Source organism: Megascapheus bottae, chromosome 7 (assembly GCF_031878675.1).
Source record: "Megascapheus bottae isolate mThoBot1 chromosome 7, mThoBot2.hap1, whole genome shotgun sequence".
Lineage (NCBI taxonomy): Eukaryota > Metazoa > Chordata > Mammalia > Rodentia > Geomyidae > Megascapheus > Megascapheus bottae.
Window position 1 is genome coordinate 78,525,347 of NC_143515.1, and position 60,948 is coordinate 78,586,294.

General features: G+C 47.0%; 1 protein-coding gene and 1 non-coding gene across 3 annotated transcripts; one reads left to right on the top strand and one right to left on the bottom strand.

Annotated features, from left to right (window-relative positions):
- Positions 1-5,315: 5,315 nt before the first annotated feature.
- Positions 5,316-60,171, bottom strand: Grhl1 (grainyhead like transcription factor 1). Of its 2 annotated transcripts, none has more exons than XM_090337460.1 (16): positions 60,072-60,171; positions 56,880-57,066; positions 52,884-52,954; positions 50,558-50,948; positions 48,931-49,007; positions 46,729-46,885; positions 46,484-46,595; positions 44,082-44,176; positions 21,000-21,158; positions 15,954-16,005; positions 14,254-14,393; positions 12,565-12,602; positions 10,083-10,174; positions 9,787-9,872; positions 7,682-7,746; positions 5,316-6,563 (listed from the first exon to the last, which is right to left on the bottom strand). In XM_090337460.1, the coding sequence occupies exons 1-16, from the start codon at positions 60,089-60,091 to the stop codon at positions 6,449-6,451; spliced, it is 1,857 nt and encodes a 618-aa protein (XP_090193586.1). In that variant the 5' UTR covers positions 60,092-60,171; the 3' UTR covers positions 5,316-6,448. The 2 variants fall into 2 exon arrangements, with proteins under 2 accessions (XP_090193586.1, XP_090193585.1); XM_090337459.1 differs by having other exon boundaries at positions 15,918-16,005.
- Positions 43,773-43,875, top strand: LOC150061106 (U6 spliceosomal RNA). The gene has a single exon (XR_016536355.1). It is a non-coding gene; the product is annotated as a U6 spliceosomal RNA (small nuclear RNA).
- Positions 60,172-60,948: the final 777 nt, after the last annotated feature.

The window sequence follows — 60,948 nt, forward strand, 5'->3', positions numbered from 1 at the left end:
TGCTAGGACCTCAGACACCTCCCTGTGGGGATCGGGTCAACAGGGTCACATTGGAGGTCTGGGCCTTTACCCTCCCTCCCCCATTCCCTCCAGTTCCTCCCTCCACCCCACCATCTCCTGGGGAGGGGGAGCTGTGGGCACGGCCTTCTGACATGCTGGTGATCAGGTCTTCCTGGAAATGAGAGGCTCCTGCTGGGGTGGCCCCCATCTCTGGGCCTGGCCTTGAGTGCAAGCACAGGACCCGTACCCAGGCAGAAGCAGTCCCAGGACGGGGCCCAAGGAAGATGCAGGCTAGACAGTCAGAGGTCAGCAGCTTGTGGAGGAGAGGCCTGGAAACCATACGTGTGTTCTCCACAGGGGAAGTTCATTTCTCTAAAGCTGCCTTTCCTCCCCACCCTGTCCCACTCATCCACTCGCCGGCCACCATGCTGGGCCTGTCCCCCCCTCCATCTCTCTAGGTCCCCACCCTGACTCCAACCTCCTCCTCAAAGCTTCTTAACCGAGCTCTGGCTGCAGTCAGCACCATTCTTCACGGCCCCCTCCCTCTGCCCCTAGCAGCACGGGCCACCCCTGCAGAGTCCAGCAGAGTTCCAGGCCCAGCCATGCGGCTTTCCTGCAGGAGGCGGGCAGTGAGCCGCATTGGGAACTGAGAGCTGCACGGGCCCTCCATTCCTGTCTCTGCTGCTAGCCCAGATCTTTGACCTGTGTACACACACACACACACACACACACTCACTCACTCACCGGGAAGAGGCAGGCTCTGCACCAACTCCACAGACTTTCCCAGGGCCACCTCTTCCCATAAGGCTTCCACACTAAGGCTACCAGCCTCCTTTGCCATTGCAGATGCTGCCTGGGTCATGTCACCATCACGACTCACCATGCCAGCGCCTATTGTGACCCTGTTATGGAGCCATGGTGCTTCCACTGCATTGTCTGGTCTTCCAGACTTCCATTTGGATGCAATCGTGTTCCTCCAGGACTTTCTTCCTTTGAAGACAAGATGTTCCATTCCCATTGGGATGGGCCAGGGGTGGAGGGAGGCAGGGGAGATGGTGGTGGGACGGGCAGGGTGCAGAGGTCAGAGTCTCAGTTGGGAATCCTCTGGTGAGGATGGGATCATGGCCCTGGGGCCAGCTGCCTCTGCCCCTTAGTCTGACAGCATCAGGGCCCAGTGTCTTTTCTCAGCCATCAGGGGCCTGTGGTATGGAGGTGGCTGGGGGCCTCTGAGGCCCTGTACGGGGTCGTCAGCCACCGACCTGACCAGCCCCACAGGCCAGAAGGTCTTGTCTTGCCACGAATCCTGGCCTCTGCAGACTGTCTGGCCAGAGGCAGAGAGAAGGGCATGCAGGGACCCTGTGCCAACAACATGTGACTCCCACAAACTTCAGAGGCCTGGAATTGTCTGGAGGCCAGACTGCAAGTGGGGGAAAGGTTGATGCCTCTACCAGCTGTGGAGCTGGGAACAAGGTGGCTGCTGGCCAGCTGGGCCAGACACCCAGCCTGGCTGCCTGGCTGTCAGCCACCAGTAAGGCAGCGCATACCTGCAGACAAGCCTGCCAGCCAGCTGGTTTCTGGGGCAGATGGGTGGGCAGGGCGGGGGAACTGGCTCTTCTTGTCTTGATGCGAGTTTTTTTGGAGCCCCAGCTGGGATCCAGAGAGCCACAATGGAGGACTGGCTGGATGAGTGTGTGTGTGTGTGGGTAATGAGGCCTCCTGGGGCCCCTGGTGACATGAGTGGTATTCCCTCCCTCTGGCTGCAGTCAGGGCTGCTAGGCAGGTGGGTGTGTGACTCGCCTGTGGCAGAGCTCTCCAGGCATCCTGCATGTGTGACTCGGCCACGGTGCCACCACACACCCTGCTCAGCAGGACCACAGGCCTGGCACCAGACCCACGCCTTCACCACTGCGCCCTGGCTGGGCCTGTACTCTCCCCGGAGCTTTTTTTGGCTCAAGGCTGGTGCTCTACCATTTGAGCCACATCTCCATTTCCATTTTCAGCCTTCTGGTGGTTAGAGATAAGGAGGCTCTCAGATCTGCCTGCCTCACTGACTCCGAAGGAGGGGAACTCCGTCTCCACAGAGCCAACGCTGCAGTCAGGAGTCACCAAGCCCCTAGGGCCACAGCCCCCCCCCCCCATTTCACAGTGGCTTCCGGCTTGAGTGGCCTGCAGGATGTTTGCTCACTTTATCACCACCAGCCCTGCAAACAGAGATAAAGAGCTCCTCACCAGTGCCTGGCAGCAGGCTCCCCATGCTGGTTGCTTGGCTCTCCATGCTGGTTGCTTGGCACCCCTGATGCCTGCACCTAGCGGCAGGAGGCCCATCCTGCACCCTGATGCCACCCAGGAAGAGAGGGAGGTCAGAGGTCTCTTGGAAGTTGGGATGTGGGGTCCCAGGAAGGCCGATGAGCTTTGGCAAGCAGGGCTTCCCGTCCCAGCCACCTCCCAACTTACAAGCTGGGACCCCCAGGCGCTATCCAGAACGGGGACCAGGAAGGTGGCCTGCTCACCCCTGAAAGTGCATGCTCGGACCTGGGGTGACTAGTTGGGGTGCTCCAGAGAAAACAGAATAGGAGGAAAACAAGTATACATTATATGAATTATACCACATATGTAGTTATATGGTATAAAGGTATGTATCTTTCCGATTCAGTTTTCACATGTAATAGGCTCACCGTATTCATGGATTTATTGTATATGGTTTTGACAGCACAGCTAAAAATAATAGAAGTTAAAAAAAATAAAACCTTTTTACCATGTACGCATATATCACACAGGCCCGCGGGGAGAGATGCCCTCAGACAACCAGACATCTGTGTGTAGATTTTTTTTTTTTTTTTTGGCCAGTCCTGGGCTTGAGCTCAGGGCCTGAGCACTGTCCTTGGACTTTCTCAAGGCTAGAGCTCTACCACTTGAGCCTCAAGCACCACTTCCGGCTTTTTTCTATGTATATGGTACCAAGGAATCGAACCCGGGTCTTCATGAAGCATGCTAGGCAAGCACTTTAACCACTAGGCCAAACTCCCGGCCCCTGTGTGTAGATTTTACAATGTACTACCCTCTCTAATTTCCCGAAAGTCTACATAAGTTTATGGTAATCCTCCTCAAGCCTCTTCCACTGAAAGGGAGGGCACCGTGCTTAACTGAAGTGATAAAGATTTTAGATTTGAAAAAAAAAAAAGATTTTAGATTTGTTGAAGGATTGTGTGTTTTGAGTTGGTGGTGTTTCAAGAAAAATCAATCAGCCAGACTGGTGGCTCATGCCTGTAATCCTAACTACTCAGGAAGCTGAGATCTGAGGATGGTAGTTCAAAGCCAGCCCAGGCACTAAGGACCAAAGACCAGACCATGAGGCTCTTATCTCCAATTAACCCCTAGAAAACAGGAAGTGGTGCAGTGCCTCAAAGGGTAAAATGGTAGCCTTGAGCTGAAGAGCTCAGGGACAGACAGCGCTCAGGTGGAGTTCAAGCCCCATGGATGACAAAAAAAGAAAAGAAAAATGTTAGAGTTGGACATCAATGGCACATACCTGTAGTCCTCCCTTCTCAAGACATTTAGATCTGAGGATCTTAGTTTGAATCCGGCATGGGTACAAATCTAAAAGACCTTTATCTCCAGTTAATTAGCAAAAACAAAAAAACCTGAAAATGGAGCCGTGGCTCAAGTGTAGAACACCAACTTTGAGCAAAAAAGCTAAATAAGCCAGGCACTGGCGGCTCATACCTATTACAATCCTAGCTGCTCAGGGGGCTGAGATCTGAGGATCCCAGTTTGAAGCAGCCCGGCAGGAAAGTCCTTGAGACTCTAATCTCCAGTAAACTACTCAAAAAGCCACAAGTGGAGCTGTGGCTCAAGTGGTAGAGGCTGAGCTTTGAACAAAGAAGCTCAGGAGCAGTGCCCAAGCCCCAGGAGACAGACAGACAGACAGACAGACAGACAGACAGACAGACACACACACACATTAACACAAAACCAAATCCAAAACCTAAACAAGTGCACAAGGCCTAGAGTTCAAGTCCCAGTACCAACACATGCTCTTGAGTGTGTGCACACACACATTTTGATGTCTTTCATCACATCTAGGGCCTGGAGTATCGGTGGCTCATACTACTCAGGAGGCTGAGATCTGAGGATCATGGTTCAAAGCTAGCCCAGACCAAAAGCCTGTGAGACTCCTATCTCCAATTAACTACCAGAAAACTGAAATTGGCATTGTGACTCAAAGTGGTAGAGCACTAAGATTGAGCTGAAGAGCTCAGGGACAAGTCCCAGGCCCAGAGATCAAAACAAGGAGAGAGTGCTAATAAGGACTGGGTTTTACCTCTAATATTTTATATTTTTGTGAGTCAGGGGGCTTGAACTTGGCCTGGGTGCTGTCTCTGAGCTCTTTAGCTCAAGGCTACTGCCCTACTCCTGGGCCCGGGCATTATCCATGAGTTCTCCAGCGCAAGGCTACCACCCTACCCTGAGCCACAGCACCACTTCCGGTGATAAGAATTTCAGGTCCTTTTATGCCCCAGCTGGCTTTGAACCTTGATCCTCAGATCTCAGCCTCCTGAGTAGCTAGGATTACAGGCGTGAGCCACTGCGCCCACCTTTGCCTCTAATATTTTAATGTCTCAAATTTTGTTGGATTGACCGATGGAAGGACACAGCCAGCAGGGTGTAGTGGGGAATGCCTGCAATTCCAGCACTTGCAAGACTGAGACCAGCCTGGGCTGAAAGTGAGACTGTCCCAAAACAATGAAAAAGTCAATCTGCTGAATAACAGGGAATGACATATTACGAAATAGACATATAAAATTTAATTCCTTTGGTTTAAAATACATCTTCAATGATACAATTAAAAATAAGACAAAAAATCAATTCTTTAACACAAAACATAAAATATTGTTATATGACCCGTGTCCCATAATATCTTAGAAAACTAGCAATCTAGTTCACATACTTTATTAGAGTATTTTAACCTAAGAATATAACTAGAAATCCTGCTTAAATAGACGGCCTATTCTAGTTTCCTAAACTAAAGATACCCGTGATTTCATTTCTCTTATAGCATCTCTTTTACACAATTACCATTAAGTATTTTCATATATTTCAGCATGTGTACAAAACATTCCCCTGCCATAGTGATAGCACAAATGCATACATGCCCTCTAGAATGGTTAATGTACAGAGTGATGGTGGCAGCCTGAGAGTAGAGGAAGAACAAGTTCACGTGAATGCCAGCACCAGTGGGCACCACGGCTGCTCGGTCCCTGCAGGCCATTTGGGTGTCACTGCCAGTCTCCAGAGTCCATCCTTCCTCCCCCCGACTCCTTTTATTTTGTGTCAGTCCTGGGTCTTGAACTCAGGGTCTGGGTGCTGTTCCTTAGCTTTTGTGCTCAAGGTTATATAGCACTCTACCACCTGAGTCACAGCTATACTTTTGGCTTTTTGGTAGTTAACTGGAGATAAGAGTCTCACAGACTCTCCTTCCCTGGCTGGCTTTGACCTATGCTCCTCAGATCTCAGTCTCCTGAGTTGGCAGGATTACAGGCCTGGGCCACCAGCAGCCGGTGCATCCTTCTTTCAGACAGTGCAAATGACAACACTTAGTGGTGGACACCCCGTCATCTGAGGCCTTGCTAGGCTAGGGGACAGTCCTGCATGGGAGAAAACACAGTATCGTATCTGTTTGGGCGGCATTACCAGAAATAACTTAACTCTGTTCCTAGGGAAAGTCTCCCAGGGAAAGTTCACTGTGTACCTTACTTTCTGTACACAGACACCATATTTATATATTATATATTTATATCAGACACGTATGTACACATTTACAGACACAGACCTTCAAAAAGATATTGCACTTATATACAATGCAGCTTTGTCTTATTTCACACCATAACCCATTTATGTTCTTCATAAGAAAGACAGCTGATATGTCCAAGAAAGTTGCAAAGAAGGTTCCAGTAACATGCCATTTAGTAAACACTGTTGGACAAGAAGTGGCGGGAGAGGGCTTGGCCCCTGACCTACCCTTAGGGGCTGTGCCCACTTCCTGAGGCAGTCAAGAGTTAAAGTGGGGTCTAAGAACGCAGAACCCCTAAAGACGAGCCTCTTGCGTTCCCCACCCCACTACTAGAGATCAGGCAACTCACCCACAGTTTTGATAAATAACACAGCAGACGGCATAAAGGTTCCCCGAGCCAGTTCAATCCTGAAATAAAGAGTTTTCATTTTTTGTTCCCTAAGTATATTAGAAGTTCACACAAAATCATTTATGGATCTGTCATCCAAAAAACGCCAATGCGACATATTAGCTGCAGCTCCATCTTCGAGGCAAGGGGAATTCCTTCCCCAGACACACGAGGAGCTGCAAGGGGGTGCGGTGCTTCTGCGGGCCCGGCAGCCGCCAGGTCTAGGGGACACCACTGGGCTCCCGAGAGGCTGCGGGCGGGCACAGGTTTCAGATCTCCGTGAGCGTGAGCTTGTATGAGCCCGCGGCCTCCTCGATCTGCAGCTGGAAGGTGTCTTCATTGGAGTAATGCTTCACGATGTTGTCGTCCATGTTCACCAGGATCCTGGGAGGGTGACACAGACTCACTGGCTGGGGCCCTACTCATCGGAAGGCCCGGTGCCAAGCTTCAAAGGCCAAGGACATGGGGCGTGGGGGAGAAGGGGATTGGTGATAGCCCTACACTGGGGCGAACATGGCGAGGGGAAATTTCTGCCTTGTTTGTCTAACAGGGAGTAATTCCATAAATGGTACCCAGTAAAGAACAAAACAAAACAACCCCCCTGAAAACCTATAGAACGTTCACAACAAAGCTTTAGAAAGCTTAATCAATCAATCAAAACCTACAGCCACCGCCCCTGACCAGTGCTGTGTCCAAAGGCATCCAAGTTGAAACAACCTAAGTGTACCTTACGCTCCGCCTAGAAACACACAGAAATCCCATTAGGATTTGGTTGCGATTAAGCTGAGAAGTTCCTATGCTATTTATCCATGCCAAACAGCACAGATACTTAAGAGAAATTGAGCAGAATACAAGAAATTTTCATTTCTGACAGAGGTAATGTTATATAACTAGAAAACATGACCCGAAGCAGCTTGTTCAAGTAGAAAGGACACAAACTTTGGAGCCAGGCAAAACACGTTTGCATCAGGGCTCCATTGTGGGCAGGCAAGGTGACCTAGGTAGGAGAGGCCGCCTGCGCTGTCCTGAGTCTCAGATCTCCAAAACAAAATGGGAAAAATGAGATGTGGTGGCAAGTGAGGCGCCAAGCCCAGCGACCTGCTCACACCTGGAACAGCCCAACTTGGGGGCTGGTTTTGATGGCCCTAGGGAAACAGCCAGCATCTAGAGCCTCTTCAAGGCAGCCATACACGGGAAGAGCAAACACACACACACACACACACACACACACACACACACACACACACACACACACACACACACACACACACACACACACACACACACACACACACACACACACACACACACACACACACACACACACACACACACACACACACACACACACACACACACACACACACACCGGTAACAATCTACCAAGATGAGCCTGGAAGGCAGAGGAGCTTCAGGTCCAGAAGAGGAAGGGAAAGCACACGGTGGCAGTGATTTCATGGCGCCCTGCATGGGCCTACCACCTGAACAGACAGAAAGCTCACCCTTTTTTGCACTTCTTGAATATTTTCCCAATCTTGTCCAGGGGCACATCATATTTGTCTGAGATCTAAAAGAATGGAGACAAACAATTACAAAGTGCTGTCTTCACACAGAAACTAATGATACACATAGACACACACACACACACACACACACATACATGGTGTGTGTGTGTGTGTGTGTGTGTGTGTGTGTGTATGTGTGTGTAGTCGCTCCTCCCTTCTGCCCTCTCTCCTCTCCTTCCTTCTTCTTCTTCTTCTTTCTTTTGAGGCATGATCTCACTATGCAGCCCAGGCTGGGCTCAAGCTCCTAATCGTCATGAAGACAGGAGACCTGGCCGGTCTTCCCCCTGGCTGGGGGAAGGAGGATGCTGTTATCACCCATGAAGGGCATTCAGCCCAATGACCGGGAAGTCGCCAGGTACCAGTCCCTCAGGCCTGTAATCCTGCTTACTCAGGAGGCTGAGATCTGAGGATCGGGGTTCAAGCCAGCACAGGCAGGAAAGTCTGAGACTCTCATCTCCAGTTAACCTCTAAAAAAAGCTAGATGTGGAGGTGTGGCACAAGTGGTGCCTTGAGCAAAAAAGCTCAGGTACAGTGCTCAGGCCCAGAGTTCAACTCCCAGTACTGGCTCAGGAAAAAAAAAAAGAATGATGAATACATAATCCCTGCCATGTGGTGGGCTGTTTCATCTCCAGCCCTGCTGACTATTTTAACTCAAGGATGATGCCTACCAGTTGGGCCATAGCTCATGAGTTTTCCTGCCCAGGCTGCCTTTGAACTGCATTCTTCATATCTCAGCCTCCTGAGCACCTAGGATTATAGGCCTGAGCCCCCAGTGCCCAGATGACACGTGAATTGCTCTCTGGTGGCACCCGACAGGAAGCAGGCCCTGCTGGCGATCCATCTAGTAGGCTGAACACACTGCAGCTGTGAGGGGAGTTTGACCCCCGCCAAAGATTTCAATCGTTTGCAGGGACCTGGTGCTGGCAAGTATGATGAGCGCTGGTGTCAGATTTTAGGCAGGGCAAAGCCAGCATGGGAATCAGCACTGCTCTGTGCCACCTCCAGACCCTGCCCAGAGCACGCGGCTCCTGACTGCAGCCTTCACCAGCTTCTGTGAGACATGCGCAGCACCGCTGATTACACTTTTCTACTTCTCAAATAGGCTCCAGGCAGGGCCTCCAACCGTGCAGCAGAGAACAGGCACCAAAGGCAGACTCAGGGCCACGACTTTTTTTTTTGGGGGTGGGGTGGGTGGGTCATGGGGCTTGAACTGGGCCTGGGCGTTGTCCCTGAGTTCTTCAGCTCAAGGCTACCACCCTACCCTTGAGCCAAGCCCCACTGCCCATTGTCTAGAGGTTAACTGGAGTTACGAGTCTCAGGTTCTTTTGTGCCTTGACTGGCTTTGACCTTGATCCTCAGATCTCGGCCTCTTGAGTAGCTAGGATTACAGGTGTGAGCAACCGTGCCGGGCTCCAGCCAGGCAGTTTCTGCAGGAAACTTTGCAACTTGGCTTGGTAAAAAAAAAAAAAAATCCTTTGGTTAGCATCTAAATGATTTGCTACTTGTCATTTTCCTTTTACCCAAGAATATACAAATTAAACTATTTCATAGGCCAGCGTAGGATTCATTTAATTCAGTGGACTGTAATATAATCCATCAACTCCTGGCCAGACACAAAGGGGCAAGAACCTGTATGGCCAAGACTGACCTGGGGACAAATGAAGATGACTCAAGGCTGATGCAATGTGGGCTATGTCACAGGCATGCACAGAACATGCCTTGGAAGCCAAGCTCAGGCAGCTCGTGCCGGGAATCCTAGGTACTCAGGAGGCTGAGATCGGAGAATCACAGTACAAAGCCAGCCTGGGCGGGAGAGCCCATCAGACTCTTTTCTGTAATGAACCATCAAAAGCCAGAAGTGAAGGCGTGGCTCAGCTTGAGTAAAATGCCCAGGCTCTGAGTTCAAGCTCCAGTGCTGTAGCTCGAGACCTGCCTGGCTACCATGGGAGACAAGAGGCAAGCATGCTACTTCTTGAGCCACATCCCCAGTCTGTCCTCCATCTTTTTTTCTGAAAGGGGACTGCAGCATGTATTCTACTTACAGCCTCCATCAAACCCTTCAAGGATGGGGTTTTGAGCATCAGGGCATCAAAGACTTCTTCTGACTCCTTTCGCACGTACAGTAACACTGGTTCCGGTGAAGAACAGGTGGGTAGAAGGAGGAAGAAAAACTATGTCAATTCACACACGTGTGAAAGCAGCAGGCCACGGCTTCCCTGAACCATACGGCCTATCATGCTTGGGTGAGGTGGCTGTGTGACAGTGCAGCTTAGGCTATGGTAGATTCAGAACTCCCTGCTGATTCCAAACTCCCACTTAGTGATGGGACCCAACACACCTCTCTTTGGTTCTTCTGTCCGACCTAGCTTTGCAGGAGGGGGGACCACCAGATCATCTTCTGTTCCATACGGGCCCCTTTTCAAGGCCGACCTGCGGGTAATTGAATACAGTGAGTGACTTCAATGTAGTTAACTACACAGAGTTGGAAGTGTACTGACTTTTAAACTCAAGAGACTTTCATTCTTTTTTTTTTTTTTGCCAGTCCTGGTCTTCAGCTCAGGGCCTGAGCACTGCCCTTGGACTTTCTCAAGGTTAGAGCTCTACCACTTGAGCCTCAGCACCACTTCTGGCTTTTTTCTATGTATGTGGTACCGAGGAATCAAACCCGGGTCTTCGTGCATGCTAGGCAAGCACTTTAACCACTAGGCCAAACTCCCGGCCCGAGACTTTCATTCTTTATCTGGTCCAGCTTCCTTACTGTTTTGCAAGAACACGTTGAGGCCCAGAGCAAGTTACCGATGGTGCCAGGGCTCATGACCCTTAGGGGCAGACCTGGGACCATGGACTTGACCTACTGGGCTTCCGTCACCACCATTTCATTTTACTAGATTCGGCTCCTGCTCAAGGCAGAGACCTGCTTCCCAAGAAAAGTGTTTACAGAGGAGAAAGGACCAGAAAACTCACAGAGCCTAACAGACGAGGATGCATGGTTTTGTTTTGCTTCCTTTATTGATAAAGGATCCTGTTATAGGCCTGAACTCACTATACGGCCAAGGTGGGCCTCAAACTGGCAATCCTCCTGCCACAGCCTCCAAGCAAGCACTAACATGCCCAGCTATGGGCTTCAAAAGAGTGGTGTGAGACGGAAGATGCGAAGGCAGACTGGCAGGACAGAACTTCCCACGGAAGGCATATGTAGGAAAGAGAATGGCTGAACTGTTCAGCTCTAAGGAATCACAGCTTATTTTATTTTTGCTGGTCATAGGACTTAAACTCTGGGCCTGGCTGTTGTCCCTGAGCAATTCAGCTCAAGGCTGCTGCCCTACCCCTTGAACTACAGCCCCACTTCTGGTTTTCTGGTGGTTAATGAGATAAGAGTCTCACGGACTTTAGTGCCCAGGCTGGCTTTGAACCGAGATCCTCAGATCTCAGTCTCTTGAGTAGCTAGGATTATAGGTGTGAGCCATCGCACTCATCAGAATCAGATTTTATGCTGTGGAGGAATCCTTTTTTTTTTTTTTCTTTTTCTTTCCTTTTTTCTGTGCCAGTACTGGGGCTTGATCTCAGGGCCTGGGTACTATCTCTGAGCTTCTATTGCTCAAGGCTGCTGCTCTACTACTTGGGCCATGACTCCATTTCTGGCATTTGGAGATGATTAATTGGAGATGAGAGTCTCATAGGCTTTCCTGCTTGGGCTGGCTTTGAACCATGTCTTTTAGATCTCAGCCTCCTAAGTAGGTGAGATTACATGCATGAGCCAGTGATGCCCAACAAGAGGGAATCTTTGCAACTTGTGTGAAATGGCATGCTATGGTCAAAGCGTGTTGGTTGGGGTTGGTGATGTGGTTCAGTGCTTTCCTAGTGTGCATGAAGCCACAGGTTCAATTCCTCAGTACTATATCAACAGAAAAAGCTGGAAGAAAGGGGCTGAGGCAGGCATCTGCAAGGTAGCTGCCAGGCAGGGGAAGCTGAGAGGGTAAACACATGGGAGAGTTGGGCCCCAGGACCAGGGGCGCGCCAGGCTTCCCACGCCGGATCCCAAAGTTCTCCATGGAGGGGACCGACTGCCTTTACAAGAGGCTGGGTCTGTGGCTAGCGAGGGAAACACCAGTGACTGGGCAGAGGGCAGCGCTCCAGGAATGAGGACCAGACCAGAAGGAGCCAGAGACTGCTGCAATGGCTTCTACTGGCCAGCTTGGGGCAATGCGTGTCCAAGTGAATGGCAGTGATGGATCACACCTTCACATGCAATCAACCAGTGAACGACCTGACGCTGACCAAGAGGCCCAAACAGAAGATGGCCATCAAACAATGGCAAAGCAAAGCAAAGGCAGTAAGGCCCAGACTGATCCAGACCAGAGGCAATTCAAGAACCATGGCAACAAAGCACACTGTGTGGTTCTGAGCTGGAACAAGGCTGGACAGGGGTGTGGAGGCTGCACGGTACTCACAATGGCTGCCTGCCTGCTGTGGACGGCACTGCTACGCGCAGCAGCGAGCGCCTCAAGGTCCTCAGGAAAAAAAGGAGTTTCAAGGCCAGGAGTGTGGCCTACTGGTAAAGTGCTTGCCTAGCATGCAAGAAGCCCTGGGCTCCATTGCTCAGTATCACATATGCAGAAAAAGCCAGATGTGGTGCTGTGGCTCAAGTGGTACAGCACTAGTCTTGAGAAAGCCCAAGAACAGTGCCCAGGCTCTGAGTTCAAGCCTCAGGACTGGAAAGAAAAAAGAGTTTCTTGGACTGTAGCTGAATTTTCCACTATGTTTGAGATTACTTCAAAATAAAAATGAATTTGTTAAAGACAAACAAAATAAAATCTTACCCTTCACCCTCCAATTCTTCTGAGGCAATAGAAAGAACCTAAGGAGAAAAAAAAGATTGTTTTTCAAATAGATTAAAAAATGAATCAGACTATAATTTATTCCAAAATTGGGAATCACTTTCAATTTGATCAATCTAATATCAATTTTTTTTTTTTTGCCAGTCCTGTGGCTTGAGCTCAGGGCCTGAGCATTGTCCTTGGGCTTTCTCAAAGCTAACACTCTACCACTTGAGCCACAGCACCACTTCTGGCTTTTTCTATGTATGTGGAGTGCTAAGGAATTGAACCCGGGTCTTTGCGCATGCTAGGCAAACACTCTTACCACTCAGCCAAACTCCCGGCCCCTATCAATTGTTTTGTTAAATACAAATTCCTGTAGTCTAATTCTTCAATGGCTAGAAGTTTATACTATCTTGAACTTCTCTAAAATAGCCAAATCTATTTGAAGGCTGAAGCATTTAGGGGAACAAAACCGAAAATGTTCACTCAGGTATTGTGTGTGACTGCTTTGGCACCAGACTGGTGTAACAGAGACGCCACGGTCCAAATCCTGAAGTATTTACCTGTTATTTGGTCTTTTACAGACAGTGCTGCCAACTGCTCACCTTCCACAAGTTCTTCCCTAGTTACAGCACCTTGCCTAAGTACTCCTTCTACATCTGTCTTCTCGGTGTCTGACTGGGGGCCTTCTCATGTTTTTTTTTTTTTTTTTTTTGTGGGCCATGGGGCTTGAACTCAGCCTGGGTGCTATCCCTGAGCTCTTCAGCTTAAAGCTACCCTTGAGCCACAGCCCCACTTCCCATTTTCTAGAGGGTAACTGGAGATAAGAGTCTCAGGTCCTTTTGTGCCCGGGCTGGCTTTGAACCTTGATCCTCAGATCTCAGCCTCCTGAGTAGCTAAGATTACAGGCTCCTGTCTCTGGTAAGCTTTTGCCAAAAAGCAGAATGTGTATTTTTTTTTTTTTTTTTTGCCAGTCCTGGGCTTGGGCTCAGGGCTTGAGCACTGTCCTTGGACTTTCTCAAGGCTAGTACTCTACCACTTGAGCCTCAGCACCACTTCCGACTTTTTGCTATGTATATGGGGTATCGAGGAATCAAACCCAGGTGTTCGTGCATGCTAGGCAAGCACTCTACCACTAGGCCAGACTCCCGGCCCCCAGAATGTGTATTTTTTTAAAAATGGCATTAGTTACTAAGATGTTGCTGGTAATTCAGCACTGCAACTATGAGAAAAAGCCATTTAAAAATTAATATAATTTTCTTAAAAAAAACACATGTTCCAGTTTTCTGGTATTAATTTTGTCAGATCATAAGTTAGTTGTTTAGAGGGGTACACTACTGGATATTCTTTACAGGGCCATCTTATACAGGTATCACTTCAGTTAAACTTACAAGAACACAGACTCAAATTCCAAACTGCAGTGCTATTCTAGAAGCCTTTAAGTGAGCTGAGACACGACTGTATCAATGAATGGATAGATAAATGAAAAAAGATACATAGAACTATGTTGACAGGTCTGCATTTTCAAGTCAACACCTAACATTTATTACATGGGAATCATTCATTATGACCTAATGGTCCAGAGAACTGGCCAACTGGTCAACCTCACTGAAGTTGGTTCCCATGTGCCGTGAATAGCGCTAGAGAATGTCTGCTCTGGGCTTGTAGCCCCAGGTGCTGGCTACCTACATGGGCACCCCGCTGCAGGCTCGCAAAGTGCACGTCAGGAATGAAGAGCACAGGCTGCGTGTCGAGATCTAGGAAGGGCTTGAACACTGTGATGTCCATTCGTTTGTGGGAGGGAAGCAGGGGTACTTTGACATCAGAAACTGGAAAACATGAAGATGCCAACATCAGCAGATTATATCTGAAAGGCTGGAAACAGGCGCAACATCTTCCAAGTTGAAGAAACTGAAACAATGTCACTTAAAGTTTAGGTTATGTGGTCTGCACCACAAGAAAAAGCAGAGTTCATTCACATCAAGGGATCTGCTGCATATACTCAGAAGAAAATCAACTGAACACCTCCGTCAAGACCAATCGTCAGAGGCATGTAAACACGCACGCACGCACGCACGCACAGAGAACATGGAAGCAATCCTACCATAGCTAGCCTCATTTGACCTCAGAATGTATGAAAAGCCTCCACACTGAGCTTAAGAGTGCATGACTTAAGCCTCAATACTGAAGTTCAAAGCCAGCCCAGAGAGAAGGCGTTGGGGAGACTGGGAAGTGGTGGAGCAGCCCTCTATCCCGGCTATGCGGGAAGTAGAGGAGAATTGTGGAATGAAGACAGGATTGGAAAAAAGAGACACGACTGTTGGGCGCTGGTGGCTCACGCCTGTCATGGGAGTTACTCAGAGGCTAAGATCTGAGGATCACAGTTGGGAGCTAGAGCTTGAGACTCTCACCTCCAATTAACCACAAAATGGCCCAAACTGAAAAGAATGAGTATGCCTAATGTTTAATGTATTAAGTGGGGTCCATCCCCATCACCTGGTACTGACAACTCAGCAGGGGTTTTATTTAGCAGGTATGGGGCAGTCCTCTGATGCCAGGGGGAAAATCCTGACCCATGTGTTATGGACCCAACAGTTCACAGAACTTGCCAGAAGCAGTGGACCACAGATGAGACTACAGCACAACACTTTTCTCCTCAGTAGCCCTTGAGATAGAGTTTTGTGAATATGAATGCATTGGTCACAAAGCTGGGTGTGGTGATGGATCCTGCAATCCCTGCAAGATACAGGAGGATCACAAGTTCAAGACCAACCTGGGCTTCACAGCAAGATGAGAAAGAAAGAGAGAGAGAGAGAGAGAGGGGGGGGGGGGGAGAGGGGGAGAGGGGGAGAGGGGGAGAGGGGGAGAGGGGGAGAGGGGGAGAGGGAGAGAGGGAGAGAGGGGGAGAGGGGGAGAGGGGGAGAGGGAGAGAGGGAGAGAGGGAGAGAGGGAGAGAGAGAGAGAAGGGGGAGACCTTTACACACTAAGAAGCAAAATTTTCTTGGAAAAATGCCAAAGCACAAGCCTCAAGGATTCTGGTAATGACCCTTATATAGAACTAAGACATCCTGCATTTTCAGGGCATCGTCATTAGTTCTATAAATTGAGCCAGTCTGGTCTGGGTGGCTCAGGGAATGTGCATCTGTTCTTCAGGACTGGAAGTGGCCTCTTGAACTGACCACCAGAATGCTAGCACATGGGAAAACCCAAGAAACTGGCCTTCATGCAGGCAAACCTCAAAACTCCCCCCCCACTGCTGTCACAGCCCACCCCTGCCCCGCCCCCCAGTCTCTGCTAGGCACAGCAGCACACAGCACCCTGGACCGGCTGAGGCTGGCAGACATGCTACTTACAGGCATTCACCCGGGAGCTGGGGTCAGGACACTTGCCTTTTCTTTTACTTTGCTTTCGTTCTTCATCCCTGATTTTTCGTTCTGCTCCCTGTGGGAACAGAAGACAAGACAGGAGTCTAGTGGGCCTCATATTCTTTCCAATATCAACTCTTACTTTTTCTCTGGAAATGAACTCTATTTCCTACTGCATTAGTGGGGCTTATCCTAGTGTTTTCCTCTTAAGAGTCTATTATACAGGGGCTGGGAGTTTTGCCTAGTGGTAGACTGCTTACTGGGTTTGATTCCTTAGTACCACATACGCAGAAAAAAGCCTGGGGTGGGGAGGGAAATGGGGGCAAAAACATGAGAAGGGGTATCAGTGTGAGAGAAGTAATGCACCTGACAAACGTAACTGTAACTCCTCTATACATTATCCTGACAATAAAATGACTGAAAAAAAAAAGAAAAGCCTGCAGTGGTGCTGTAGCTAGCTCAAGGTGGCAGAGCACTAGGCCTTGAGAAAGCCCAAGGACAGTACTCAGGCCCTGAGTTCAAGCCACAGGACTGGCAAAAAAATTAAATAAAAGGTCTATTATACAAATATTACTATTATTATTTTGTCACAGCTTGGGACTTGAACAGTATATGATGCTTTCACTCATTGGCTGGAGCTTTATCATCTAAGCCATGCCTCCAATCCCACAAATTATTTTTTAATGAATTTATTGTTATTATAGAGATGATATACAGTGAAATTACAATGACATGCATTAAGTAATAAGTGCATTTCCTTTCTTAGTGTCTTCTGTTCCCTCATTCTCAGTCCCTTTCCACAAATTATTTTTAACTATGTAAAATAAATCACAGAAGCATTTGTTTGTTTGTTTGTTTGGTTGGTTGGTTAGTTGTTGGTCATGAGGCTTTAACTCAGGGCATGGGAACTGTCCTTGAGCAAAGATCTTGTCCTTGAGATATTTAGCTCAAGGCTAGTGCTCTATCACTTTGATCTATAATGCCACTTCCAGTTTTCTGGTTGCTAACGGAAGGTAAGGATCTCACCAACTTTCATGCCTGGGCTGGTTTTGAACCACTATCCTCAGATCTCAGTCCCCTGAGCAGTTCAGATTACAGGCATGAGCTCCAATGCCTACACTACGGGCTCTCAGAAACAGGAGACTGAAGTTTGCAGCCCTCTATCAGGACAGGAAAATAATCCCCAGGAATTTTATACCCAGCAGTAGGATCTTTCAAAATAGAAAGTGAAATAAAAATTTTACACACACACACACAGCAGAACAAAGTCAGCCCCAGTAGGTACAAGAAATGCTAATGTAAGTTCCAAGACATTATAGGGAGCCATTTAGCTCCAGCTCTTTGGACTCCAGTCGTCACCTAATGGGACTGCCCTTGGGTCTGCAGTAGGCGTTGACCTCAAGAGTTAATTCAGTTAAGAGACGTGATGATTTGCTACTTGTGGCTGCATCAATACTTGAACTCAGAGTCTGAGCTCTGAGCTCGTGCTCTATTTTGTGTGTGTGTGTGTGGAGGGGTGTCATGGGGCTTGAACTTGGCCTGGGCGCTACCCCTGAGCTCTTCAGCTCAAAGCTACCGCCCTACCATTGAGCCAAGTCCCACTTCCCATTTTCTAGAGGTTAATTGTAGGCAAGAGTCCCAGGTCCTTCTGTGCCCAGGCTAGGATTACAGACGTGAGCCATACCTCTGGCAAGACTGTCACTGTGGTGAAGAACAAAAGGACGGCTGAGGGATGTGCTGCACAAAGGGCAATGCCATTTTCCTCCACTCGACGGGCCAGGGGTTTGTATGAACTTGTAGAAAGAGGAGTTGCCAAATTTCCCTTGGACAGAGCTCACTTTCCCTGAAAAGTGTGATATTACTACTGCTTTGGAAGAGAAAACCCCATTACCAAGTGAGTTATGCAACTCCTAAGTATAGACACAGGTTCCTTTTAGGAAGGAAATATAATATCAAGTAATGTCGAAAGTGATGCCAAAAAGATGCCTTGCTTCTTGTTCCTTCTACAGCTGTGGAGCAGACTCATAAAAGGTGAATTTTTAAGAGCTGGCAACAGAAGTGAATTGACAGGTGCTGAATAAGAAAAGGTCAGGGCCAGGAGTGTGGCCTACTGGAGGAGTGCTCGCCTAGCGTGCACAGACCTGGGTTCCATTCCTGGGTACCACATATACAGAAAAATCTGGAAGTGGAGCTGGGGCTCAAATGGTAGAGCTCTAGTCTTGAGAAAGTCCAAGGACAGTGCCCAGGCCCTGAGTTCAAGCCCAGGACTGGCAAAAAAAAAAAAAAAAAGAAGTCAGGGCCAGGAGTGTGGTCTAGTGGAGGAATGCTTGCCTAGCATGCATGAAGCCCTGGGTTCCATTCCTTGGTACCATATACACAGAAAAAGCTGGCAATGGTGCTATGACTCAAGTGATAGAGTGCTAGCCTTGAGCAAAAGTGCTCAAGGACAGTGCCCAGGCCCTGAGTTCAAGCTCCAGAACTGGCAAAGAAAAAAAAAGAAGAAGAGGTCAGAAAAGACAGGCCCAGGCAAGACTACCCAGAGCCAAGGTAGCCAGGGCAAACCTCCATCACAGGAGAAAGAGCTCCCAGCCACACCCGAGGGTCATGTGGGGCTCCCAGCACACACATGATGCTTTCTGCTCATGTACACTTTACATTGGTCCACAGCAGCTCTGAGATTGAAAACAGGATAAGGGACCAGGAGCGTGGCCTAGTGGTAGAGTGCTCACCTAGTGTGCACGAAGCCCTGGGTTCAATTCTTCCATACTACATCCACAGAAAAAGGCAGAAGGTGCTGTGGCTCAAGTGGCAGAGCACAAGCCTTGAACAAAAAGTGTCTAAGGACAGTGCCCAGGCCCTGAGTTCAAGCTCTGGGACGAAAGAAAGAAAGAAAGAAAGAAAGAAAGAAAGAAAGAAAGAAAGAAAGAAAGAAAGAAAGAAAGAAAGAAAGGAAGGAAGGAAGGAAGGAAGGAAGGAAGGAAGGAAGGAAGGAAGGAAAGGAAGGAAGGAAGGAAGGAAGGAAGGAAGGAAGGAAGGAAGGAAGGAAGGAGGAAAGAGAGAGAGAAAGAGGGAGAGAGAGAAAGAGGGGAGGGGTGGAAGGAAGGAAGGAAGGAAGGAAGGAAGGAAGGAAGGAAGGAAAAGAGCAAAGACCAGCCTGAGGCTGGTGGCTCACACCTGTAATCCTAGCTACTCAGGAGGCTGAGATCTAAGGGCTGTAGTTCAAAGCCAGCCAGGGCAGGAAAGTTTGTGAGACTCTTATCCTTAGCAAACTACTCAGAAAAAGCCGGAAGTGGTACTGTGGCTTAAATGGTACCCAGGATGAGGGGGGAGAGAAACAGAGGGGGGAAGGGCAAGCAAGCAAAGAGCCCATTCTGGCACATTATCAGCAGCATACACAGGACCTGATAGAGGCACGGAATCTGTATGACTGAGGAAGGAATCGCTGTGAACCTGAGGGCTCTAAGCGCCCTCTTGTGGTCAGGGCTGTGTTTTCTGCAGCAGATCAAATGTCAGGCCTCTGACAGCTAGTGTAATTCCATTGCCTCAAAGTTAATACAGGGAGTGACAGAGAGGGTGAGATAAATTTGGATGTGTGGAAATGTAACAATGAAGTCCCCTTCTGTATAACTAATGTAAGCCAACAAAAATATTACAAGAAAGGTTTAAGAGGATAAAAAAAAGAGGAGGCAGAATAAACCAGAAGACACACATCCTAATTTTTTTTTGTGTGTGTGGGGGGAGAGGTCATGGGGCTTAAACTACCTGGGTGTTGTCCCTGAGCTCTTCAGCTCAAGGCTACCCACCTACCCTGGAGCCAAGCCCCACTTCCAGTTTTTTTCTAGAGGTTAATTGGAGGTAAGAGTCTCAGTTCCTTGTGTGCCCTGGCTGGCTTTGAACCTTGATCCTCAGATCTCAGCCTCCAGAGTAGATAGGATTACAGGTGTGAGCCACTGCGCCTGGCTCCACATCCTAACATTTTTAAACAGTTAAGTCAAAGACTTGCTCCACCTGAGTCCAAGGAATCTTCCCCACCTCCTCCCACACTGCTATCTCTTCTACCCCAGCCCAGCGTGGAGCAGCTCAGGGCCCGAGCTCTGGTCAGAGAGGCTGGACAAGGGCATGTGGATGGTTCCGTTCTTTCAGGAAAAGCAGCTGTTCTGGAGAAATGAGATGATGCTACAAGCTCTTTGGGTCCTGTATTTTTTTTTTTTGTGGGAAGGGGGGGAACCAGTCTTGGGGCTTGAACTCGGGGCCTGGGCACTGTCCTTGGGCTTTCTCAAGTCTAGTGCTCTACCACTTGAGCCACACAACTTCTGGATTTTTCTGTGTATGTGGTACAGAGGAATCAAACCCAGGGCTTTGTACATGCTAGGCAAGCACTCTACCACTAGGCCATGCTCCAGGCCCTGGGCCCTATCCCTTCTCTCTCTGCCCCATGCTCACCATGGTTCCCTGCCACTGTCATGGTGGCTGACGACATGTCAAAGGGCCTGGAGGGGGTGAGCCAGGTCAAGGGTGTCTCATGCTGGGGTCACTTGGCTCAGCTGTCACCACTATCGCCAGTCATGTTCACCAAAGCCCACAGCCAATTCTCGAAATTGTGTAGTTCAAACGAGATTTCTTTCCCTTCTCCTTACAGTGTTTATTTGAATAGAAGGCTTTAACAATAAATACCCATTTAAGATAAGCTGTGTGTGTGTGTGTGTGTGTGTGTGTGTGTGTGTGTGTGTGTGTGTGTATCCACATTGCAGGACTGGGGCTGCAGTTTTTGCTTAGCTTTTGTGCTCAAGGCTGGTGTTCTACCACTTGAGTTACACACCCCTTCTGGATTTTTGCTGGTTAACTGGAGATAAGCATCTCCATGATTTGTCTGGTCTGGCTGGCTTTGAACTGAGGTCCTCAGATCTTAGCCTCTTGAGTAGCTGGGATTGCAGGTATGAGCACCTGGACCAGCTAATATAATCTCTTTTCTATAGCATGTGACTCACCACATGGTTGAGTAGGGAAAGCCCCTGGCTCTGTTCTGGGGGGAGCATCTCACAGCCCTGCCCTGAGCACCCCAGCTCTCACCTTGTCACAGAAGACTTTGATCTGGCAGTAGGCCCGGTGCACTGGCTTATTGCTGCGGTTGTTGTAACTGTAGGTGTCAATCTGGATGTTGAGAGGCAAGCCCTTCACGCCCTTCTGGGAGGAGAAATCTGTGCTCAAGCAGTTCACAGAGATGAACACCTGTGAAGGGAAAGGAAGGTTTGAGAGCAGCGGTTCCAACTGTGAACTGAGCACCAACGTCAATGGCCACACTACCGCTTCCCTTCATGGAGGTAGTTAAGGGATTTTAGAAGCCACTTTGTTTTGAGGGCTGAACTCAGGGCCTGGGCACTGTTCCTGTCTCATCACTATACCACTTATGCCACAGCACCTTCCTTCCTTTCTTTCTTCCTTCCTTCCTTTTCCATCTGGGTGAGGGGGGAGGAAGGCTAGTTAGGAGATAAGAGTCTTGTGATCAGTTCTTCCCAGCCTGGCTTCAGACAGCAATCTTCAGATGCCAGCCTCCTGACTAGCTAGGATTACAGGCGTGAGCCACTGCACCTGGCTGTGATGTGGATTCTTATCTTTACAAAGCCAAGGGGAAAGCAGGAACGTTTATTCATAGGCTGAGGAAAGAATGATCATACAATACTAAAAAAAAATCCTCTTTTCTGGAGACTCCACAGTTAAAAGCTGTGGTTCTGCTTTTAACTGGAGACGTGGTAAGGCATGTATAAAGAATCACTAAGGAAGACATTCTACGTTGGGTCTCTGTTTTTGATAGGAAAGAAAATTCCAACTATCTAAGCAATGGAGAGGGTTCCAGAGTCATACCTTCTCTGGAGAAACTGCACACAGCCTCCAGTGATGGTGAGCGTAACTGTGCTACACAAGCCCATTCTCTCTCAGCCACCAAATCCCTCAGGATTGTGGCCTTGGCAGCTGCTATTTTCATAGAGTGGCTGGACTATGCCTCAGTCCTGAACTGAGGGGAAATAGGGGAAAATAGGGGAAAGCTTTACCACAGAGATTTTTTTCATGAAAGAAGTTAGAGTGGAGTGTTGGAAGCTTATATCTGGAATCCTAGCTACTCAGGATGCTGAGAGCCAACGATTATAGTTTGAAGCCATGCTGGACAGGAAAATCTGTGAGATTTTTTTTCCCCAGTCCTGGGGCTTGAACTCAGAGCCTGAGCACTATCCTTGGGATTTTTCAAGAACAGAGCTCTACCACTTGATCCACAGCACCACTTCTGGCTTTTTCTATGTATGTGGTACCAAGATATTGAACCTGAGTCTTCGTGCATACTAGGTAAGCACTCTGCCATTAGGTCAAACTCCTGGCCCAGTCTGTGAGATTTTTATCTACAATTAACCATCAAAAAACCAGAAGCAGAATTGTGGCTCAAGTGGTAAATAGCCTTGAGCAAAAAAAACCTTAAGGAACTGGGCCCAAACCCTGAGTTCAAGCCCCAATACCAGCACCAGACAAAAATGAAGTTAGAGGACTATGTAGTTTTTTCCTACCCCCCTAGGCTGATCCCAATTGCCTAAAGATATGTTCACCTTCCAGCAAAGTTTCTCACAAATTAAAACAAATAGACACACTGTGATTGTGGTGGGGTCCTGCATAACTGATGAAAATACTCCATTTTTCTATTTTGTGGTTCTCCTTTTAACTGTCACCTGACACAGTGCTTTGGATTACCAACCAGGCTTTAGAACTGATTTCTGAGACATGAGCACCACATAGTGGATAGTTTTGGAATCATAGTTTGTAGAACAGATTGTCCCATTTCAGATGCAAGACCTAAAGCAGATACAGGGTGCCACAGCTGAACATGGGAATGTGTTTAAGCTGTAAGAAGGGAAAATCCTACAAGACCAGTGGGTGAAAGGGAAGGAGGGAAGATAAAAAGAAAGGAGGACAAAGAATACTTGCTAGACCAAATGCAAAGTAAGAAAGGAGAGGTTTTTAACCATACTCCATTAATTACTTCTAAGCAGGAAAAGACCAAAACATCCCAAAAGAGTTTGAACATGTCAAAGTCAGCAGACAGCCATCTCTCATCATCCTCCCAGCCTTTCCCCGATCATTCTCACTGCAGGACGCCATGCTACTTCACCCCTGGACTTGATAGATTCCCTACTGGTTTGCTCAAGTCCCTCACAGCTCCTCTCTGTGAGGCCAGATGCCTGGAGCCAGCAGAAGAAGGAAGTGGGGGGGGGGGAGAGAGAAGGAAAAGAAGAATGCGGGGGGCCCGGGAGTTTGGCCTAGCGGTTAAAGTGCTTGCCTAGCATGCACAAAGGCCCGGGTTCGATTCCTCGGTATCCCACATACACAACCAAGCCGGAAGTGGCAGAGACGAGACTGCAACAAGCGACAGAGAGCGAAAGCAAGCAAGCGGAGCCCAACCGAGTGGTGGCCGGAGCGAGCAGGGCCGGAGCGTGCGGGAGCGAGCCGAGCCAGAGCCAGCGAGGCCGGAGCGAGCGGGGCCAGAGCAAGAAGGGGCCGGAGCGAGCGGGGCCGGAGCGAGCGGGGCCAGAAAGAGAGGGGGGCCAAAAAAAAAAAAAAAAAAAAAAAGAAGAATGAGGGGAGGAGGTGGAAGAAGAGGGGAGGAGACGGAAGAGGAGGATGACAGCTGCTGTCTCAGCCACAGGCAGAGTGAAGTCCAGGGAGACATTGATTAAGGCTGCCTCAAATGGAAAGCAAGGAACTGGGGTGAACTGTGCAGACATGCCCCATTCCCGTGCCCGGCTACCTCTCTACCTCAGTGACCTTTCCCCAGACAACTCCTGGCTTTGGCTTGAGATCGGGGATGGAAGGCAAGCTTTGACGTGTGTTTTGTTTCCCTTCCTGGCTAGACTTACTGAATACCACCAGGATAGGTCCACACCCCGGGTGCTGTCTCCCCAATTGTACTGAGCGGGCCCTAGTCTAGCACCGCTGTGCCTTGCCTACTACCTTCCTCCCCACTCACTTCCAGCAAATATGAAACATTGTTTAATTTCTTCAAAGACTAACTAGGTCTAGCCGGATGCTGGTGACTCACACCTGTGATACTAGCTAATCAGGAGGCTGAGACCTGAGGATGCGATTTGAAGACTCTTAGCTCCAATAAACTACTCAGAAAAAGCCCAAAGTGTCACTGAGGCTCAAGTGGCAGAGTGCTAGCTTTGAGTACAAAAATGCTCAGGGACAGTGTCCCAGGCCCTGAGTTCTAGGTATGAAAACAACAAGGGGTACAACCAGAGTCTATTACAGAAGACCTGTGCTTTGCGTTGGTATGTTCTTACAAACTAAAAAAAAAAGCTTCACATACAATATCTAAACCCATAAGTCAGAGGGAGGATATATCTATGAATTACACTAGTTAAAAGGGTGAGAGGGAAGATAGGATGGAGGGAAAGGAGGACAGAGAGAAAGAAAGCAATCTATTCACTTGACTGGGTATATGAAGAGACCAAATGACTTCACTGTGCAGTCAATTGGTGAATCTAAACTGTTTTCACCCCAGTCAGGGGTTCAATTCCTGACTCAGAGCCAGCTGTCTGGGAAAGTTACACTCCAGCCCCACAATTCTAGGAAGCCTTAGGCCTCAAAAAAAAAAAAAAAAAAAAAAAGTGTCATTCCTTAACAAGAGGATTTCATGGTAATCCAACACAAACCTGACCTCTCCTTGCTGCTCGGTTTCAGGTTTCAGATCCCAGGCCCAGGACAAGCTCAGGTGCTTTGAGAAGACTCTACCCTCACGGTAGTCCTGGTACTTCAACTCTGATTTAAATATATTCTATTTATTTACAAAATTCATTCTAAACCAACAGGTCTTTAAATTTCTCCTAAGTCAGCACTTACATGAATAAATAAATAAAGCTACAAAGTCTACATAAATATACAAACACACCAGAGCAGGAGGATCCAGCCCAGGAACAGCCAGAGATGCGTTGGGCAGAGGAGACATGCATGCCATACTTAGGCTCCAAAGGCTAGCAAGGGGAGCAAAAAGCCACTATTGGCAGAGAGAGAAAGAGAGAGCGAGAGAGAGAGAGAGAGAGAGAGAGAGAGAGAGAGAGAGAGAGAGAGAGAGAGAGAGAGAGAGTGTGTGTGTGTGTGTGTGTGTGTGTGTGTGTGCTTCAGTCCTGAGGTTTGAACTTGAATTCTGGGCACTGTCTCTGAGCTTCTTTTGCTCAGTTAGTGCTCTATCACTTGAGCCGACAGCTCCACTTCTGACATTTTTGGTGGTTAACGGAAGGTTAAGAGTCTCATGGACTTTCCTGGTTGGGCTGGCTTTGAACAGGGCCACAAAAGCCTGGCTCTTCATTGTGGTGTTTCTTTCTTCTTTCTTTCTTTATTTATTTTGCCAGTCCTGGGCTTGAGCTCAGGGCCTGAGCACTGTCCTTGGACTTTCTCAAGGCTAGAGCTCTACCACTTGAGCCTCAGCACCACTTCCGGCTTTTTTCTATGTATGTGGTACTGAGAAATCAAACCTGGGTCTTCATGCATGCTAGGTAAGTACTCTACCACCAGGCCAAACTCCCGGCCTTTTGTTTTTTAGGAGAGAATGTGCTCAAGAGAAACACTTAGGTCTGAAAATCAATGCATCTGTAAGGATGTTCAAACCCCAACTTAGTGTATCTATGGGACACAAAGCTTCATATAATACACTTATTACTGATAAACTTTCTGCAAATCCTATTATTTTAAAGGCACAATGTAAGGCTGAAGTAATCGCAGTAAAGCCAGGTCACTGCCAGCGGCTCACATCTGTAGTCATAACCACTCCGGAGACTTAGAACTCAGGATCACAGTTCAAAGCCAGTTGGGAAAGGAAACTCTGTGAGACTCATACACAATTCAGCAGCAAAAAGCTGAAAGTGGAGCTGTGTTTCAAGTGGTACAGTGCCAGCTTTGAGCACACAGCATCCAGGCTTTGAGTTCAAGTCACAGTAAGTAATCACAACAAATTCATTGAAGGAGCTCATACAACATAGACTGGAAACTTGTTAGAAATGCGTACTTCCTGACCACCCAGAACCCATGAACTAAAATCCCAGAAGCTCATCTCCTAAAACTGTGATTCAGAGGGAAAAACTGGAAGAAAGTGTTCAAAAAAAGATACTCTTTACCTGATTTATGTAACCATAACCTCTCTATAACTGTAACCCCTTTATAATAGCAATAAAATTTTTTAAAAATCTGGTTACATCCTGGACTGTGTTGGTCCCTGGTGTCACTGAGACTGACAGATGCCTGGCAGAGAACTTCACATGTAAAATAGGTTCTCCTCATGAGAACCTGTGTGAGACCACAGGTCACATACCCAAGTCTGCATAATACAAATGTTGTAGCTATTCTCACTGCACAGATGAAGAACCTCTCAGTGGCATGATTACAAGAAAACTAAACAAAACACCCTGACTGTCTTTAAAGAGATTGGGAAAGGGCAAAAAGATGGCAAAAAAAGCACTCAGCTGCACCCTTTACAACACACGAGCACACATCTGTGCAAATGCACACAACACTTACAAATGTACCGCTGGAGTCTGAGAATAGGCTGTAAAATACTGGGAAGATTTCTAAAACAGATCTCTAAAATGACCTTTTCTCTCTTTTCATACTTCCTATTTATTTTGATGTTATTCAAATAACATTAATCTCAAAAGATGGGCAACTGATATCCCTCCCCAATTAAAATATTAGAAGAGAAAATAAAAACTAGTCACAAAAAACCAGCAGCTAAACAGGCTAAAGATGCTCTGCAAGATTCTTCTTAAGTGCCCAGCCCTGCTTTCCTTAGGGCAGGCAGTTCCTCATTCTTGCTCTCAAGAGTATTTAGAAGAGTTGACTTTTCTTGTAAACCTGAGTTTGAAAAAGAGAGGAAAGCAATGGAACATGGTGCGTGTACTATCCAAGACCTCACTTGCAATACATATAAAATTTTGTATGTGTGTGGGTCGTGGGGTTGGCCTGGGTGCTGTCCCTGAGCTCTTCAGCTCAAGGCTACCACCCTACCCTTGAGTCAAGTCCCACTTCCCATTTTTTTTTTTTTCTGGAAGTTAATTGGATATAAGAGTCTCAGGTCCTTTTGTGCCCCAGCTGACTTTGAACCTTGATCCTCAGATCTCAGCCTCCTGAGTATCTAGGATTACAGGCGGGAGCCACCATGCCCAGCACAATATATATTTTTTCTTCCCAGCATTCCCAAGCTCAGAAATCAGATGCTGAACTAACAGCTAATGATTTTTGCCCATCTGCTTCATTTAGACTGCTTCTCCCACAATTAAGGGAAAAGGAGGAAGAGGAGGAGAACCATTGAAGGTAGAATAGAGCAATGAAGAATCAAGTTTATAAACCTACAGTTCTCCTACTCTTGGGCTTTATCATCATAAACCAAAGCACAGTGCTAGGGAAACTTGCTGACTGTTTAAAGAGAGCAGTCAGACACATTTACAAGTGAATTTAATCTGTAGTAGTGAGGGCAAATATATGTATTTAACTAGTCCTAGGGCTTGAATTCAGGGCCTAGGCATTAGGACACTTTTTGCTCAAAGCTAATGCTCTGCCACTTGTGCCACAGAGCCACATGCAGATTTTTCTTTGTATGTGATACTGAGGAAACAAATCCAGAGCTTCATGTATGCCAGGCAAGCCCTCTACCATTAGGCCACATTCCCGGCCCCTAGAAATATATTTTTTACCCATGTAATTGGAAGATGGGATAATGATTTCATCTAATTGGGGCTTGTGGTTCACATCTATAGTCCTTGCTACTAAGGAGGCTAAGATTTGGGAATCGAGGCTCAAAGCCTGTCCAGGCAGAAAAGCCCGGGAGACTCTTATCTCTAATCAACCAGCAAAAAGCTGAAGTGAAAGTGTGGCTTAAGTGGCAGAGCACCAGCCTTTAGTGTAATAACTAAGGGACAGGCCTGAGTTTGAGCCAAAGGACCAGCAGGCACGCACGGGCACACAATGTCATCTCCAAATCTTCTAGCAAGTTTCAAATCCTCACAAATAGGCCGGGAGTTTGGCCTAGTGGTAGAGTGCTTGGCTAGCATGCACGAAGACCTGGGTTCGATTCCTTGGTACCACATACATAGAAAAAAGCCAAAAGTGGTGCTGTGGCTCAGGTGATAGAGCTCTAGCCTTGAGAAAGTCCAAGGACAGTGCTCAGGCCCTGAGCTCAAGTCCAAGACTGGCAAAAACAAAACAAAACAAAAAAATCCCCACACAACTCCCCTCCCCATAATAGGCCTCTCTCAAATAAACAGAGAAAAACAAACAATAAAAGAGAGCTACTACAAAGCTGCACAAACTAGTCTTCTTGCCAGGCACAGTGGCTCACGCCTGCAATCCTAGCTACTCAGGAGACTAAGATCTGAGGATCTCGGTTTAAAGCCAGCCTGGGCACTAAACTTTGTGAGACTCTTATCTCCAATTCACCAGAAAATCGAAAGTAGTGCTGTGGCTCAGGGGGAGGGTGGTGGCCTTGAGCTGAAGAGCTCAGGGATAGCACCCAGGCCCAGAGTTCAAGTTCCCATGACCCACCAAAAAAAAAAAAAAAAAAGTCTTCTTCCTCCAGCACCAAGCAGAGAACTCTGTAACCAATAAGATGTCTGTAAGGAGATGGGAGAAACACTTGATTGCAGGCAGACTATTATTGCTACTGAATCTTAACCACTTATTCTTTCTCAAAACAATTGTTACAACTGCCTGTTAAATAAATGCTAAAACCCTTCACAGGTGAGAGGTAGCATGCATATATATCTAATCCCCCCTTTCACTGCATTTTCTACCAAATTTCACATTTTCTCTAATTTAAAAATATATATCCTTTTTTGATACAATTTTTTCAGTTTTTTATTAAAGAACTTATTAACATTGATTTTTACATCATATTTGAAATGTCATGTTTAACAAACAAGTATTAAAACTATATATTGTTTTAAAAGATAAATCCCTGCTTAGCCTTTTATGTTTGCTTGTTTCTGTCAGTCTTGGAGCTTCAACGCTGGGCCTGAGTGCTGTCCCAGAGTTTTTCGTACTCAGGCTACATCTCCACCACTTGAGCCACAGCTCTAGTTCTCATTTTTTTCTGAGAAGTTTACTGGTAATAAGAGTCATAAGGGGGGTGGGAGGGAGGGTAATGGGGACCAAGACATGTGGAAGGATATCAATGTATGTGAATTAATGCACCTTCTATCTGGCAAATACCATGTAACCCTTTTATTAAATACAATAAAAAATATTTAAAAAAAAGAGTCATAAGTACTGTAGTTATCATGATGACCCTGAGCCTGTTTAACCGTAACCAAACCCAGTTTGGGCTATAGCACTCTACCCAAATGGTTTCACTGTGACTTCAACATGGGTGTTGTTAGGCTTTACTCAACACCTCAACTCTAGTCCTGGTCCAGAAGTCTCTGGCCACTATTCAATTCTGATCTTTGGTTCTGCTTTCTCACAAATGATGTCTTCAGGTCCAACCAGGCTCTGAGGAGGCTAGCTCTTACAATCCCAGAGGCCCTCACACCCCACCCCCATGAGGCTTAAAGCCGCCTGTGTCACGGAAGCCACACTTGGTGGAGTGGCAATCCCCCATGGAACCCTGGGTCATACATCACCTCCGCACTCTCAGAGCACAGGGCCCAAAAATTAATGGTCAAGAACGATAAGCCCCTGGTCCCTAAACTTCAGCCAAACTGCATGCTGCTAGGAAATGTGAACTGTGTTGATTCCATTCTTACCACGTACCTGGCTGTGACCCACAAAAACCACCTAGAAATTGGAACTATTCAGGCTCCATTTTACAGATGAGGAAACTAAAGCTCAGAAGTTGTGAACTTGTTGTCCAAGTTCATAAGTTACTTGAGTTCACTTCTGTCGTCCTCTAAGGCCAACCGGCTTTCCTAGCCGTCTTGGTAGAATCAAGAATGACTATTGGGGGCCGGGAGTTTGGCCTAGTGGTTAAAGTGCTTGCCTAGCATGCATGAAGACCCGGGTTCAATTCCTCGGTACCACATACATAGAAAAAAGCCAGAAGTGGTGCTGAGGCTCAAGTGGTAGAGCTCTAGCCTTGAGAAAGTCCAAGGACAGTGCTCAGGCCCTGAGCTCAAGCCCAGGACTGGCAAAAAAAAAAAAAAAAAAAAGAATGACTATTGGGTTTTTCTTTATTTTTATTTTTTTGGTAGTACTGGGGTTTAAACTAAAGGTCCTGTGCTTGTTAATTAGTACTCTATGACTTGAGCTAGGCACCTAGCCTTTGTTTCTTGTGTGCCATCCTGGAGCTTAAATTACAGCTGGACTCCTTCATGAACTGCTTCTTCCCTAGAAACGCTTCTCAAGCGTTTGGCCTCACTGATGAGCAGCACTTCCAATAGAGCCCAAGAGCCTGAGCCCTCTACCTCCCAGGCTTGCACAAGGAAGGATGGACAAGGCATGCGCATTCCTTGGAAGGATGGCAGATATGAGTCAGTTTAGCCAGTGGAACTTCAAGGGAAGATAGTATTTTAGTCTTATATTTCAGATTGAACATAATATCAGAGCTGAGAGGATTCCTGCAGACCTCCCTTGACATATAAAGAGTTGTCATTTGTGTGTTGTGATGCACACTTAGAAAGTTTCTCAGAGCTCTGTGTGGTTAAAAAGAACAAGGAAAGCTATGGTGGAGAGAGAAAAATGGAAACACTGAGAAAAAGAGCTTGACATTCGGCAGTTCTGGTGCCTTTCTCTGCCCATGGTTCCTGGCTCTCTCCAGCTGCAATGGAGGCTCAGACTCCAAATGCAAAAATGGAAAAAGACACACAGTAAACTATTAACCAACCCCAACCCTACTGACATTTTTGGAAACTGCACAGGCACACGGAAAGCATAGCGCTAGAGAGTCCTCTATGGAAAAACTGTTTCCAAGAAGGAAAACTAGAGGAAAGTGACCTTAGAGGTTTGAAGGTCATTTTGATAATGAGGTCTCTGTATTTCAAACTAAACAGCCAGTCAATGCCAAACTTCCTACTTAGCCTGAATAAGTCATATAACATAGCTGATTATCGTAAGGCTCTAGGGGGCTGCAGCCATCTTGGACCCTGTCCCACTGGCCTCTGGGAGTCTTTTTCATTCTAAATTATGCTTTTACGAAAATACAGATAGACCATTCATAAGGTCTTTCTAGAATATAATCTACCAATAGGTCAAAAGGAATAAACCTTAGAATGTTTTCATTTAACTCTCCAAATCAGTCAAAAAGATCTCTTCAAAACAGATCAAAATAGCTGTTACCTAGAAATCTCCCGACAGTTAAAAATGTGAGGTTGATAAAAGCAGCTTTAAAAAAAAAAATCCAGCTGGGCGTGGTGGCTCACACCTGTAATCCTAGCTACTCAGGAGGCTGAGATTTGAGGATCAAGGTTCAAAGCCAGCCCGGGCACAAAAGGACCTGAGACTCTTATCTCCAATTAACCTCTACAAAACAGGAAGTGGGACTTGGCTCAAGGGTAGGGCAGCAGCCTTGAGCTGAAGAGCTCAGGGACAGGCCCAGGCTGAGTTTAAGCCCCGTGACACTCCCCCACAAAATCCAAGTGCAACAGCACCAGTTTAAACAGAATAAGATCACTACTTTTCTAGTCATTTTACGAAGTGAAGAATGTGAACTGAAACTTGTAGAGTGGGAAAGTTCAAATTAAGAAATCAAGATTTGATTCTTGGCTAAAGTATTATAATTATCCATGAACATTTCTGGGCATTATAAGATGGATACCTAATCATAATCCACAGCCCTACCACTGCCCAGCCAAAACAAATAAACAACCGTAATGGCTCAGCTGTGAGCTAGCCATGTCTGCTGCTGCCTCTCCATTCACATGTGTCTGCTTAATTAATGCCTGGAGCCCCAGAAGACATCAGAGAGACTGAGTCATACAGTGCTCCTGATTTGCCAGATAATCCTCCAAGCCCCCCACCCCACCCCCACTCTCTTCCATTTACTCTTTGGAAGACAGGAGGTGGCTGGAAGATACTGCTATGGAATGCTATTGCCAGAAGACTTCAAGTGTGCAAGCTAGCCTTTCTGTTATTTCTCAGACTATCAAATAACCATGGAAGAAAAAGGAACTGGCCGGAAGGGGTGGGGACGCCAGGGACATGGGAGGAGAAAAGCTCTCTTCCCACGGCCTGTTCAGCTTGGCGGGGCGTCTCCCCCAAAGGAAAAAAAAAAACAAGCCGTCAGCAGCCTGGCTGTTGCCCCAGCGCTGCTTCCCACACCACCTACACAGCGTCTCAGTTTCTACAGAGCACAGAGCCAGGGAAAAAGTCACCGAAACACAGACAGACTTGGGGAAGACAATCTCCAGAGGAACCCGGGTGCGACTCTTCCCGCCTCATCTGCGACCTGCCAACCCTGCTGAACTTAAGGACATGGCAGGTGCAGTGATTTGGCACCTATTGTCCCAAATAAATAGAATGTATGCTACGAAATATGCAGCACTGGATGCAGGTGTGACACAAGGCAAACACAGACCGCATTCCAGCACGGCTGGGTTCAGAATAGGACAGGTGAGTAAGTGGGTCACAAAGGAGCAACACTGGGCGGGCAGGCTGCCAACCCAAAACTGTGGTTACAAGTCAGAGTTTCTCCACTAAAACCTGAAGGCGGCATCTGTAAATACATGTGGAGAGAGATCACTTCATGAAGGGAGGCTGGGAAGTTCTGCTTGGGAGAAGAGCTACCTACAACCCGAGGCCCCACACAGTCCTGACATGTTAGAGGGCTTTAGTTCATTATTTATTTATGCCTCCACTTATGGCTTTTTTTTCTTTTTTGCTGGTTTACTGAAAAGTCTGTTGGACTTTTCTGCCTAGGCTGGCTTCAAACCATGATCTTCAGATATGAGCCCCCTGAGTAATTAGGATTTACAGGAGAGAGCCACTAGCATCTGACTAACTTCTAAGTAGTTAAACAGACTGGAATGGCAGTTAGCAAGCCACTGCAGATGGAATTTCCAGGAAGTACGAGGAGAAGGAGGGTTAAGATGACAAGCTGTCAAATAAGAACATTCCACAGAAGAGCTTATTGTTTCTGGAGCATGGTAGAGTTGAAGAAGGGGGTAAAAATCCCCCACCCCCCAAAAAGAACAAAATTTAATTGAAGTGTCAGGATGAAGGGTGGCTAAACAGACACGAGTGCTCAAAACCTGTTTCACAAGATGCTAGTTTCACTACCAAACCAAGGCTTTTTTTAGTTGCCAAGTGTCTCCCCGACCCAATCAAAAATACCTTCTGCCAGGCCCTAACCCACGGGCTGTGCTGTAATAAATGCATGCTACTGATACCAGTGGATTCTCAAGTTCTGCCATGATTCAATGTGCTTTATTTTACCTCTGAACAGACCTACTGGCTGTGTACCACAGGTACACACTGTGAAGTGCTCTTGGGGCCAAGTCCAAGACACCTAGCTTTAAAAAAAGAAAACACCTCACAGAGAAATTATCCTCACGGTCATACCCCACCACAGCTGTTTCAAAGCAACATTTCCAATCGCCAGGTACTGATTTTCCATCAGCTAATTAAAGAGATGACCCACAGATTTCTAACCATGACAATTTTCTATGTATGTGGTACCAAGGAATCGAACCTGGGTCTTCATGCATGCTAGGCACTCTATCACTAGGCCAAACTCCCAGCCCCATGACAATTTTCTAATAGCGATCAAGATACCACTTCTCAAAGACTCCTCATTCTCTATAATGGAATATAATTAGTTATTTCTTTGGAATATTTATATATACACATTTATATATGTGTTTATATGTTCACAAACACACACAGACATAATTTCAACAAACACGGGTTTCATCAAACTGCACAGAAAAATATCCTTAAAGTCGAATGATATACACAGACTCACAGCTACTTTGAGTTTTCCTCAGGGGTCGAAGGTTAGGAACCCACGGATATCCAGTTCAATCTGGTCAGCCCTGGGATCATCCAGGGCTCAGTCTCTTACCCTGTTTTAAAGTAAGAGTGCTTCCCAACTTCAGTCTCTTATTTAGGTCAGGCAATATTCACTAGGGCTTTAATTTCCGGCCTTCATTTCACTGCTGTTGCAAGCACCCAGGTACCATGTTTAACTCTCTTCTCTCCTCCCTCCACCCTTCCATCCACAGTGGAAACTTAGTAGTTGTGAAACAAACCAAACCAGTCTCTGCTTAACGCAACTGACCGAACGTGGCAACACCTTACTTTAATGGCATCCTGGACTGATGCTTCACAAGAATGGAATTCCTATAAATGCAAGCAATATGTTCAGTCCAAACAAATTAAAAAATTACTCTCCCAATGAATTCCAAATATTATGCTTAGACAAAACAACAAACTATTATTAAACTCATAAACCTGAATCCCATAAGCACACACAAGATGTCTCAGGTTCAAGTTACCAGGTGGTTACACCCCTCTTTCTACAATGCTTGGTGAACATCAGTAATATCTGAGCACCAGCTTCACATATATCTTTCTGCTGACACAAGACAAAGGGAAAGATGGGGTGCCCCACCTCTTGGTAAACCTTGTGCACACTCAAGTGGGCTCTGAAGTCTGTATTGATCCTATTTCTTTTGTAACACAAACACTTTCCCTGACATAACATCTTTGGCTCTTGGGACAATCGTTCAGAATGTCTTGTTCAGAATGCCTTCTCAGCGCAGAAGATTCTAGTTACCACTGTAAGCTTAAAGAGTATTTGTCAGGGAACAGAATGTTGTGATTTTTGTCCTGCCTATGTGATTAACCCTTTCCTTCTGGCCAAAGCCCCAGAAGGAAAGGCAAGAGGTAGAAGGGAATGGACCAGGAAGAGATTAAACAGTGTGTTGCAACTGGCTCTCACACAGCCAAACACACAATCACACCACTGAAAGATGCAGTTCTATCACCTGCAAACAATATGATCCATGCTGAGATCGGGAGCTTTCTTCTGAAGCTCTGATGGCACCCAGGCCCATGACCACACTGCGGGACAAAGGCCCACAGCTCAAGCCACATTATGTAGAACACAGCACAACAAAACCTAGCTCTCAGCTAATACTTCTCTGACAGCCTTACTCCAGAAGGAGCTCAGCACACATCTGACTGTAACAGCTGGTGCTCAGGTGTGTGTGCTGGTGTGTACATACACCAGTACTGGGGCTTGAACTCAGGGTCTAGGTGCTGCCCTTTAACTTTTTCGTTAAAGGCTGGTGCTTTACCACTTGAACCGTGGCTGCACTTCTGCTTTCTTGTTGGTTAATGGGAGATAAGTCGCACAAACTTTTCTGCCTGGAGTTGCTTCAAGCCATGATCCTGAAATCTCAGTCCTCTGAGTAGTTCAGATTATAGGTGTGAGCCACTGGCGATAGGCTATAGTTAGTAATGTTGGTTTTTATTTTATTTTGTCAGTCGTGGAGCTTGAACTCTGGGTCTGGGCACTGTCCCTGAGCTCTTCAGTTCAAGGCTAACCCCTCCCCCTTCAGCCACAGCCCCACTTCTGGTTAATTGGAGATAAGAGTCTCACAGGCTTTAGTGCCCGGGGTTGGCTTTGAACTGAGATCCTCAGATCTCAGCCTGAGTAGCTAGGATTACAGGCGTAAGCCATTGCGCCCGGCAATGTTAGTATTTTTAAAATGTAACTTATAATCTTCCTTCTAAGGTAAGGACTTAGAGATCTCTACTAGAAAAAAATACATTGGCTAGGCATTTTGTTTCACTGGGGTTCATAATATTCTTTAGAAGGGTGTTTAATATTCGTGAAGATCATATCTACACATAGACAACAAAGAAAGCATGAGCTGTGGTTTAACCCCTCTCCATGTTGCTCTGCCACAGTGCCTCATGTTCTGATCAGAGCTGCTCTGACCACAGGCTGTCACTGGCACTGCCGAGCACCAAAGATGAAGAAGCTCCCTGGACATGGTGCCCAGGTAGGGAGGCTGCATTTTGGTTATTAGTTCCTGCCTCTCTGTGGCTAAGCATCACTCATCCAAGGCAATGCAAACTGATTACCCAGCAGCCATAGTGCTCTTCTGGTACCAGGATTTTTTTTTTTGGGGGGGGGGGGGGGACTTGGTCTTCTTCATGTTAGACCAATTGATTCAAAGTTAAAAACAGAATTGTCATTTTGTACATTAATATTTCTATATGATGAAGAAAGTTAATCAATAATACAATGAACTACATTACTATTATTATTTATTTATTTATTTATTTATTTATTTATTTATTTTTTGGCCAATCCTGGAGTTTGAACTCAGGGCCTGGGCACTGCCTTGGGCTTTCTCAAGGCTAGAGCTCTACCATTTGAGCCACAGCAACACTGCTGGCTTTTTCTATGCTACAAGGATTCCTACTAGTGAGTCCACAAAGCTTCTCTGCTAGTAAGAACTCATAAGCTTTCATAAAAAAAAAAAAAAAAAAAACTTCCTCCCTATATCCTAGAGTCTGGCCTCCTCAAAGGCTTCATTTCACCAGCAAGCTGCAAACGTATCATCATGGAAGGGCCAAATGCTGTTGTACAGACCCTGATTAAGCTGAGAACACAGGGGAGGCACCTGAGCCCAGCCCAGCCCAGAACAGGTCCTCTGAGAACTCAGCTCTTTCCTACTGCTTTCTGTTTACTTTAGATCTTCAGGCTCCAACACTCCCTATCACCAACCAAATCTCATGCTGTTGTAAACTCAAGGTTTACAAAACGCAAGCAAGAAACCAGCTTCTAGGCCAAGCCCTCCAGCCCGTGTAACAATGACTCACTGGGGCTACGAAATATTCAAAGGACTGTAGAGCACAGAGCCCTTATTTATCAATAATTATTTATCAATTTATCATTTGTTAAGTGGTATACACATTTTTTTTTTCTGCCTTAGAAATGTTCCACTTAAGGGCTGGTAGAGTGCTTGCCTAGCATGCACAAAGACCTGAGTTTGATTCCTTGGTACCACATACATAAAAAAAAAAAAAAAAAAGCCCGAAGTGGTGCTGTGGCTAAAGTGGTAGAGTTCTAGCCTTGAGAAAGTCCAAGGACAGTGCTCAGGCCCTGAGCCTAGCCCAGGATTGGCAAAAAAAAAAAAAAAAAAAAAAAAAAAAAAAAAAAAAAAAAAAAATTCTATTTAAGTAAGGTCTCAGATTACTCAACAAAAGCCCATATAGCCCACAATCTACCTGATTAACTGCAACAATAGTGTTAGCTTGTGCCTGGAACCACAGGTCTCATTAGGAATCTGCGGCTAGCACAGTCTGCAGCCTGTTGTAGTAGCTGTAGCAGTAGCAGCAAGCCTGGCTGGCTGCAGGCCTGGCTCCTGCAGTGGGAAAGGCAGCCACTGGGTCTTGCTCTACAAACTCTATGCTCAGCAGCATCATGCCAGAACTCCATCTTTCTTTCTTTCTTTTTTGGCTTGTACTGGGGCTTTAACCCAGAGCCCGGGCACTGTCCCTTAACTTTTTCATGTAAGGCTGACACTCTAGCACTTGAGTTCCATTTCTGGGTTTTTGCTGGACAGCTGGAGATAAGAGTTTCTCAGACTTTCGTGCCACGCTGGCTTCAAACCACAATCCTCAGATCTCAGCCTCCTGAGTAACTAAGATTAAAATACAACATGAGCCAGGGGCAGTGGCTCATGCTTCTAATCCTCGTTACTCAGGAGGCTGCGATCTGAAAGTTGTAGTTCAAAGCCAGACTCTTCACTGAAGTCTGAGAGACTCTTATCTCCAATCAAACACAAGAAAACCAGAAGTGGCGCTGTGGCTCAAGGGTAGGGCCATAGCCTTGAACTGAAGAGCTCAGTGACAGTGTCCAGGTCCAGAGTTCAAGCCCCACAACCGACCAGAAAAGGAGAAAAAAAAAAAAAGATTATAACGTGAGCTACCAACAACCAGCCAGAGCTCCATCTTGTACTGTTTCCAAGACAGCTGCAGCTTCGCCCTGTTCTCCTTACCTTCAGCAGCTGATCTCAGCTGAGCACCAGGAAGGAAGAAATCTGACTTATTTCCTGGAGAAATGGCAATGTCTGAACTGTAACCTGTCTTTAGAAGGTGATGAGGAGAGAGGACAATAGAACAAACAAGATCTGATCAAAATGCCCCCTCCCCACCAACTGTTCCTAAGACATTTCTGCTTTTCAAGGCATCTTCCTCCCCCTCTACTTTGAAAGTGAGTTTCTTTTAGTGTTTCCATGCCAACAGCAGGTACATGCTTGTACAGATGAAGAGAGCATGCACAGACACAGTATGAGGTGAGCCCTGGCTGGGACAGTGTTTCCCCAAATGGAACACAAGCCAAACACTCATGATTCACCCCCATTCATCCTCCAAACACAGCAACCTCCGAGAGAAAAGCAGAAACTATAGGTAAGACTCAGAGGTTGACCCTGGGTTAGAATTGCGGTTTTACTCATTCTGGCAGAGTTAACAGTATGCATGAGGCATCATTACAAAGGGGAGGGGAGCTGAGAGCTGCTAGCTCATGCCTGAGCTTCGAGCTGCGGAGGAGGCTGTGACTGAGAGGATGTGGTGCTCGGGCAGCTGAGAGGAATGCTCTGCAGGATTCCATCTCAACAGAAGAAGTTAGGCACAGTGCTCTGTACCTGCTATCCTAGCCACAGCCAAGTGTTAAAAACAGGAGGACTGCAGTCCAGGTAGGACCTTATTTCAAAGATAACCAGTGCAAAAAAAAAGGCCGGAGGCTGGTTTATTGATAAAATATCTGCCCAGTAAGACCTTGAGTTCAAAATACTAACACTATTCCAAAAAATGGGGATGGGAGAAAGAGACATCAATTAACTTCCACAAACTCTTATGTCTGAGGAAGAGAAAGAACTGGAATCAAGAATCATTGCTTCCTGGCTATGGTATAACTCAGAAATTCAGAAGTAGAGCACTTGCCTAGCACAGAGACCTATTTTTTTTAACCCAGAAACACACACACATTCAACACATCCTAAATGAGAATAAGAGCCAGTATCTCATGCCTGTCATCCTAGCTACTCAAAAGGCTGAGATCCAGAATATCGAGGTTTAAAGCCAGTCTGGGCAGAAAAGCTTATAAGATTGCAACTGCAAAATAGTAAAAATCTGGGCTAGCAGCACTTATGCCCTACAGTAAAGCAGGAGATCCTAAAATGTGGCACATATACACAATGGAATTTTACTCATCCATTAGAAAGAATAGGGTTATGTCATTCGCAGGGAAATGATGGACCTAGAGTGAATCGTGTTAAATGAGGTAAGCCAAGCTCAACGAGACAAACAGCACATGTATTCTCTCATATGCTAGATCTAAAATAATTGGACATTAGAACCTATACATGATTCTAGGTATTCATATACAAGTAGAAGAGAAACCTAAAGTCGTAACTCTCCTGAATATGTAAAATACGAAGCCAAACCGTATGAAACAAATTCCAGGAAATGGAAACATGGGTTATTTATGTTTTTGGTGGTGGTGGTGTTTTTGTTTGGTATCTTTTTTTTTCTTTTTCTGCTTCTTGTGGGGAGAGAGGGATGCAGAACGGTAGAGAGGGTGAACAAATGCAGACTGGTGCTCAGCAGATACTATGAGAAAAATGAACTATGCCACTTGTGGGCGGGGAGTGGAGGGGAAAATGAAGGGTGACACTGCCCAAAAAGAAATGCACTCATTACCTGCATTGTGAAGTGATAAGCCCTCTGCAAAATACCTCAATAATAACAATAAAGTTATGCATTAAAAACCTGGGCTTAGAGGCATGGCCCAAGTGGTAGAGTATTAGAGGAGCAAACCAATGAAAACTCAGGTACCAGAGGAAAAAAAAAAGGGGAACAAGATGGGCATTTAACAATATAGATATTCCCTTTCAGGGAAAAGTAGTTAATCCAGCTATATAAGACTGTTCATGCACATCTGCTTACCATGGCTATATCTTGAGGCATTAATTAAGTATAAAAAGGAAAACATCAACTAAGCCAGGGAAAGCAAAAATGCTAAATAGTAAACTCCAACACACTTGCAAAGCCGATGCCTGATTATCAGCTTCAAAAGGGAGCAAGCTCATTAAGGAATGGCACACCACCCTTTCGGGGTGAGCAAAAGCTGCAAGCTGGCAACAGGGAAGAGACTGGAGGAAGGGAGCCCATGCTGCCATGAATGCCATGCAACAGCCACAGGCTGTGAGCCCCTCCTCCCGGGCCAGAGCTTCTTGGTAGGAGGAAGCAGAAGGCCTATGAGTAAACAAGCCACTGTCCCTACCTGTCACCTCAGCTTTCATTCCCCCCACCCAAGGAGTGACACATCAAACAAACAAAGTGCCCTGCCCAGTGACAAGCCCTCCCAGCCAAGATCTCCAAAGCTCTGACAAGTGCTTATTAATTTTAGCTACACCCAACAGAGAGAAGAGCTGGCCACCTCAGCCTTTTGGTTTTTTTTTTGTGTGTGTGTATGTGTGCTGATCCTGGGACTTGAACTCAGGGCCTGGGTGCTGTCCCTGAGCTTTACTGCTCAAGGATAGCACTCTACCACATTGAGCTACAGCTCTACTTGTGGCTTTTTCGTGGTTTAGGGAGATAGTCTCATGGATTTATTTTCCTGCCCTGGATGGCTTCCAACCTATATACATCCTCAGATCTCAGCCTTATGAGCAGATAGGATTTCAGGCATGAGCTACCAACCCCGGCAGCCTTTTGACTCCCTAGGGTTGCAACGGGTAAAAAACTGAGCCAGGCTACTCAGGAGGCTGAGATCTGAGGATCAAGGTTCAAAGCCAGCCTGGGCACAAAAGGACCTGAGATTCTTACCTCCAATTAACCTCTAGACAATGGGAAGCATGGGGCTTGGCTCAAGGGTAAGGGTGGTAGCCTTGAGCTGAAGAACTCAGGGACAGCGCCCAGGCCGAGTTCAAGCTCCATGACCCACAAAACAAACAACAACAACAAAAAACCCCGAGCCAGGAAATTGAGAGGCTGATCAAAGTCATACAGAGGAGAAAAGTGAACTCAGATCCTAGTGTGTTTTCTTCCAGCTGCATAATTTCCTGTCAGTTGCCGGTGGTGATCAGGAAGCAGCACCAGCGCAGGCTGCCTCCTCTCTTTGCCACACTCTGAGTCTTGTCACAGCGCCATTTCAAAGTAACTGACACAACAACTTTAGGAAATGGCAAGTTTGCTGTGTCTCTCTGCCCCACCTGCAGTGAATCCAGTGTTGAATGGAGCTCAGTCTCTGGGTGCAGCAGCAGCAGCCTTCCGATTGTTCAAGATCAAGTGGGAGAGCAGGAAAATGCCATGCACTGAACATCCCAAGCTCCTTGGAGACATCTCCCGCAGCTAAGGACACCCTTCCCTCAGAGTCAGTGACCGAGAGCTGTAGCTCAAGTGACAGAGCAGTAGTCTTAAACACAAAAGCTCAGGGACAGCCCTGACTTCAAGCTCCAGGACTGACACACAAAAAGTAATCTTAGCTTTATGGAATAGGCACTGGTAGCTCATGCCTGTAATCCTAGTTTCTCAGGAGGCCGAGATCTAAGGATCACAGTTCAAAGCCAGCTCGGGCACAAAAGTCTAAGAGACTCTTATCTCTAATTAATCACCAGAAAATTGGAAGTAGCACTGTGGCTCAAGTGGTAGAGCATAAGCCTTGAGTTAAAGAGCTCAGGGACATGCCCAGACCCAGAGTTCAAACCTCATGATAGACCCCCCCCACACACAGAACACACACACACACACACACACACACACACACACACACACACACACACACACACACACGAAAAACCTTTAGGGAGTAGCTTGTCCCATAAATTACTTAAAAAATAACATGTTTAGGCTAGGTGCAGTTACCCAGGAGGCGGAGATAAAGAGGATTACAGTTTGAGGCTAGCCTGGACAGAAGGATAACAAGATCTCATCTTAAAAAACAAGTCTAATATGGTGGTGCAAACCTGTGTTCCCAGTTACACAGGAGATGGAGATAAGAGGACTTGTAGTCTGAAGGCAGGTATAAGACAGAAGCTTAAAAGACACTATCTGAAAAAGAGCTAGTGGCTAGGACCGTGCTTAGTGGTAGAGTGCTTGCCTAGCAAGCACAAAGCCTTGGGTTAAAAAAGAAAAACAGCTAAAGCAAAAAAGGCTGGAGGAAGGGGGTATGGCTCAGTATGTCTGGCCAACACAAGACCATGAGTTCAAACTCCAGTACCATCAAATAAATTAACATGTTCCTATTGTTTCCCCCCGTCCAGTCCTGGGCTGGAACTCAGGACTGGCCTGAGCACTGTCCTTGGGCTTTCTCAAGGCTAGAGCTCTACCACTTGAGCCACAGCACCACTTTTGGCTTTTTCTGTGTATGTGGTACCAAGGAATTGAACCTGGGTCTTCGTGCATGCGAGGCAAGCACTCTACCACTAGGCCAAACTCCTGGTGCCGCTACTGTATTTCTTGAGCTCCCAATTTTAAAACAATATAAACAAAAAAGATACAAATACTACAACTCCTATAATTTAACAAAGGAGTATTCGAAAAGAAGAATGCAGTGGGGAATGTAAAAACAACTTAAGAATATTTCTGATTTCTCTCCCAGTATACAAAGAATTCCCATTAGGGTTTCCCAAATGAGGGCTGGAGGTATGGAGAAAGTATCTTACAAGCATGAAGTCCTGAATTCAGATCCCAGCACAGAACTCAAAAGATTATCCTAATATACTATACCTATAATCCTGGCATATATGTGGAATCCTTGCAATCAGGAGGTGAGACAGAAGAAACATGAGTTCAAGGTCAGCTTAGGCCAGCTCTTTTCTCAAAAAAAGAAAGTTGGGCAGCAGTAGTTCACACACCTAATCTTTGGAAGGATTACACCTGTTATTTCAGGAACTTTGGAAGTTTAAAGCCAGCCCAGGAAGACAAACCCAAGAGATCTCCAATTAACCAGCAAAAAATTGAGGTAGAAATATGGCTGAAGTGATAAGTGTATTCACGGGCTGTGAGCAAGAAAGTAGGAACTTAAAACCCTGAATTCAAGCCCCAGTACAGCACAACAACAACCAGAAGGAAGCTAAGAGGAAGGAAGGAATACATTATTTCACTGACTGCATGAATCAGAGGCAATTTTCAATGACAAAATCTCAAGGCAGGCTGGGAATGTGGCTTAGTGAGAGCTTGCTTGTCTAGCATACATGAAGCCCTGCTCAGAAATGGTGCTGTGTCTCAAGTGGTAGAATGCTAGCCTTAAGCAAAAGAAGCTCAGGGACAGTGCCCAGGCCCTGAATTCATCCCCAGGACTGGCAATAAATAAGTAAATAACAAAAAAAGCTCAGGACAGAAGAATCTTAACAGTGGGTGTTATTTACATGTCAACAATATGCGTGCGTACTGTATCATTCATCCCCTGTATTTCAAACCTTTTCTCCATGGAACTCTGCCAGCAAGATGAGCACTGACCCTCATGGAGCCCAGAGCAGGGAAGTGAAGGAAAAGACGGAGGGTTGGGGGCTGAAAATGTGGCTTCGTGGTAGCGTGCTTGCCTAGCATGCCTGAAGCTTTGAGTTTGATTCCTCAGTACCGCATAAATGGAAAAAGCCAGAAGTGGTGCTATGACTCAAGTGGCAGAATGGTAGCTTTGAGCAAAAGAAGCTCAAGTACTGTGTCCACGCCCTAAATTCAAGCCCCAAGACTTGCGAAAGAAAGAAAGAAAGAAAGAAAGAAAGAAAGAAAGAAAGAAAGAAAGAAAGAAAGAAAGAGAGGAAGGAAGGAAGGAAGGAAGGAAGGAAGGAAGGAAGGAAGGAAGGAAGGAAGGGAAGGGGGGAGGGAGGGAAGGGGGGAGGGAGGGGAGGGGAAAGCTTACTTCAGTAGTACATATACTAAAATTGGAACGATACAGAGAAGATTAGCAGGACCTCTGTGCAAAGATAGAATGCAAATTTGCGAAGTGTCCCATATAAAAGAAAGAAAGAAAAAAAGGAAGCTGAGGGTTGGACGGGGGCCAGACAAGGAGCAGTAGCTGCACATCTGCAGACTATTTGTAAGAGGAGGGAAAAATCCAAAGAATGATTATTTCATAATATCTAGAAATAAAACTGCAGCAGATCAGCTGTCAGACCATTAAGCCCCTCTCATCTCTCAAACGCACGCCCAGACTTCATGACATACCTTGGCTTCATCGTTAATGTCCCAGGTAAAGGAAATGGCATTGTAAGCAATCTCCTCGATGTTACTGATGGTATTGAAGCTTTCTTTATAGTCAGCTGTGCGAAGTAATGAGCAAGAGAAAGAAGGTCAGCATTCTTCAAGATGAGATCATAGCAGCTCAAACGTCAGGCTTTCTACATTATTACCTCTGAATAATATAAAGCAATATTTTGTAGGGTTGAGAAAAGTATAAAAAGAAAAAGAAGAAGGAAGTTGGGTGTGATGGAGCATGGCTGTAATTCCAACATTTGGAAGGCTGAGGCTAGAGAACCATGAACTAGGCCAGTCTGTAGGCCACCTTGGGCTACAGAGTGAGCCCCTGTCAAAAAGGAAAGAACAAAAGAAAAACCTAGAACTTGGTTTTTTTTTTTCCATTTTTTCCCATCAGTAGTGAGGCTCAAACTCTGGGCCTGGGCACTGTCCCTGAGCTCTTCAGCTCGAGGCTAGCACTCTACCCCTTGAGCCACAGCGCCACTTCTGATTTTCTGATAGTTGGAGAGAAAGAGTCTCATGAACTTTTGTGCCCAGGCTGGCTTTGGGCCATGATCCTCAGATCTCAGCCTCATGAGAAGCTACGATTCCAGGAGTGACCCACCAGAACCTGGCTACCCAGAAATTTTTAATAGAGACAATTTTAAATATGTCGAATCCGATTTTATTATGTAAAAATTAGGAAATTTAGATCTAAAATGTTTAAGTAATGATCTCAAGGTAGGCAAGGATTAGAACCCAGTTTTTCAATTCTTCCAGAGAAGAGAACGTGAGGGAAAGGGAAAGGAACGCTACGATCGCAGCCGCTAGGGGTGCAGACAATGGCTTCACGTGGACATGGTATCCAGCAAGAACAGCTCTGGGAGGCATGGATGTGGCTGCCGTGCCACTGCCCGCTGGTCTCTACACAAGATGAGCAGGCAACACAGCACAGCATGGAACAAGGGAAGACGGTTAAACACTGAACAGCAGTGGGATTTCATTTTACTTACTTGGATTTTTCTCTTCCTTATCACTATCTCCAAATGATAATCAGCAATTTCTACTGAAGACATTGCCCCCCGCCCCCCAAATGCAGACACCAGGCTGAGTGAGAGTGGAGCTCAGAGTGTTTATCTACTACAAGTGAAGTGCTGAGTCCATCATTAGCACAAAGAAAGAAAAACAAAACAGGGGGGCAGGAGTGTAGCCTCCTGGTACAGTGCTCGCCTAGCATGCATGAAGACCTGGGTTCCATTCCTTAGTACCACATACACAGAAAAAGCCAGAAGTGGTGCTGTGACTCAAGTGGTAGAGTGCTAGCCTTGAGAAAGCCCAAGAACAGTGCTCTGTCCCTGAGATCAAGCCCCAGGACTGGCAAAAAAATAAATATAAATAAACAATGCACAGAAATGGGGCAACAAAGGGACAACCAATGCAGCAGTGGCACTCGCTTGATACTATGTTGAAAATGTGTGTAGGGACAGGAGGGGAAAACTGGGAATGAGGGAAGGGAGACCTTGTCTAAAAAGAAATGTACTTTTTCTTTTTTTTTTTTTTTTTCCCAGGGTCTGAGCACTATCTGTGGGCTTTTCTCAAGGCTAGAGCTCTACCACTTGAGTCACAGCACCACTTCCAGCTTTTTTCTATGTATATGATACCAAGGAACCGAACCCTGGTTATGGTGCATGCTAGGCAAGCACTCGACCACTAGGCCAAACTCCTGGCCCAAGAAATGTACTCTTTACCTGACATATGTAAATGGAACCCCTCACCTTTATAATAACTATACATCCTCCCCCCCCCCCGCAAAACCCCAAAATGATGCAGAAAAAACAGATGCTCCTTACTGGGCTCCAGGGGCTCACTCCCATAACCCTAACTTCACAGGAGGCTTAGAGCTGAGGATCTCAGTTCAAAACCAGCCTAGGCAAGAAAGTCTGTTTGACTCTTATCTTCAATTAACCACCAAAAAGCTGGAAGTGGAGCTGTGGCTCAAGAGGTGGAGCACCAACCCTGAGCAAAAAAAGCTTAGGGACAGCAACCAGGCCCTAAGATCAAGCCATCACACGTGTGTGAGCACGCACACATGCACGCACACACTCACACACCAAAAACGAACAAAACAAGGTGCTCCTGTACTGGCTGGCTAAGGCTCCTGGCCCTGGTGTCACATGGAAAGCCAGTGCCTGGACAAGGCCTTAGGGAGGAAGCAGGGACAGAGCACTGATTCCAGGAGGCCCAGGACAGCTTCTGGAAGAGATCAGTGGTTGGCATAAAAATTCAGCTGCTTTTGGCAGGAAGCTGACCGCTGCCAAAAATAACTGGATTGCAAAGGCTGGGCGCGGGCACCTGTGAGAATGAGCGGGGGTGCGGCCTAGTGGGCGCCTTACCTATGTCAATGCACCTTTGTTTAGCAGTGTGCTGCCGAGAGTGCCAGTACTTCCAGTGCCGCAGCTGGTCCTCTCTGCTCTTGTCCTCAGCAAAAACCACCATGATCACGCTCTGCAAACGAGAAGCACTGCCACATCAACATCGGACACCTGAACGTCTTCAACTGGAGCTGCTTTGGGCCCGGAAATAGGAACTGGAGAGAGTGAAGAAGGTTCTGGAGAAGAGGAGAGTGAGCGGGACTTACTCGAACTTTGCTGATGGGGTGGTGGACGCCTTCGTTGCTGCTCACCTCCTTCAAGGTGATGGGGTAGAACTGGCCTTTGTTGAGGTATGTCATGGTGCTGTCTCCCGGCTTCTGCCGCAGTGACTTAGATGCTTCTAGAGTATACTCAAAATTGTTCCTGAAGGACAAGAATGTCACAGAGATCAGTACTTGAATACAGTGGTGAGATGCTGCAGTGCGGATGTACTGAGAGACGGCAGACCAGCAGCAAGCATGGAACGGACCACACCGAAGGATGAGAACCCGCTATCTTTTTATATGATACACAGAGCCACCAGCAATTCTCTAATTTCTCAGATGGGGTACAATGGAATCCTGACAAAAAAATCTTTGTCAGTTGTGGGACTTGAACCCTGGGCCTGAGCATTGTCCCTGAGCTCTTCAGCTCAAGGCTACCCCTTGAGCCACAGAGCTACTTCCCGTTTTCTGAGGGTTAATTAGAGATAAGAGTCTCACAGACTTTAGTGCCCAGGCTGGATTTGAGCCTCAATCGGAAGATCTCAACCTTCTGATTAGCTAGGATTATAGGCGTGAGCCTATAATTTCTTGGGAGCCTGACACAAGAAGTCTTATGATATAAAGTTAACAATTAGTGTTAGGAGACTCGGACTGTCTGGAAATGAAGAGGGCAGGAACCCTCATAAGACATGCTGCTAATCTGCTCCTTATTGACAATGGAGGCGGCAGGAAGCTGGGTATTAAATCCAATTTGACATGTCCATTACTTGTTGCCCTTTCTGCTAGCAATCTCAATGTCTCTAACCTTCCTATTACATCCTCATTCCAACATGCCAGGCACTGGTGGCTCACGCCTGTAATCCTAGATACTAAGGAGGCTGACATCTAAGGATCATGATTTGAAGCCAGCCTGGGCAAAAAAAGTCCATGAGACTCTTATCTCTAATAAATTATTCAGAAAAAGCCAGAAATGGTGCTGTGGCTCAAGTGGTAGAACACTAATTTTGAGCACAGAAAGGACCAGGGACAGCTCCCAGACTCTGAGTTCAAGCCCTAGGCTAGGACTGGAAAAAAAAAAAAAAAAAAAAACCTTCCCTAGGCAAGAAATCAACAAGTGACACTGATTCCCATCTGTTTATGTGTTACTCGTGGCATCTGCTGCATTATGACAGCAAAGACATAGAGCTGCTGTAAGGCTATAAGGACCACAAATCCTAAAATATTTTACTGGAGAACCTGCTACATGAAAAGGCTGCCAACCTCACCCCAAACTCTAAAGGTATCTGAAGTTGTAACCTGTGCACCCTGGGGCAGATATGTAGGGGAAATCCTAAACTTCACAACACTTTTTTAAAATTATAATATATAACATGCTTAAAAATATAAAATGAGATCCTAGATTAGAAAAAATCTGAAGGTTTTTTATAAATAATCCCAGAATGGGATACAATTTTGTGAAGCTAAAGAGCTGGCAAGGTTATTTACTGCAACATTAACAAGAGCAATTTTTAAAAAGTCAAAAGCTGGGCACTGTTGGCTCCTGCCTGTCATCTTAGGTGCTCAGGGGTGAGGATCACAACCAAAGCCAGCCGAGGCAGACAAAGCTGGGCCTCATAGCTCCATACAAACAGCAAAACAATGGAAGTGAAGGGGCAAGTTCAAGTGGCAGAGGTGTCAGCTGTTGGTAAAAAACAAAAAACAAGTGACAGTGTGAGGCCCTGAGTTCAAGTCTCAGCAACAAAAAGAAAGCACCACTTTCACCCTAAAAGTGAACCACTCTTAGTATCCATTCTTTCCCTCATAAACTTTCCCATTACATCCGGGTCTTGCCTCAGTTCTTCTGCAGGGCCCACGGGGCAGGGTTGGCTTCCTCCTGCATTCTCTCCTAATGATATATTTTTGGAAGGAGAAGGAGGTCCTGCGGTTGGGGGAGCCCCCAGCTCCCCTTTCTGACGCTGTCCCACTGTATCCCAGAAAGAAGCCAAGGAAGGAAAGCACCAACACCAGAAGCCAAGGAAGCTGGGAACCATCTGAGTCCAAAATCAAGTGTACTGCAGCAAGCATCCTCTCCCCAAGACCAGGACAAAGTCAGAGACACAGGAAGAACAAAGCCCGCCAAAGCCACCTTGGATTCAACAGTATCAGGTGCAAAAAGGGAAGAGCTCATAAGTGCTGAAAACTGAGAAGTCAAAAGACAACGATTACCCAGAAACACTGTCAAATACATAGTCCTCTGAATTCATGCCCGGCATCCGCAGACTGAGGTCCGAGGGGAAGAAAACCTGAAATATTAATGTAATAAGCCACACCATTTAACCATCATCCGTTACCAGAAGCTGAGATCCACAAAGCATATGGTGTGTGGTTTCTGGCACACATTACCTTTCCAATGTTCACTTCAAAACAAAAATTCTAACGGTTGGGTGCTGGTGGTTCACGACTATAATCCTAGCTATGCAGAAGATAGATCTGAGGATCATGGTTCAAAGCTAGCCCAGGCAGGGAAGTCTAATGCTTATCTCCAATTAATCACTAGAAAACTGGAAATGGAACTGTGGCTCAAAGTGGCAGAGCATTAGCCTTGAGCAAAAAGCTCAGAGATGTGCCCAGGCCCAGAGTTCAACTCCATGACCAACAAAAAAAAATTAAAAAATAAAGGGCTGGGAGTTTGGCCTAGTGGTAGAGTGCTTGCCTTGCATGCATGAAGACCTAGGTTTGATTCCTCGGTATCACATACACAGAAAAAGCTGGAAGTGGTGTTATGGTTCAAGTGGTAGAGCTCTTGCCTTAAGAAAGCCCAAGATCCTGAGTTCAAGCCCCAGGACCGACAAAAAAAATTAATAAAATGAAAATATCAAAAGGGAAGTTCACATTTTTATAAATTACCAAAAAGGAAAAATCCACTTTTATATATCATTTTGGTAATTAGACTCTCCATGTAGCCAGGTGTGATGGCACATGACTGAAATCCCAGCTCTCAGGAAGCTGAAGCAGGAATATATGAAATTGAAGGCCAGCTTGGGCTACATATGGAGATTTTGTTTCTAAACAAACAAACAAGATAATCCATGTACATACTTCTACAAAGTGACCCACCGTCACCCTTTCCTCATCTCACACAATCCAAGTGTTCAGACTCTAGAATCTGCAACCCAAACAGCAGGATGTCTGGTAGCTGAGTTCACGGTGTGGCTGGATGGGTCCAGCACCTTACCACAAGAGGAGCTGCCTTTGATCTCAACTCCACAAGTGGAGATAGACGCCATTTCCCCCACCAGGGCTTAAGAATGGTTTCCAACGCTCTAAATCCCTCACTTGACCTGAGTGCTGGGCCTACTCACAAACCCTCAGAACTCTGTGGAGCTAATTTGCACATTTCATGCCACGTACTTTCCATCCCTCCCCAACTACTCCACCAAGCAAGAAGCACCCAGCAAACACATGACCCATGCTTTGCATTAATGCTAGCTGCTGGAAGCTTGCTTGGGTCCATGATAAAAGCTGCAAACAGACGATACGAACCTGGGCTGTGGAAGATTAGGCCCGGGGTTTGTTCTCTCCCCCCCCCCACTCTCCAGCAAATCACTTCACTGAAATCATAATTGTTAACTCGGCTACAGGGAAGATTAGTCCTGTGGCTTGGATGATAATTTCTGGATTTATAGGTTTAGCTTACAAATTATACCCATGGGCCTTTTCTCTTCAAAACAAATCTTCTATTCCTAATCCACTTGCTGCAGGCTGAGTTTCAAGCTTACATAACAAGGAAAAGGTGGAACCCAATACTTAGACAAACACAGCAGTCTTAGGAAGATGTTTTTGTTTCCTGTACCTCCTGAACACCCTCCTTGAAGGTCTCAGAGAAGGTGGAGTCCGGAGTCCGCCGCTGAGCATGGGGAGGCTGAGCGCCTGAGCTGAACTGGTCTGTGGTCAGGTTCCTGTCGAACACCACCACTCGCTCTGTGGGCTCGGGGTGATACCCAGCCGGGGGGATTCCCACAGCAAAACTATGGGGCTGAATTTCCGTCTTGATGGAGTGTGTAGGCATGGTTGCTATGGAGACCGTGACTGTTGTATCTGGAGCTGTCAGATGGCCTCTCTTCTCCATGCCCAGTTGGTTGCCGTGGGGAAGGACGATGTTAAAGGGCACGTTTTTCAGGACCTGTACTCTATTTTCTCCAGCAGCAAGGAGGGGCTGTTCAGGCACATTCGGGATGCTGTTTCTTTTAGAAAGAAAGAAAAAAAAAGGAAACTGCCTTTTCAAATTCCATGCTGATGACAGTTTTTTGAGGATTCTTTTGGTGGGCGCTGGGGCTCAAGCCCAGGGCCTCAGGAATGCTTCAGAAGCTTCTACCACTGAGTCACCCCTCCCCAGCCCCCGACAATTCCAGATCCTTACAGAAACAGTGTCCTTGGAGGAAATCAACTTAACTGTCAAAAATCCAAATGTACAAAGCAAAATCTCCTTTGACATACTAAGGACTCAAACATTCCTTTTGTTTCCATAATGCCCTCCAAATGTAAATGCCCATATTTTCTACAAGCCTGAAGGTACAAATGTAACCTGATTAGCTGGGGTTAAAGTACAGACTCTAGAGTCAGATTGCCTGGGTTCAAGCTCTGTGTCTGCCTGATGCAGCTCTGATTCTCAGTACTCACCCTTATCTGTGAATGGGGTAACAACATAACTATCCTCTATGAAGCTGAGAACAAAAAAGGGATCAACACAAGTGCAGAGAGAGAGAGAGACCCAGCACACAGTGGCTTAATGAGAGTCTGACTTGACCCACTGCATTTCCAAACACTGGTGCACTTTGGTTTTTTAAGGAAAGCCTAGTATCACTAGGTGCTGGTGGCTCATGCCTGTAATCCTAGCTAGTCAGGAGTCTAATCTGAGACATGAAGTTCAAAGACAGCCTGGGCAGAAAAGTCTGGAGACTTTTAGCTTCAATTAACCAGCAGAAAGGCTGGAAGTAGAACTATGACTTAACAGGTAGAGCACTAGCTGGCCTGTAATCCTAACTACTCAGGAGGCTGAGATCTGAGGATCAAGGTTCAAAGCCAGCCCAGGCACAAAAATAAAGGACCTGAGACATTTATCTTCAATTAACCTCTAGAAAACAGAAGAGGGGCTGTGGCTCAAGGGTAGGGTGGTAGCCTTGAGCAGAAGAGCTCAGGGACAACGCCCAGGCCCAGGGGTAGGGTGGTAGCCTTGAGCTAAAGAGCTCAGGGACAGCGGCCTGCCCTGGCCGAGTTTAAGCTCCAAGACCCACCAAAAACAAAACAAAACAGAAAAAAGAGGTAGAGCACTAGCCAAGGACAATGCCTGGGCCCTGAGTTCAAGCCCCATTACAGGCAAAAAAAAAAACCAAACATTTTTTTTTGCCAGGTATGGAAGCATACATGTATAATCCCAGCATTTGGGAAGCTGAGGTAGGATACATAGTGGGTACATAGTGAAACTCAGTCTCAAAAACATTTTTAAAAGTTTTCATAGCCCACACCAATAAAGTCAAGCCTTAATTTCCTAAAAGTTTTGTTGTCGCTGTTCCAGATGGGGATTTGAACTGAGTACCTGACACTTTCACTCACTGGCTAGCACTCTACCAACTGAGCAATGCCTCCAAACCCTATTTCCTAAACTATTTAAAAAATACCTTTCAGAGGAGTTTGAACACCATTTAATTCACTTTGCTGAGATTTACTGAAGCAGTATTCAAGCATCACTGGCATTTATCCTATGTGTGCTTTCCTAGGGTTTTGTCCATTCTCGGCCCCTGATCTTTCTGAACAACCGCAACCTCCTCCATCTCCTGCTTCTACTGCCTTAGTGCAAGTATTGCAGGCATGTGATACTATATTGGTTTTTCTGTCTGCCACTGCCTCCTTAAGAGGGTCTCAAAGCAAATAAGCTATCCTGTGGAGGAGCAGATAGTTAATTCTATCACTTTCTAGAAAAGGCAGCTAGCTCTATTTAGCAAATGAACTTTATCTTCTCAGAATGAGAGGCCAATCAGAATGAAACCGGAACTTCCAACATTAGCAGTCCCATCTCTTCCATTAATGTTTGTTCACTTAAGACAAAGTTCCTTCCCGCTTTACAGAAGAAAGTCTGCATTCTTCAGATGCGCTGTTTTGGGGTGTGTAGTCGACATTACCTTTTGCTGTGCTCTGGCTCGGGGTGCTCAACCTCTGGCTTTACGGTTGATGACCTTCTCTCTCTCGGGACCTAAAACATTGGCACGTAACAAGAACCAAAAGAAATGAATAAGAGGGTTTTCCCACAGATTCCTGCGTTTTTCAACAAATTTAACTGTTCGGTCATCACTGATAATCGATGACTAAGGCACCAATCGCTCTCAAGGAGCTTACAATCTGTCACAATGGTGGGAAGAAAGCAGCCATTAGTTACCATACCAACTTAAGACATCATAAATTTACTTTATCATTGGAAAAATAGGCTTGCTTCCCCTTCTTTTTCTCTTTTGTGCCAGTACTGGATGGAATTTGAACTCAGGGCCTGGACAAAAAGGGAAGCCACAGCTTACTTTTGGCTTTTTGGCAGATAACTGGAACTAAGTATCTCACAGGCTGGCTTTCCTGCCAGAATCTGGCTTTGAGCCATAATCCTCAGCTCTCACCCTTCTGAGTAGCTAGGATTGATTACAGGTGTGAGCACCTAGCTTGGATCTCACCTGTTAAAAGAGAACCCTCTGGAGAGGGAAGAAGCTCCAGAAGACACACAGAGCAATTCAGCTCCCTTTCTGCCCCTCCCCTCCGACCTACTCAAAATGACAAGGAAGCGCCACAGGGCAGACCATTTCTTCCCAGTAACTCCCAGACACTTCACACAAAAAGTGTTCTTAAGATACTTTGGGGTCATCTGTCCATTACCCAAAACGCAAATCTACTCGTCTGATGAGATCCACTCCCTTTGTCAGGGAGGTAAAGGGCAGGCAGACATTGATGGGTTCACTGTGACCCCAGACACAAACAATATGCATCAGACACTGCCGACACATGTGACAATAGTCACCATGACAGACAAAACGAACCACTGTCTTGTGTACTATCAAGGTGCTTTCAAAGATCTATTAATTAGCATGTAATAATGACGGATTCTTACAACTAAAGAATGAAAGCAAATAACTTATCAAAAAAAAAACAAAACAGGGCCGGGAGTTTGGCCTAGTGGTAGAGGGCTTGCCTAGCATGCACGAGGTCCCGGGTTTGATTCCTCGGTACCACATACATAGAAAAAAGCCAGAAATGGTGCTGAGGCTCAAGTGGTAGAGTTCTAACCTTGTGAAAGTTCAAGGACAATGCTCAGGCCCTGAGCTCAAGCCCAACGACTGGCAAAAAAAAAAAAAAAAAAACCAAAACACTATCACACAAGAATTGTGGCAAGTCCCACTACAAAACTGTTACTGTTAATGGACAGACATGAGGATCTATCTCTTCCTAAGATATAAAGTACTTCTATACTTTTAAGACACTTCATTTAACACACACACACACACACACACACACACACACACACACACACACACAATAGCTAATGTTATCACATTGGTCTCTCTGGAAACAAACACGTTGATCTTCTCCCATTCTCAAAGGTTTCAGTTAAAAATGTATTTGTCAGGATACAGGACTGGCAACAAAAAAAATTGTATCTGTCACCTGCTAATTAATCAAGAGCTTTTTTTTTACACTGATTTGAGATCAATAAAACAAGCTAGAAGCCACTGCGCCCAGCTTTTTTTTCTTTTAATGTTTGTTGTGGGGTATCCCTGAGATCTTTTTGCTCAAGACTAGCACTCTACCACTTTGAGCCATAGCACCACTTCTGGTTTTCTGGTGCTTGTTTGGTGATAAGTCTCAGCCAGCCGGGTGGTGGCTCATGCCTATAATCCTAGCTATTCAGGAGGCTGAGATCTGAGGATCATGGTTCAAAGCCTGCCCAGGCACGAAAGACTGACTGTGAGACTCTTACTTCCAAATAACCACCAGAAAACTGTAAGTGGTACTATGGCTCAAGGGCAGAGCACAAGCCTTGAACTGAAGAGCTCAGGGACAGAGCCCAGACCCAGAGTTCAAGCCCCTTATCTAATCAAAGAAAAAGGAGTCTCAAAGACTTCCCTTTGAACCACAATCCTCAGACATCAGTTCCTGAATAGCTAGGATTGTAGTTGTGAGCCACCAGCACCCAACCATTTTCCTTTCTTTCTCTCCATCCTTCTTTCTCCTCCTCTCTTCTTCCCTTCCTCCCGCCCTCCATCCCTTCCTTCTTCTTTCAAAACCAGTCTCACAATATGGCCTACACTGGTTTCAAACTCTATCTCTCTCCTTTTTTTTTTTTGTCCAGTCCTTAGGAACTAAACTCAGGGCCTGAGCACTGTTCTTGGGCTTTCCTCAAGGCTAGTGCTCTACCACTTGAGTTACCGCACCATTTCTGGCTTTTCTATGTATTTGGTACAGAGGAATTGAACCTGGGTCTTCATGCATGCTAGGCAAGCACTCAACCACTAGGCCAAATGCCTGGCCCTCAAACTCTATTTTCTTTTATCTTTTTTTTATCCTGAATGTATACAGACTTTATTTCTTGCCATGATTCCCTAAACAATCCAAACTCTATTTTCTTGACTTGGCTTCCCTAGTTCTGAGATTACAAGCATGTGCCACCATGCTCAGTTTCTATTTTTTAGATATTCAGGAAAGAACACAGGGCCAGAATGTATCAATAGGCAAACAATTGGCAAGTCTAAGTAAAAATATTCTATTATTCATTCAATTTTTAAAATTTTCTGTAAGAAATGGTAATACATGTACACAAATGGTAATAAATGTGTATACACACACACATATACCCATCATTAAGAAGGTTCTGAGAACCTAAGAAGTTCCTGTCTTTATGAAGGCAGAGGTGACAGCATGTTGACTGTATCTAAATCACACACAGCAACAGTGAGACAAAGGCCATGTGGCTGGGCTGGGCTTCCGCTGTGTTAAGTTGTATTCTAAACTCTGAATAGCCATCCCCCAATATCTGCATTTGTCAGAAGGGCACTCAGGGAAGCAGAGCAGGCGCACCCCAGAGCAGAGGGCAGGGTATGTAAAGGAGCCGCCCCCCAAAACTGGGTGTGGGGCTCAAGCCTGAAACTCTCATCTTGTACTAGGCTGGGAGCTGAGGGTCCAGGGTAGAAGCCCACCTGGGTGAGGGGGTCTAAAAGACTCTCATGTCCAGTTAACCCCTAAAAGGCAAAGTAGGGCTGTGGCTCAAGTGGTGGAACACTGGCCTTGAACACAAAGGGGCTCAGGGACAGGCCAAGGCCTACCAGCACGAGCCAGACAGGCTGGACCCTACCTGAAATGTCCTCTTGCAAGACTCGAGTGTCCAGCACAAGTCATGAGGAGGTGATGGTTGTAGTCTCAGGACTACAAATAGGATGATGACAAGGACCAGTGCCCCTCCAGAAAATGAAAACCACGCATAGATCTGTGTACATTACAGACTATACTTAACTAAGCCTAGGTTTATGTCTAAACCTTAGAAGCAGAAGCCCTATACCAGACAAAAACGTGGTATTTTGGTGTTTCCCCCATGAATCCTAAAATCAAAGACAATTCACAGAAAATGTAATCCGCTGCCAGAATTAGAGCTGTGGCTCAAGTGGTAGAGTGTTAGCCTTGAGCAAAAATGTTCAGAGACAGGGTCTAAGAGTGGAGATCAAGCCCCAAGACTGGAACAAGGAAGAAAAAAAACAAAGAAAAAGAAAAAGATGCAATGAGCTGACTCCACAGGAATGAAGGGTAGACCATGTGTGCACTGGCTCTGCCTCCACGCCCCCCTCCCCCTGTGGCCTAAGAACTACTTTTGGGGAGACACTGGTACCCAGTAAGACACATCTACCATCTTCTTTTATGGCCATTTGCCCTTTCCAGTAGAGCCAGACAGCTCCTACTTCACATGTTGCCAAATAACCCTTTGATTCCATGATGGAAGATTTTCAGCTTTGAAGCACGGTAAGTCAAAGTACTCATTAAACTATTTATAGTCACTACAGAAGCAACTAGTATTAGAATCTAGCAGCAAATGACTGTTTTATATGCGCTGAGCCAAGGGCATGAGACTGGAGGGGGCGTGGGGGGTGTACCTTGTAGTAGTCATACAGCAGGCCCAGCGCAGCCGCACTGTCCTCGTCCCCGTTGATGCTCATCATCGCTTTGGTGGCTGCAGTGAGAGGGTTTTCCAGGAAAGACTTCCAGGCTTCATCCTCACTGGTATAGGAGCGCCGCTGAGGGTAAAGTGCTTCATTCTGAAGAACTAACACTGGTCGTTTGCTTCAGAAGAAAAGAGAGAAAGAGAGAGAGAGAGGGGGAGAGAGGGAGAGAGAAAGAAGAAGTCACATTTCCAACTGCAAAGGCATCAGTAAGCTCACTTCCAAAAACCAAACACACAATTCCCTGGTTATAGTCTATTGTTTCATCAGTGACCCTACTAAGCCCAAAGAAGAGTAGACGGTCTGAATAGAAATACAGACCAAGTTGTGTGCTGGTGGCTCACATCTGCAATCCTAGCTACTCAGAAGGCTGAGATGTGAGGGTATAGTCCTGGCAGGAAGGTCCATGAGACTCTTATCTTCAACTAACCATCAAACACAAACAAACAAACCAAAAAAACCCACAGTAGAACCGTAGCTCAAGTGGTAGACTGTCAGCTCTGAGCAAAAAAGCTAAGGGGCAGCACCTAAGCCCTGAATTCAAGCTCCAGGCAGGCACACAGACCACGGGTCCCCCAGTAAAGATATAGAGGTAGCTAGACAACCTACAGCTAACCTATATATGGGATCTACAGCAAAGTATATTATTTAGCAAACCCCTCCAAAAAAAATCCCCAAGAAAATGCCAAACTATCCAGATATTTTTCAGAGAAACAAGGGCAGACAGTAGGTTTCTTCTCTTCAAACTCACAATCAGGCTCTCTTCTCAAACATACACAAGGCTCAGCACACTAAGTCATTTCCTTCTCCCACAGATGCCTCACCTTAAAACAACTCCTTCCCGAAAACCAAGGGACAGGAGGAGGAGCAGGGAGAAAAAGGCTCCTTTCGTTACCCTGAGGGTAGATGAGAAAGTGAGGGTATTCTACATTACCAGCACATAGGGCCTGGAATGTAGCCACAGGGGGCTGTAAATCAATAAAGGCTTAATTTTCTAGCATGGGAGTTAACTGTTTCACTTACTGATAAACATTTAAGAATCTACAATAAATAAAGTCACTGAAGGAAAGCAGATTTTAAAAAAGAAAAAAAAAAGATCTAATTTTAAAAAGCTTTATTTTCCCCAGGCCAAGCCCAGCAGTATTGTGTCACCTTGCTTGGGGCCCTGGGTTCAAACCCCAAGACACAGCCATTCTTTCCCCGCCCTCCCCCAACAAAACCTTTACCAGTTTTTCACACTGGACAAGAACTACATTGTGTTGGCACTGTGGTTTGCTGGGAAAAATCCAGAAAAATCAATGGTGAACTTAGTGAAACTTTCTAGAAGATTTAAAAGATTAAAGCAAACATTACTGATTCCAAAATTTTGAAATGTAAACCACCTCAACAACTGAACAGTCGGTACTATTTAATAAGTCAATAAGAGGGAAAAAAAAAAAAAAACCACTGACTAGCAAAATGAAGCAGGTTCTTGGGTTTGGAGTTTTTTTTTTTTTTGGAAAGGATAAACAATGTTTTGAATTTCTCTGAATTATCACTATTGTAACAAGCAAAATTAGGGATCAGTTCTCATTGCGACACACAAATGAAATAAGTAAATGGCCTAAAGGTGACCTACCTTTTCCAAAAGTGAATGTAGAAAGACTGATTATCTTTTCAAGTAATCAGCAAAGGTTAGTGTTTGGCAGTCACCCAGACTGCTTGAAAACCAGATATAGATTTAGAAAAAAGGAGAACATCTTTAAAAGGGGAGGAAAAGAAACTAGCAACTTGGATTACCGTGGGCAGGACGGTGGAGCTCTCTACTTCTGCACTCAGGTCTTTACTCATATCCTACAGAGACAGCCCAAGAGCTTGCACTTGAGAAAGACAGTGTGGAGATGGCTTACTCTTTTAACACAAAACCAACACTGAAGGATTGTTTAAAGTAGCTGGCTTGTTTAGAAATGAAGTTGATATATAAATCCAGCATTGAACAAAATGAACACACAAAGTGGCCTTCTCCAAGCCATTCCTTCCAGAGTCCAGCAGCTAGAGGCGGTGTGATACCTGGAGCGGTGCCTGCGGAGATTTCCTGGTGCACGGCTGAGCTCTTATTAACGCCTAATAACCACTTCGGAATACTACTCCAGCTCTGGTCCCCACACTGCTAGCTTTTCCAGCTTCCCTACCTGCCATCCCGGCCACCCCCTCCCCTCTCAAATGAAAGTAAATCATTCCAATGGCTTTATGTCTGTGGTCACCCTGGAGGTGTTTTACCTTTCCAAAGTGTGCCTAGGGCCAAAACGTTACAGCTTTGGAACTTCTGCCTTATCTTCCCTGCAGGTCAAGAAGCACAGGGCGGCAGTGCAGCTGCCTTTCTTAGTCTACTTCTTCAGGGGTCGTCATACCTCCCGCTTAGACCGGACCCACGCTGAGGGCGGACCCTAGGACCCTGGCCACCCTGTAGCCTCGCGTTCACAGAACAAGACGAATCCTCCTCCTCCCTACCATCGTCCCCGGGACGGCCCTCCGCGAAGAACCACGCGACGCCCGGCCTCGGGTCCGTCACTCCGGAACGCTCGGCGCGATCGCCTCTCCTTAGGATTATTATTTCTGAATCGCTTTCGCTGGGAACCGAGGCCGACCCCGCGCAGAACTAACTTCCTCCCCTCCCGTTCTCCACGTCGCTCTGACCACTGACGCGGACTAATAAGGCGCAATCACACCCTCCCGAAGGCACCCGGTGTCTCCCGAGCGCTGCTCCCGAGCGGCGGCCGGGATGACCCCCCCCCGACGACGGCCGCGTCCTCACCCTTCCCCCAGGCTCTCCCGGGAGTCCCCGCGGGTCGCCGGGTGTCAGCGGATGACAGGACCGAGACGGCACACGTCCGCCCGGGACGGCGTCCCAGAGAGGCCGGCGGGGCCCCTCGGCCGCCGAGCCCCCCACAGCCCCCCCGTCCAACGAGGGGTGTGAGGGGCGCGGGCAGCCCGCCGCCCCCCGCCCCCGCCCCGCGCTGCCCGCCCGGACGCCGGGCTCCCTCGCCGGCCGGCGGGCGGGCGCGCGGGCAGCAGGTGCCGGCGGCCCGAGGCCCAGGGCGGGCGGCCGGGCCAGGTGGCCGCGCTCGGCGCCCGCGCCGCACTCACTTGTCGTACTCCTGTGTCATCGCGCTCGCTCGCTCGCCGCTGCCGGGCCGCAGAACTGGACTTTCGGGTTGGGACAGTACACCCGATCCGGGGGGAGGAGGCGGCGGCGGCGGCGGCGGCGCGCGGCGGCGGGCGGCGGGTCCGGAGCAGCGGCCCCGACGGGTTGGGTTCGCTTTTCTCGCTCTGAGCCGGCTCCGCGCGGGCAGCACGCACTGGGCGCCGGCCTCGGCCGCTCATTGGCTGGCGGGCCGCCGACCCGGGGCGGGGCCTCGGGGAACAGGAGGCCGGATGCGCCTCCTGATTGGCCGGATTCCGGGACGCCGGGGCGGGGCCTGAGGGGCCCGGCCGCGAGGGCGGGAGAAGGGGAGTCCGACGGCGGCGCGCTCCGCGTGGCGGCGCTCGGGGTGGTGCGCCCGGCCCGCCCGCCAGCTCGCCCGGCCCGGCCGGCCCGCCCCGCCCCGCCCCGCCCCGTCCCGTCCCGTCCCGTGGACTGGCTCTGTGGCCCGGCCACCCCGGCGCGCACCTGGCTTTGCTCCCATCACCCAGGGCGCCCTTCTCCGTCTCCACCCCGGGCCCCTCGGCCTGACGGGGTACCGGGGTGCGCCCGGGGACCCTCGTTCTTGCTGGCGGTCACGTCTTGAGCTCCGTGGTTTTGACCCCAGAACGCCTTCGGTTTCCCGGATCCTCCAGCAGTGGACACTCGCGGGCCTCACGTGGACAGCGGGGCCCCCGCGGAGGCCGAGCCTCCGGGCCCCACCCTGGGCTCCGCACCGTGGACCGCGCGCTCGCCCCAGGCCTCTGCCGTCGATGCTTCACCCCAGCCAGCGTCCCGCAACCCTTCGGCTCCGGGGTCGGCCCTGTCCACAGGCAGCCAGAG

What these genes read in the sequence shown, in the direction of transcription:
- Grhl1 (XM_090337459.1), bottom strand. Translation starts at nt 60,091, where the DNA reads ATGACACAGGAGTACGACAA. An exon ending in TCAAGGAGGGTGTTCAGGAG is followed by an intron (nt 49,008 to 50,557) that starts GTACAGGAAACA and finishes TTAATATTTCAG; the next exon opens with GTTTTCTTCCCCTCGGACCT. An exon ending in ACCCCATCAGCAAAGTTCGA is followed by an intron (nt 46,596 to 46,728) that starts GTAAGTCCCGCT and finishes TCTCGTTTGCAG; the next exon opens with AGCGTGATCATGGTGGTTTT.